The sequence below is a fragment of the Oreochromis aureus genome, linkage group 1 (genome assembly GCF_013358895.1).
Source record: "Oreochromis aureus strain Israel breed Guangdong linkage group 1, ZZ_aureus, whole genome shotgun sequence".
In the NCBI taxonomy this organism is placed as follows: domain Eukaryota; kingdom Metazoa; phylum Chordata; class Actinopteri; order Cichliformes; family Cichlidae; genus Oreochromis; species Oreochromis aureus.
In genome coordinates this window covers 33127307-33186146 of record NC_052942.1, presented here as the reverse complement: position 1 = coordinate 33186146, position 58840 = coordinate 33127307, and the positions used below count along the sequence as shown (strand labels likewise).

General features: G+C 39.0%; 2 protein-coding genes across 4 annotated transcripts; both read left to right on the top strand.

Annotated features, from left to right (window-relative positions):
* The first annotated feature begins 259 nt into the window (after nucleotides 1–259).
* nod2 (nucleotide-binding oligomerization domain containing 2) lies at nucleotides 260–6435 on the top strand. Its single transcript, XM_031746575.2, has 11 exons — nucleotides 260–462; nucleotides 760–1319; nucleotides 1806–1932; nucleotides 2193–3963; nucleotides 4115–4198; nucleotides 4282–4365; nucleotides 4450–4533; nucleotides 4608–4691; nucleotides 4829–4912; nucleotides 5037–5120; nucleotides 5363–6435. Exons 2-11 carry the CDS (start codon nucleotides 834–836, stop codon nucleotides 5433–5435), a joined length of 2961 nt encoding a protein of 986 aa, XP_031602435.1. The 5' UTR covers nucleotides 260–462; nucleotides 760–833; the 3' UTR covers nucleotides 5436–6435.
* A 1846-nt stretch (nucleotides 6436–8281) lies between these two features.
* cylda (cylindromatosis (turban tumor syndrome), a) lies at nucleotides 8282–29167 on the top strand. Of its 3 annotated transcripts, XM_031746460.2 has the most exons (17): nucleotides 8282–8637; nucleotides 9746–10288; nucleotides 12142–12453; nucleotides 14288–14393; nucleotides 15050–15151; nucleotides 16697–16813; nucleotides 20029–20417; nucleotides 20910–21075; nucleotides 21165–21306; nucleotides 22086–22208; nucleotides 22445–22536; nucleotides 22824–22890; nucleotides 24863–24995; nucleotides 25396–25504; nucleotides 25733–25851; nucleotides 26184–26400; nucleotides 26831–29167. In XM_031746460.2, exons 2-17 carry the CDS (start codon nucleotides 9797–9799, stop codon nucleotides 27013–27015), a joined length of 2871 nt encoding a protein of 956 aa, XP_031602320.1. In that variant the 5' UTR covers nucleotides 8282–8637; nucleotides 9746–9796; the 3' UTR covers nucleotides 27016–29167. The 3 variants fall into 3 exon arrangements, with proteins under 3 accessions (XP_031602320.1, XP_031602321.1, XP_031602322.1); XM_031746461.2 differs by lacking the exon at nucleotides 16697–16813; XM_031746462.2 differs by lacking the exons at nucleotides 15050–15151; nucleotides 16697–16813.
* Nucleotides 29168–58840: the final 29673 nt, after the last annotated feature.

Sequence of the window (58840 nt, the reverse complement as noted above, 5' to 3'; positions counted from 1 at the left end):
CGAGGATGGAAATACCTAGGACCCGTAAAAGTTTCCGTCACTTTCTTTAAAAAACAGAAAGAAAAAAACCCCACCCAAAATTACCCTTTCTATTCAACCTTCTGCATTTTTAAAAGCTGCAGTTCCTCTTTGTGGTCTGAAGTATGCAGTATCTTGCAAACAAGACAAGAGGATGTGGAAGTCTCAGTGAAATATAAGCGCTTGAGTGTGGCAAGCTATATTTAACCACCCTTAAATATCAAGTCACCATTGTTTGCTCTGTTTGGAAAACACCAGGGAAGTTGAGCATTGCGTCTATGCCACATCTCCGCCTGTATTTAGTTTCCATATTATGGGAGGGACTTGGAAGCAGAGCAAGTTTCACTTTCAGCTGCAGAACAGGGAAGCGGTAGGACCCTATAATTCTACAGCGGCTCTGTTCGTATGACAGAGGGAGGAAAGAAAGCCATGTTCCCATTAAATGTAAGTGTTCTTTTTTGTGGTTTTATTTTGTGTTACTTGCGTCTGCAATTGAGGTCGCGTAGTCGGCTATTCTGTACTTGTACATGTTTTAAAGGGACCTGCAACACATTTGATGTGTATGTAATGGTAGCCATATATTCTTTTCATTCTGTTTTAACTTTTTGTTATGGCTTAACAGAAAGACGCACAAAATGACATGTACTGCTGTATGGTATTCAAAACAGAGTTAGAAAAGAAAGAAGGAAGCTCTAGTTGGCCCATAGTAACATGATGACATTTGGCCATTTGCTGTGACAGGTTTTCACACCACAAGAAGCAGAAGTAACCACAAACTGAATGTCCCTGAGCATGGGCACTGATATGGACAAAGAATGCTTGCCGAGGAACTAGTGCTTAAACAAAGGACGAAGATACTGCATGCACTGTGCAGCAGTGGGTCAGCAGAACATCTGGAGAGAGTTCTGGATATACTGCTTGCCAAGGGGGCGCTCATATGGGAGGACTACCAGAACATACAGGTACCAGGAAGAACACTATATACCAATGCAAGACAGCTGCTTGATCTGGTCTATACAAAGGGTGTGGACACATGTGGGCTCTTTCTAGCTGCTCTCAAACTGGCCTTGCCTGAAGCACAGGCAGTGGGGCTCTCCTTCTCTGAATCCTGCTCAAATCTACAAGAAAACGATGAATGTCAGAGCACTTCTAATCAAACTCTTCTGGCTCAACGACCAAGCCTTGTCCACAAGCTTCAGGGCTGTGTTGATGGTGTTCTAGCAGCTCTGCTGGATTCGGGTCACTTTTCTTCAGCTGATTGTGATGAAGTGCGGTTGCCTATATATACTCCCACCCAACAGGTACTGTAAGCACCTGAATGTCACATTGTTAAAATGTGGTTTGACAACTTTATGCAGTTGTTCTTTACCTTTAAACTGTCTTGGAATGAAGCTTGTCATTATTTCTGCATTCCTGATACTTAGATGTCATACAGGCAGACGTGCTGGGGTATTTTTGTTACTTTTTGTGTTACTTTATCAGTCAATACTATTACTTTAAATAGATCTGATACTATTCTGATATTCCTGAGTAATTATACAAGTAATATAAAATAATACAAAGAAAACTGGTAAACATATCTTGCTGCCTTTGTATAGATCCAGGCAAGGTTTTTACCACTTGCTGCCTGTCTTTGTGCTAAGCTAAGCAAGGTAAAGCTCTTTCTGCTGTTGCATTATTAGATTATGAATATGTAAGTTGGTCTTTTATCTAAGTCCGCAACAATCCAAATAACTGTCAAAAATAAACTTTTTATTATTTTCATCCATGTCCATGTGATCAATCAGGCAAGGCGTCTGCTTGACCATGTCAGATCCAGAGGTGATTTAGCAGCATCGGTTCTCCTGCAGTACATTCATCAAAAACACGAACCTGGATTGCCACTTAACCAGAGGGAACTGACTCCTCCCAAAGGTCTGTTACTGTCAAAAGCAATGTTTAAAATCGCAGAAATATATATCGTTTTTATGAGTAAAGCTATCCTTGATCACCCTCATGGGAAAAATGCCCCAAATACAGAAGGTTTCTGGTTATGCTTTGAAAATACAAAATTGGCAGGGTATATGCCAAGATCAGTTATGCATGTTCCAGATTTGACCAAAGATATACAGGATGTATGAAATGATGACTGGTTCACTCATTCCATCTTTTCTTCACAAATTTTTCTTTCACAGAGTTTTTAAAGTACCAGAAGAAGCTGAGCAGTTCTGTGTCTGCTCAGGCCTGCTTTCTCAGTACTTATGCGGGAACTAGCCATATGTCTCTCGATGACATTTACACTGATGGCCAGCTGGAACTAGCCGAAGTTAATGCCCATGGACCTTTGGGATTGGAAGACATCGTTGGTTTGGTGGGTATAGTGAATGAGGAGGCAGACACAGTGCTAGTATCCGGGGAGGCAGGCAGTGGAAAAAGCACCCTTCTCCAGAGGCTGCACTTGCTTTGGGCTCGAGGGGTAGCCCTTCAAGACTTTCTCCTTCTATTTCCATTCAGCTGTCGCAGGTTGAATTCAGAGCACAATGAACTGTCAGTCCAGGAGTTGTTGTTTCAGCACTGCTGCTGGCCAGACCGGAACCAAGAAGAAATTTTCCAGTTCATCTTGGACCACCCACATCAAATCCTGTTCACTTTTGATGGCCTGGATGAGCTCAAGCAGAGCTTTACAGATGAGCACAGAGTTTGCTGCCCCACCCAGCGTGCACCTGTTCATGTATTATTGTTCAACTTAATCCAGGGTTCCCTCATGAAGGGGGTGCAGAAAGTGGTCACTAGCCGTTCAGAAGCAGTGAGCCCATTGTTAAAGAAGCACCTACGCAAAGAGGTTGTCCTGAAAGGGTTTTCCCCAACTGGGATTGACAGTTTTGTACGGAAACATCACAGGGACCCCACTGTAGCTGCTAAGGTTTTAGAGTCAATGCAGGCGAACACAGCTTTACTTGGACTATGTCACAGTCCAGTTCTCTGCTGGATAGTTTCACAGTGCCATAAGGAGCTGCTGGGCTGTGGAGAAGGCAGCCCCAAAACAATTACAGATGTTTACCTGATGATCTTACAGCACTTTCTCCAGCACCAAAGTCCTCTGAAGAGCACCATGGGTTTAGGCTGGCTACAGGAGCACCTAAAAACAGTCCTTCTTCTTGGACAGCTTGCTTTTGAGGGGATAACATCCACCTGTTATATTTTTTCAGGTACAGACCTAGAAGCATGCGGTGTAACTGAAAAGGATATCTGCATGGTTTTTCTGATAAAAAGCAAAGATATGTCCTCTACTCACTCCAAATGCTATGAATTCAGTCATGTGACATTGCAATGTTTCTTTGCTGCTCTCTTCATTGTTTTGTCAAGTAACACTAACCGTTCAGTTATCCCAAAGCTCTTTGAGCTAGAGAACAGGGAGACAGGTCTTACACGTGTCTGCTTTACAGCCTGCTTGCCTTCCAGTGATCAACAACAGCAAGCTTCAGAGAAGGAAAGTAAAGCAGCAGAGACACCAAATCTGCAAATCACAGCCATGTTTGTGTCTGGACTATTGTCCCAGCGCCATCAAAATCTGTGGCTCCACTGCTGCCCCAGTGCTGCAGTGGAGAAAAAGGCCAGACAGGTGGCAAGATGCCTTTCCAAAGGCATTCAGAAACACTTTAGGTCCATTCCCCAACCTGTACAAGGGGAAAAGAAGAGCATGCATGCAATGCCGGACTTTGTGTGGCTTATAAAATGCCTCTATGAGATGCAGGAGAGTCGGATAGCTAAAGATGCTATGAGCAAGCTGGAGGTGGACCATTTGAAATTGACATACTGTAATATCGGACCTGTAGAGTGCACGGCGCTTGCTTATGTGCTCCAGCACTTAAGAAATCCTGTAGGCCTCCAGCTGGACAACAACTCTGTGGGTGATGTTGGAGTGGAACAGCTTCTTCCCTGCATGCACATTTGCAATTCCCTTTAGTAAGTGGAAATTATACATTTTTCTTTTGTTAAATTTCCTTGGTTAATAGATTGAAAGCCAATTCATTAGAGTGAACAAACTCTCCCTAACTGCTTTCACTGTAAGAGAGGAACAATTTTTATTCTGAAATGCATATTGTTCCTTCCTTAGCCTCAGAAATAACAACATTACAGATGAGGGCATCCGCAAACTGATTGCTAAAGTCATCCAGTGTGACAGCTTTCAGAAAATTGCGTATGTATTATCAAGGTGATTAATACTGCAAGTTAAATAAAATTTTATCAGTTAATTTTCAAAATCTTTTTGTTTCTTTCCAGGCTCTTCAACAACAAATTAACTGATGCTTGCATGCAGGATTTTTCTTATTTATTGAAGACCAAGCAGGTCTTCATTTCTTTAAGGTCAGCGTTTGTCATCAAATGTGACTCTACTGTTGGATTTTACCAATGACCAAAAGATTAACAAATAACCTTCTTCTCTTCAAGGCTAGGCAACAATAACATAACAGCAGAAGGAGCAAAGCAGCTGGCAGAGGGACTGAAAGCCAATCAAACCTTGGCGTACTTAGGGTAAGTGTTTCCCATAAAATTTCATGTTTCATTGTTGATGAATTTTCATTTACAGTATTTCTTTGCATTTCCAGGTTATGGGGCAATAGGATAGGTGATGCAGGAACTGAGGCCCTTGCTAGTAGTCTTGAGAGAAGCAACTCTCTGGTGTGGCTAAGGTAAGATTTGCAATAATTCTGGAACATGTTTGCTTAACTTTCACATTATGAAAACCATGAAAGTGTTATTTACATGATATGTTAGGATGTTTTATCTGTTGTTTTTGAAAGCGCATCTCAGCACATTTTGCTTACAGCCTGGTAGGCAATGGTGTAGGGAGTGCAGGAGCATGTGCCCTCGCTAATCTCATCAGGAAGAGCACATCACTGCAGGAACTTTGGTAAGTGTTAGACACAAGTTGTATGCAAGTTGTATGCAAATTACCAATAGCTGGCTGGTTTGATGGTAACCACTGCTTGCACAGCAGTGCTTAAAATGCTCCACCCTCTTATTTCCTGTTAAAGGTTGACAGAAAACTGCATAACCAGAACGGGGGTGGAATGTCTGATTCAAGCCCTTAAACACAATACACATGTGACATCAGTATGGTATGTAATGCTCACCAAGCCTGACACTCATGAATACAAAGTTTCCTACATTCTTTAGAGCAGGCACTTTTGGACTGTTTGCATCCAGACAAGTTGTTTGTCAGTTTCAGTGCCAAGAAAAATGCTAAAAAAAAAAAAATGCATCAGTTTGGTGCAAGCTAGACTATTCTTTTTCTTTGTTTTTGTTCCCATGTCTCCTGTTCATTTATTTACTACTACTACTGTCTCTTCTTATATTATAGGTTAAGAAACAATGATCTCAGTTTGGAGGATGCAGAAGAAATGAAGCAACTGGAATCAAGACTGATCTTCTGATTTGTATTGCACTGGCAAAAGACTGTACTTTGCAAGAAAATGTATTTTATTTATTACAGGAATGGTTTCTACTTATATTTGAGATTTAAAATGTGTGTAATAGGGTTTTTTCTTTTATTCGGATCAGTGTTTTTTCAAGGTTGCAAAATACATACACCTCTTTATTGGGTTTTTATAGGTGGAAGTGGTGTGGCATTGCTTTATACCATAACAAATACTACCTTTTACATCACCAACACAACTTCTACTACTCATAGTAACAGCAGAAGTGTTATTTTTATTTTTTGTTTCTTTATTTTATTTTGTTGTAGTTAGTGGAAAGAGGTGTGACATTTTACTACAGAATGTAAGACTGTATAGTCTGTGGTTACCGTTATGGAAGAGTTGTAACACCTTCATATCCTTCAGTCAGAAACAGCTACACATGTACAGTTACATTGTCTTAAGGGTTACAAAAAAGGTTACATTTGAAGTTTGCAGAGAAGGGCAGAGGCAAATATGCTGTTTTGGAGTGGAAAAAAAAGAAAAACAATTTTCTGTATCAGATCAGATGTATGTTTTTACTATACTGAGCTTAAATGTCTGGGAGATTTACAAAGAGTATTCTTACAGTCCAAACGAGTATTCTCAAAGTCCTTGTTGTGCAAGTTAAAAGTAGAAATTACTGACATTACAAGTTTCAATTTTTGTTTATTAAAACTTATCACAGCAGAAAAGTTTATAGAGCACATTTTGTTGTATGTTTTTTTCTGGTTGTTTGTTTTAGGAATGAGTTTACAACTCTGTGGAGTTTGATGGAAATTGGGTGTATTCTGTTTTACACTATATACTATATTTTTGCTGTCTATGTTACCTGTTTTTGTCATGTGTGTAAACTGGTTTCTATTTTCTGTCTTTTAATATAATGCTCATTAAGCAGATGTGTAATTAAAAAAACATCCTATACAAAGAAAATTCCCATTCTGCAGTTAATCCTGATTGAATAAATGCAGCTCAAGTACTTGTGGACTAGTCAATACAAATGCACTTTTTTTTTTTAGTTCAAATCAGCAACAATATATATGCATGAAGAGTGATAGGGAGGGAAAAAGGTATAACAGTGAATCTCTACAGCCATCTGTAAACCTTTGCGAAAGCTGTGTTTCAGAGACAGCTGCATTTGAACCAGTGATTTTGGGCATCTTGTCAAAAATGATGAAATTTTGAAAACAGAAAAATACTGTCAGATTTAAAATAATGTATTGCAATGATCACACGCCAATGATCCCAAGCACATTGCCAGTGCAGTAAAAGCATACCTAGGTAGAATAACACAGAATGGAACACCAGTCATGGATTGGCCTTCCCAGAGCCCAGACATCAACACTACTGAAGCATTGAGGGATCATCTTGACACAGAATTGAACAAAAGGCAGCCAACGTCCAAAGAAGAGCTTTAAATGTCCTTCAAGAAGCCTGGAGAATTATTCCAGAAGACTGCTTAAAGAAACTACAAGAAATCTGCCTCAGAGAGTTGAGCTTTTACTAATTGTACAATCAAAAGTAGTCATGCTGTATAGGTTAGTCATTTTCTTTAAAAAGTCAATGGGCACAATACTGTGAATAATAATAGTTGACACTGTTTGAGTAATTCTATATTTTAGAAATATAGCAACAAGTAGAAAGTCCAAAAAGCAATGAATATAAAAAAAGCCATAACTGGAGCTCGAACTACTGATCTTGCAACTGAGACATGCTTTTCACCCTAAGATGACATGACAAGCAAAATATCTTTAATGGTATGATCTAAAAGTTGTATCTTATTTTGGTTACTGTTTCATGAACATAGTCCCCAGACAGTAGTGCAAACACTTGAAATTGCAGCAGCACATCATTCCCCCTTTGTCTTATAGAAGATGCTGAAAAAAGAAATGTAGATTTAGGTCACATACTGAACAAAATTGATAAGAGAAAGCATATGATAGGGTGCCAAGAGCTGTGGTACTGTATGAGAAAGTCAGCAGTGGCGAGACCTGCTATTATGTATGGTTTGGAGATGGTGGCAATAACAAAAAGGCGGAGGGCAGAGCTGAAGATGTTAAGATTTTCATTGGGGGAGAACAGAATGGACAAGATTAGAAATTAGTAGATCAGAGGGACAGCACAGGGTTGACCAGTTTAGATAAAAAGTTAAAGAGCAAAGGTTTGAACATGTGCAAAGGATGTCAAAGATGGAGCTGTCAAGCAGGAGTAAAAAAAGAAGACTAAGGAGAAGATTCATGGATGTATAGAAGGAGGACATGCAGAGAGTTGGTGTGACAGACCAAGATGCAAGGGATAAGGTAAGATGGAGCCAGATGATCCACTGTGAGAACCCCTAAAGGGTGCAGCCAAAGAAGAAGAAGAAATTTCACTGGACCACTTGGGGAGGCTGTATTGTCTCGGAAAACTTTGACACTTTAAATTTTAGAACATATAACGAACCCGTTTGGTTATACTGAGAAAATTACAAATGATCTCCAACATTTGAGACTGAGAACCTTCACAGACAGATCTCCAACAATTTTATACTTAAGTACATGTTACTATTAATAATATCAATCTTCTTACTCTTAGGCCATATTTTATTTTATACCCATTCTTTAATTTCATAATTATAGTGTAAAATTGCTTCTATTTGAATAAATATTTCTGAACTGCCTGCAGCTGATGAGCATCATCTGCCTTGGAAGCCGCACTCCAACCTAACTACGCTTTCTGCCGTCCGTGGGAAAACCCCAGAAAGTGGGACTTGGTTATTGACAAAACAAACAGCGAATCAGCGTTTTAGAAAGAAACGACTAACCAATGTCTGTCAGCGAGCACGAGGACGTCATACATTAAGTTTAGTGAGGTCGTCTCCTGTAAATAATATATCTCATAGATGTAGCGATACACTGTATTATTTCACATATTTCTCATGGAGAATAGATGTATTTAAATGTTTTTAGCAAACTTAGGAAGGTGGCAGTCTTCTGCCAGCCTTGTTGCTGTTGACCGGCTCGCTAGGCTAACTTTAGCGTGATACTTAGCTGGTTAGGATTGTAGCATTAGCTGTCCATTTAGCTAATCAGAGGTTATTACGAGAGCAGTCTAACCTGTTTTCAGAAGCATTTGTCTAACTGGAATGGACTTCGAAATGACAGCCATTTGTAGCCACTAACCGAATTCACGCATATCAAAGGTAAGGTGTCCGTGTTGTTGGCACTGGACGTAAATGACTGTGGTGCATTTTAGCTCACTGTACGTTAGCCACTTTCCTCTCTTAAAGGGCCTTTGACTGACAGCTTCTGCCCGGCGACACGCTGCTGATGTTGTCAATGGAAAATGTTGATTAAAGCAAGTCATAGTATCGCTTTGTAGGTGTCACCTGAAAGACCCCGCTAACTCAATGTCACAGCAGGTCAGCGCGTGTCAGTTTGAAATTACTTTCATTTTCAACCTGTGTTGGGCTTTAGCCATGTATGGCGTTAGCCTTAAAAAATCTTGTAAAAATGATCTAACGTTACTCAGGCTGTTAAAAACAACAGCGTATTGATGGAGTAAATGTCGCAGTTCAGCAGCTGCTGTCGTGCTTGAAACAATTGACGGATGTAGAAATATTGTGTGCTCTTGACTCTGTCGGGTGTTTGAAAAATCATATCTGAGGTGTGATCAGGGGAAATCCACACGACTGGTATCTGTCTTACCCAGAGTGTCAGAATAAGTCAACTGTCTGCTCACTCTCTATTTTTAGAAAATTTAAATAAGTAGCAATGAGTAATGTTACACAAAGTGCTGATTTTTCAAAAAGAAATCACTGGTCTACTGAATGTAGATGAGGGAGAATACACAAGAGCACAACAATCTCTCAGAAGAAACCAAAACAAGCGAACTGGAGCAGAGATTTTCTAAACTCTCAGTGCAGTTAAGACTGTTTTACCAGAGTTTTGCCGTGGTTAATTTCAGTATGGCTCATCACACATCTATTTGCATCTAATTAATGAAACTGTTCCAATGTGTGTTTTTTGTTTGTTTGTTTTTTGCTCAAGTGTACTTTTAGACAGAATGAGCAGTTGTACTTGTTAGTTCAGTTCTGATTTGTGCTTTGGAAGGGCTAGAGTAGAAATATTGTTAATGTTATGAATTATATTAATGCTTAACTTATTGTGGTATCAAAGCACATAACCGCAGCTGTCTAACCACATTAATTTACATTGCAGAAATGTAAGCTCATCACTTTCACTTATTAGGTCAAACCTTAAGTGTTCTGGGTGGGGTTTTTTTTCCTAATTTTTTTCGTTTCTTCTTAGACCACAGGTCAAGGTTGCCTTGACATTGGAGCTTCTGCCTAGCATGCAGACATGAGCTCTGCCCTGTGGAGCCAGGAGAAGCCCAGTGGGGGCTTCAGGGAGGACTGGCGGTTCTACATGGTTGTGAAGGAGTGTACAGTGGAGAAGCCTCCCCAGAAGACCCTGAGGATTCCCCGTGGCAGTCTCGGCCAGGCCTGTCAGGAGCGCAACAGCCTAGGAAGAACGCTGCCCCCATGCAAGGGAAAGAAAAGTCTCCGTATTCTGGACCAAACCAACGTGGTTTTGAGCCTGGATGAGCGGGACGTCTTGGAGCTGGATGAGAAGCTGGCTGAATTGCTCTTCCCCATTACTAACTGTGAGGAACGGTATGCGCTACTCTGCAACAAGTCACGGCTAGAGCGTGTCCGTGATATTGACTGTGGTTCCAAGGTGCGCGTCCAGCTGCGCTCAGGGGATGAACCTCTACCTGGTGTGGTCCGCTTCAAAGGCTCACTGCTTCCTGATAGAGCGCTGTCTGGAATCTGGTTTGGAGTGGAACTTCTGGTGAGATCTCTTTCAGTTTTATTCTCATTTTTGTAAAAACATGGTATCTATGTAGATTCTTAATTTGATTTTTGATCTGTTCATTAAAAATGAGATGACCACTATAGTTTAAATAAAATTTAAAGGACTGGCAAAATTGTTTAAATGTAAAAAAATTTAACAATTTAAATGAGAACATTTCAAGCTTAAAAAAAGGTTTTATTTCAGCTTCATTCTCGATCTAATTAATATAAGACAAATATTTAAGTAAAATAATCACTAAAACCAGTGTATTACTTTTTAGCATGACCTTAAAAAATCTTGAAAACCAGTTATTATGTCTATGTCTGTGTAAAGAACTGAAAACTAAATAGGAATAACAAAAAAACAGGAACTGTTTCTTGAGTCCTGTTTGAAACCAGGTGATTTTTGCTTGACTCACGCAACCTTTTTTGACATGATGGCTAACTGGAAACTGTTGCAAATGATTCCAGCAAATAAAACACTTATTCTTCACAATAACTTACTTAATAAGTTACAGAAGTACCACCATTTCCGCTTACATCTCATGGCCCTGATTAGTGAAAGTGCTCAAGCATTTTTTAGTTGTGTTACAAACTGACTATAGATAAGAATGTAGTTTTGTCAGTCTAATTGTGTAAGTGTCATTTATTTGCTATTTTAAGCTCAGTAGTCTTACCTACGTACTGGGAGGGAAAAAGATCCCCAGATCCTCTCCTTACACAAAAGCACTGGTGAATTCTTGAACTGTTGCTATTTTTGGAAATAATGTATAACAAAAATAGCATAGTTAACAATAAAAAAGCTTTTTTGAAGATTTTTTAAGATGTATTGATGACTGTTGAGGGTACACAGTAGTGCTGCAGAAGCTAAATGAAAAGCTAAATATTCACATTTATATTGCATTTACAGCGATGATGCCACATCTTGACAACTTCTGTTTCAATTCACTTGGTTTAAAAGCGGTGAGATGATGACAGTTTATGTAAATATAACGCTGAAAAATCAAACTGTAAAGCTTCAAAGCTTGCATCTAATGGCTTCGAGTAAAAATGTGGGATTAAATAATGTATATTGCTTGTTTTATTTTCAGATAATTTAGGTTTTATTTAACAAATTTGAAATTCTTAGGTAGTACTTAAACTTCTAAAGGAAGTGGCTATAACTGTTTACCGTTTACTCAAGGCTAAAACAGAGATGCAGTGTTTAAACTGGTATGATTGTAAGAAGATAAGGTCAACATTTTCTGTTCCTTTTAATCTCATTACTAAATCTGAGTTTTTGAACTAGGCTATTCATTCTGGACTGTACATGCAGTACAATAATTGAATACAGTACAAAGGCTTGTCTATTGCAGTACATTGTTGTTTGTATTCTTCAGATTCCAGCTGTTGTCTTCTTGAGTGGGCTGATGGAGCTAAAGCATTCAAACTGCGCCTCAGTATAGCTGCCTCAGTTCACATTTACGCTTGTGATATAATTCTGATTTATACTCCTAACTACATAGAGTTCAGTATGTTCGCTTTGCCAGCAGTAATGGTGATTCAGCAGTTTTTCTATCCAAAGAACCTGCCTGTGGATAAAGATGCACAATATCTTATATCATCCAGTGTCTGTACTAGAAATTTTTGCATTTATCATCACAGTAAGTCAAGTCATATTCCTGCTGCAGTAATCGATCAGATGCTCTCACAGCTCTAGGATGTTGACTCGCCTTTACTCAAGAACGCTGAGAAAGCAGTTTTGCAAACTGTCCTCCTAATTATAAGAATAAGTTGCTCATCTCTGTTGCTCCTGTTCTGACTTGCTCTCTAAATTTGACTCATTGACTTTCCTCTACTTTCGCATCCCAGGAGGAAGGTCGGGGTCAAGGCTTCACGGAAGGCACCTACCAGGGCCGCCAGCTTTTCCGCTGTGAGGATGAATGTGGTGTGTTTGTAGCCTTGGACAAGCTTGAACTGTGGGAGGATGACGATGACGAACCTTTGGGTGAGCTGGAGGTAGACAATATAGGTCTGGTGGAAGAGGATCAAGACTTTCCTCCACTGGAGATCAACTCAAGGGTCCTGGTGCAGACCAGGGAGGGACCAGAGAGAGGCACCATCATTTTTTGTGACCTGCTACCCGGCAATGAGAGCTTGGGGTACTATGTAGGAGTTGACATGGTAAGAATGGGTCCCTTTAAATTGGTTAATCTATTTGCAGATGTACACCTAGACAGATGCAGAAACAATCAATAAATACTTTTAATGCCTCTGAACTGCTGGTTAGAATAAAGGATCAGTTTGTTCATCTTCCAGTCTGTGGAAAACACTAAACATTCAACATAATATTCTAAGATCATACAGAAAAAACATTCTCTTTTTCTTTTAAGAAGTAAATAATAACGGTAAATTTGGAAACCCACTGTTATCAGTCAGGTAATTGTAAGTTGAGATGCCTTAGTGCCTAATAGTATGTGTTGTATAGTATGCATATGTGCTATTGTACAACCTTTTCTACTGACTGAGCATTTGAATAAAAAAAAAAAAATATAATTTTGTTTTTGTCTTTGAGCTTTAGAAGAAGCAAGAAAATGATGATGATTTTAAATATATCGCATTTCCTTTGAATACAGTTCATTCGTGGTTACTGACATTCAGACCATCTATTATCTGTGGTTGGACTACATCTGCCAACTAAAACACATTTCAATTCAGTCTCAAGTGGATGTTGCAGTAAATCACTGAATAATAACCAATTAAAATACCTCCAAATTTTTTTCTTTGTGCGAAGAAGTACAATGACAAACAGCCAGAGATGTCTTAAGAAAAGTCAGTGCAGTTTCAAGTGTCTCATTGTTTTTTGTTTTTTTTTCCACATTCAGTCAACTATTATAAAGAAATGTGTCAGTATCGCTATTTTGATGCAGACTATGGGTAAAGTCTTTGCCAGTAAGAAGTCTGTAAAACTCAGTGATTTAAACTTCTGGCTCAGATAAAATAACCAGTTTAGACATCCTCTCTCATGATGGGATTCTTACTTTAGGACTTGGTGCAAAAATAGAAAAAAATAAAAGGGAAAAAAATGTCTACTCTGCTACAGTTTTCATGCTTTATGTTTTTTAGACCTATGTTCTACCATTTGCCATCATTTTTATCCATAAACAATTTGATGTGGAATTTGCATGCAATTAGATAAGTGATTATATTAAAATAAGTGGATCTCATAGATTTTAGATTTTAATTATCACAGGTAATGCCTCATGTTTGCTGTACAACTTGCCTGTGTTTGTTATTTTCTTTTTTCTCTGACAGTTACTGTGTAGGAACGCGTCTTGTTGCCTTGGATTGTAGTAGCTGGTATCTATGACTACTGTTGTCAGGCGGGAGTGGTATTGTAGTGATAGAGAGATTGAAATACATAAGGCGTTTGACTGCTGATCGTTATCAGCACCACCAGCAGCTGCAGCAGCAGCCCACTCGGTGCATCTGAGCCTCCCACACAAAGGCAAGACAGTCACGCGGGGAGTGAGGTAAAGACTTAGTGCTGTATGACCCAACAGCATGGCAAAGGGCCAGCAGGCAGCTGAGGAGAGCCCACTGCTCTGCCTCACTCTGCGTCCAGCCTCGCCCTGCCTTCTCTAGCTAGTGGCACTGGCTTCAAGCTTATCTTAGGTTATCCCTCTGAAGCATATTACTGGATTCCAAACTAGAGGAGAAGAAGAAGAATACTGTGGTTGTACTTGCAGAGACAGTGGAGCTTTCAGGTGGAGGAGGACCTAAGGTGGAAGATATGGTTAATGTGGAAAAAGATGAGATGAGCATGGTTTATGGTTTATCATAACACAGAGGATCGAGTTTAAGCAAAATCTTTAGATAGAGTGGGATACAGCAGACCTTGTTGAACATCAAAAAAATACGAGGAGAAGTACCACGTGTGGCACCACTTTAATCAGTGTTCCAGTGCTGAGGAGCATCTAAGAGGGTTACAAGGTTGTCATGTCTCCAACTCTTTCAGGACAATCCTATCGGGGACTGGGATGGTGTGTTTGATGGAAAGCTGCTGTGTAATTTTGCCAGTTTGGAACACACTCGACTTGTCCCAATCTGTGACGTAATGCCAGGTGAGTTATAAAGTATTTGTTCCTGGTTTTTACTGTGTTTGTTCTGTCTAGCATTAGCATTTCTTTTCCTGATAACATTCAGCTGTGCCTCACTTGGACCAGCACTAAGCTGCTTCCTAGCATTCTGAGTTTGTGTTTTGCTTGCAGCGGGAACAGAGAGCCTTTTGTGTTGATGGCTCACTTGTTTTTGAAAGTCAAGTGAGATACTCTGGCTCTTTGTTCCCCACAGTGGAATATTGATTTGCTTATCTGTGCTTCTGTCTGACTGTTCAAAGTTGTATTCAAGTTTGAATAGTCAGGTGACTATTCAAGACTAATTGACATTAAAGAATTTGCAAATTTGCCCCCTTTCTTTAAAACCATCCATTTAACAGTATCTGACCATGGACATATGCGTTTTCTCAAACGTGAACCAAAACTAAACCAAACGTGTTATTTATTGGTTCCCAATTCCTTGTGTTTTGATACTTGACAGTGAAAATGTTTTTTTATAAGTTACAGCTTGTGGGACAAGTGAGGGGCAAGATAACTTGCAGTTAATTAGAATATCTTAAGCAGCAGTTAGATGTTCTAGTTAACTGTTAATGCAGTTAACAAATTGCACTGGTCATTAATGTGAATTTCCTCTAATATGGATGTATTTTTGGAATTCACAGAATATTCCATGCAGGACCAAAGGCTCCAAAAGCACAGTTTTGCCCCCAGAGGCCCGGCCAGTGACAAGTCGTCCTCTAGCCAAAGCAAACCAAAGAGCAAAGGTAGTGCACTAAGTTATGATGCACAGCTACCTACATACATAACCACAGCTTGATGTGCTGATAACTCTTAAAGAGGACTTATGGTTATTTCCAGCTTTGTATTTTTATTCTTGGACTCTCTTAGAGTAGCTGTGTGATCTAAAACTTGAAATAATCCTTTTTCAAAATCTTATCTGAATCATGATGCAACTCTTCTCTTCATCCACTGAAAAAATGCTTTTAGCTTCTCCTCCCTTTAATGTGTCGTTCTTTTGACTGGCTGTCTTTTCCAAAGAGTTTTGAACAGCAGGTGGGAGTGACTTGCTCATAGCCAGCACTTTTTGCCTGAGATGACCATATTAGTGCTAAATAGCGCTGATAAGAATGGAAAATGCTGCCTTAAAATTAATGTTTAAAGTAGTTGAAACCCTGAGCTTAACTGTAGTAACAAAATAAAGAAATTAGGGAAACAGTGGTGGAAATAATTATTTGATCCCCTGCTGAATTTGTAAGTTTCCTCATTTACTGAGAATTGAACAGTCTCAAATTGTTAGGGGGTTTCATTTTAGTATTTAATTGCCAAGCAAAGTATGACCATACTTGATAGAGAAACCATTTCTGGCAAGCACAGCAGTAAGTTGTTTAGTGTAGTTGGCCACTAGGTTTGTACACATCTTAGGAGGGATTTTGGCTCACTCCTCTTTACAGAAACTCTCTAAATACCTTAGGTTTCTTGGGTGCTGCTTGGCAACTTAAAGCTTCAGCTTCCTCCACAGTTTTTCTATTGGACTAAGGCCTGGAAACTGACTAGAAAACTCAATGACTTTAATGTGTTTCTTCTTTAGAAGAATAGAATACAGTATGATTTGGTCATTGTCATTTTAGAAGACCCATCAACGACCCGTCTTCAGTGTTCTTTTATAGGGAAGGAGATTCTCGTCCAAGATTTTACAAAACATGGCCCCTCAATACTGTGAAGTTGTCCTGTACTCACTGTACTGTCAAAACAGTCCCAAAATATAATGTTTCTAACCCTGCGTTTGACTGTGGGGATGGTGTTCTTTGGGTCTTACTTATACTATGGAAATATCACAGTGGGTTTACTTTAAAGGGGCATTCCATCAAATTTGCCAGGTTGTAAAGGCAAAAATATAAAAAGTTACAAATCTCCTCTTTGTCCTACGCATTTCCACTTTTTATACACTATATAAGTCAGTTATAGCTGTCTTTTATTTGTTGCAGATAATTCTTGTTGAAGCTTGTAATATTGTAGATGAGTAAAATCAGGGATGATACGGATGATGCGGAAAGTCCCACATAAAAGAAAATAATACAGATTGCTTAAGTTGACTTGTTGTGAATGCAGTGCTTCTTACCCTGCTCTTTAACTTTTTGTTGCCGTTCATGACGGATCTTTTTCTTAGAGTTGTAGATGTCTGTTTCCTTTGTTCAGTGTCGAAACATGGTGAGAGAAGTTAAACCACATACACTGGTACAGTGTGCACACTTGCACATTTTGCTTATCTCTCTGTACTTTCTCTTTTCGTGTACTTGCTGTATTTACAGGATTAGGTCACCAATGTGGCAGTAGAAGCAAGTCTGAGTTTTACTATACTTTAAATGGCAGCTCTCTTGATCCCCCAGCCCAGCCCAAATCCAAAAGCACATGGTACATTGATGAAGGTAAAAAGTAAAAAAAAAAAAAAAAGTACTCATGGGATGTCACCATCTTAAAGGCAAGCTACTGTTTACAAACTACATATTAATCTGCTTCATTAAACCAAGCTTTAGAGGTACTGCAGAGTTTTAATACATTTGCAGTGGCAAAATAAGGGTTTCCATTTCCACATTCCCTCTATAGTAAAAGACATCCACACTCTGGTACTGTGAGTTGCCATAAATAAACAGGTCCACCAAATGTATGCGGTGAGGTATGGGTAATATACAAGAGAGTGTTGTAGAATTTGGTGAACGACGTGATACTCATTTGATTGATTTATTCAGTTCAATTGAATTTTATTCATACAGTGCCTAATCAAAACAACAGTTGCCTCAATTTGCTCCAATTTATTGCTGGCCAGAGCCTGTGCTGCATGTAATTTCCCTGCTCTGTCCTGGTTATCTGCAGCTATCCAAGAAAGACTAAAAATGTAAACAAAAGAAAAACAGGCAAAAAGATTTACAAAACAGTTCCAGAGTGGATTTGTTCAAGTGTCTTTGAGTTCTGAGTCATAAACTTTGGGACAAAAAAAAGGTTATGTGATTGACTTTGCAAAAGAAGGATAACTTGGTGAGTTTTTTTTCCCCCCAAGGTTCTGGTAACGAAAAGTAGTTGCAACCACATTTAAGTAAACAGTATTTATACAGAGAAATGCCATCAAGTAGTTTGCTACAGTAGCTTGCTGTAAGGACTTTTCCAGTAGTCTTGTCCCTATTCACAATTTCAGTGTTTCTTTGTGGTATTCTACCTGCATGAGCTATTTGGTGTTTCTAAAGGCTTTTATTGATGCTTTGTGCTGCAAATGCCTCCTTAACTTTCTGATGTTTTTGTTTTTTGCTACTGATGGTGGTTCAGCAGATTTGACAGCAAAAGCATTAGTAAAAGATTAGGTTTGTGGAGTCAGGCTTGGCTAATTTTTGTCAGCTTGTTGTCTTGTTTATGTGTTTCTCATGGTGTAGGAAAACAAGTTGATTGTTTTTGTTCTTGTTCCACTGCTCGTTTCATCACCAATCATCACTAGCAGTTGTGAATAAATTCTTTAAGAATATTTATTGTCCTTGGATCCAGTGACAGAATCACAAAGTAAAAGAAAATATAAATGAGATTAAAAGACATGCAGGAAAAGGTGTTCATGTGCCTAAATATCATGGCAAATATGGACTAATCATAAGCAGAACTTGCTGTCTATAGCTGTTTGTGATGTTGCCGTGTCATGGCAAAATAATATTTGAAAACCTTCTGTATTATTTCAGTAATGCATTTAGTTCAGGTAATTTCACATGCTGTTTGAAATTAGGACAGTCACAAATAGCTGATGTGCCATTTTCACAACTGCTTACTCATCCTGTGAATGTGTAATCATTTTCATCTTCCTCAGGGTTGCCCTGCATATTTTGGGCCTTTTATGCACTGGTGCTCTCATTTGTATCAAAGTCAGCAGACAAGGTTACAAATTTCTGTGGTTCTTTCAGTACAGGAAGAGTTCATTTGGAGATGCACAAGCTTGAAGGTGAATTCTGTCATGACAATTCAGTCAGCACTGGTTATATCGCACTTTTGTATCACTGGTACATTTAAAATTCAGAGAGACACAATGAATAAACATGTATTTGTTGTTTATTCTCTCTCTGGATAAACTATGTTACCACAGTGTAATGGTGTCTGTTTATTTCTTCATTTTTACAATTTAGAGGATAACAATTTGTAGAAAAAAATCAGAGAGCGGCAATGAAACTGTGAGATTGATTTATGAAGTCACATCGTTACAGATTGTTTGAGGTTGTTGTGTAGCATGCACCCTAGGTGGCAAGAGCAATAAAATCCATAGATAATAAATACTGAACTAAATTTTTATAACTAAAATAGCTAAAAACTAAGTGGCTTTCTATTGTGTTATGCTCCTTATATTACTCAGTTTTCCATATTGAATTTCAAGAAGAAAAAAGTGTCAAAGTCCTCTAACAGGGCTGTGTATATTGAATGTTGTAAAGGGTAATGGGAAATAAATTCAGTAACTTCCCACTTCTGTAAAAAGGTGGTGTGTAAAGTTCCAGTTTTCAGCTTTTCAGTTACTCAAGTCATTCATTGTTCAAGGATTTGCACGAAACATTATATTTACAGCAGTGGAAATGCAAATGTAAATTGTGGTGACTTTACCAGAATCTCCAGCTTGCATCAGATATTACATAGTGACTGAACTGTCCTGAACATAGGGAATTCATCTGAAAAGTCCCATTTCACAAACACATGGTTTGAATTAATGGTACAGTATTTCATTGTGTACTTCATTTCATGAAATATTTGTTCACAACTTGATTTTTTCTTTCAAAATTATCAAATAAAGCTGACTCATTGTGGCATATGGAAAATCTGTAAGTTGATTCTGCCAGTAAATTGATTGAATTATATCCAATTACTTAACCTCACACCACAGCTGAGGGCATTTTCACACCAAATATAGAATATTGCTCAGCAATGGACAATTGTTTTTTACATAATATCTAAAAGACATAGATAATTATTTTTGCTTGCCAGTATCTACTCAACGGTATACCCTTTCACAGATGCCTCTTATTTTGGTATTTTCTTCTCATTTAAATAACAAATATCTGGTCCATCTCAGCTTTTGTTGTTCATTTTCATGTTTTCTTCAGCTTGATCAGTTGGTCCAATATTTGAGAATTACTTCTATTATTTTCTTTTTACAGATTGTCAGCAAAATGAATGAATAGATGGCACTACTTTGGCTCTCATGTGTCTCAAAGTTCCCTGCACCTACATTTTCAGAAAAAGATGCCATTTACTACATTTTTACAACAAATTTCTTAGTTTTTGATCAGTAAATAACAGTAAAATTCAGTCCTGGTCATGAAAAGACTCTTAATGGTTGAGCTCTACTGTTTCCACGTGTTACTGATGTATCACTGATGTGTGATAGCTTTGGCGTCACTTGTGTGAAAATGCCCAAAAATGCTGTAAAAATGGTGTTTACCATGTAGTAATTCATCACCATCTGAAACCATCTGCTGATCTGCTGCATGTGGTAAAAATTGAATAAAACAAGCATTTACAGTTTTACTCCCTAAAGACCTCTCTACAGTCTCTGCCCTACACACAGCCTACAGAATATAATTTTAAAAAACATATTAAGTTTTGGGTTTTGTTTTCTCTCATGCAGTTGGGGAGGACCCCGCCAAGTCACTTACTGACACACCCCCTGACTTCAACCAGTCCTCTCCACCGTCCAGGGCCCCACCCTCTGCCTCATTGTCCAGCGACAACAAATTTCACTCGCTGCCCTTCAGTCTCAATCGTAAGCCTGGGCCTATTGACAGCATGAGCCATGGACCCCTGTCACTCTCTGTTCAGTCAGTGATGGGAGAGCAATCAGAGTCCCCTTCATCTGCTGCTCCTCCCTCACCACGGCCTTCAACACCTCCTCGAGGACAACCAGGTTTGGAGGTGGGGTCTCTGGTAGAGGTGAAAGAGAACCCTCCTCTGTGTGGTGTCATCCGTTGGGTGGGTCTTCCTCCTGGCCTACTGGAGCCTCTGGCTGGTCTGGAGCTGGTGAGACGACACAAAGATGTAAAATTAGGGACAGGAATTAGAGATACTGCTTGTCTTGCGAGTATTATGCAGTATATTAATTTGTTGATGTTTTTGTCCTACCCTTCCCCCATTCTTATTGCATTTCCTGTCTGTTGTGAGCCTGAAAAATTGCAAAGCATGTAGTGCTCAACTCATCATATTATTGCCATTTTGCACATAGTGTAAATATATGGTGCTATCATTGCAAACATTTTGAACAAACACTGCCTTGGTAAATAATATATTGGTAGACAGACAGTATGCATATGGTTAACACATACTGACTTCTATATAGACTAGGTATATGAAATTCAGTATATCAGATACTGAACAGCCACATTATGGTCAAGAAGTACACGATCAGGCAGTCCTTGGTACCCAGACGTTTGGTGTTAAAGAAAATTTTACTTTTTTAGAGTACATGTTTGTAGTACCTTGCAACAATTTAATCACATGACCTTGCAATTCCAGGAAGAAGAGTGCCCTGGTTGCACTGATGGCACATTCAAAGGCACACGTTATTTCACCTGTCCCCCTAAAAAAGCCCTATTTGTGAAGCTGAAGTGCTGCCGGCCTGATTCCCGCTTCCCGTCCCTTCACCATTCCTCCAACCCCATAGAGCGCTGCAACTCCATTGGTGAGTCATATCAATAATTAAAATGATTAGTTTAACTAATGGTCTCACAAATTGTGTGCTTACATTTGTACTATGTGTATTTTCTGCAGCATTTGGGGGTTACCTGAGTGAGGTGGTACATGAGAACACACCTCCACGCACAGAAAATGATGGTCTGGATGTCATGGTGGGAAAGAAGAAAGGCATTCAGGGTCACTACAACTCCTGCTACCTGGATTCAACCCTCTTCTGGTCAGTACTCTTTAGGTGTAAGGGTAAATACTTTTTCATCTATAATATATGAAATTTGTTTTATTGCCCTATGTGCACTTTAATTATTGATTGACTGCACAGAGCCTCGTCAGCCCTTGCCTTAAGGCAGTAACTTAATAGTTTTTTTTATTTTAAAGCTTTGACCAGGATGAGCTCCAGCTGTGAGCTGACTGGGAGGTAGTTGTATAGCAGTTTCTGTCAACAATCATTTTAGGTGAAGCAGTCAATCTAGAATAGTAGAAATCCCTGTAATAGTGCTTGGACTATTGTTGTAGTTATTAAATTCAGTCTGAGGGCTGAATGTCTTTGTACAGTAAGGAAGTTTCAAGATTCACACAATCCCATGTGATGCTTAATTAACAAAATAGACACTAATGTAACTTAACAAATTGTGTTATATGCATCATATGACGTTTTACAACTAGGTATCCATGATCTAATACAAATGTTGAAAACGGATATTTGACCAGTAGCTTTCAGTGAATTATTTGTTCTGTTTTTTGTTTTATTTTTCTTTTTGTTCCAGGTTTAGATTAAAATTGAAATGAAACATCTGAACATCTTAACTCTACTATCAGAAAATGTCTTCTTGTTTGTGGATAAACAGCCATCAAGCTAGTTATATTTCCAACTGTGAAACTTTTGGGTCTGTTTTTTTAGTAAACAAAGACAACCATTGTATGGCAATTAGCTAACAGGCAGGTTATTATTATTATTTTTTTCATTTTAATTCCTTTGGTGCATGCTTTTCTTTGCAGCTTGTTTTCCTTCAGTTCTGTACTGGACACGGTTCTGCTGAGGCCACGATCAAAGACTGACGTAGAATATTACAGAGAGACCCAAGAGCTGCTGCGTACAGAGATAGTCAACCCTCTTCGCATGTAAGTCTTAAAAGATACTCAGATCCATGTATTTAACTCTTGCAGTATTGTAAGTCTGTGTTGGAACAGTGCTGAACAATTTTAAATTAGAGCTCATTCATTTAAATAAAAGAATACTTTTTTATTCCATCCATCAAAACCTGAATTTAGATGTGAAGCAAACTGCTTCTGAAAAGCTAAACTGTAGTTGTATTGACTAAACTGTATTGGAGTATTTAGACCACTTTGTTTTCTAGACATGGATATGTTTGTGCCACTAAAGTTATGAAGCTAAGAAGGATCTTGGAGAAAGTAGAAGCTGCTTCTGGATTTACATCTGAAGAAAAAGGTATGAGACTTTGGTTTTTTTTTTTTCTTGTGCTCATTGTCATGGGTTTGGAAATTGATATTGGAAGTTGTCTGAATTACTAGTATTCTACTAGTATTGCTTTTGTGTCTGGTTAAGGATGTAGATTTTATGTGACAAATTTCAAAATAAATGCTTTAAAAAAGAAGACGCCTACATACCAAATCATTAATATACTATATACATACATTCATAGTTTGAACAGTTTATGGTGGCATTTGTGCAGAAACATTGCCTCAGAACTCATTTCAGTTAATTTTGCATTGCAGATCCTGAGGAGTTCCTCAATATCCTTTTCCATCACATACTGAGGGTGGATCCGTTGCTCAAGCTAAGGTAAAGGCCATATAACTTACAACTAAATGTGAAAATCTGTAAATTCCAAGGAAATACAGGTTTATGTAATTTACTTTTTTTTTCAAGATTAAAAAAAAAAAACCAAATACCAAAAGAAAATACCCAAACTGATAGGTTTTGTAAAATGTAAATATTTTACTACTCCAAAAGTGACTGTCTCAGACACCAAGAAGAAAACTGATTAAGCCATGGAGAGAATGTATGCTCACTGGCCACTTCATTAAATACACCTTGATAGTACTTGGTTAATATACTATATACATTTTGAAAAATTCTTCCAAGATGTTGACATGATATCAACAAAATTCATGCATTTTTTTGTCAACTAGACATCCATGTGAATCTTGTAAACTGAAAGAAAATTACTTATGAGATGAGGCAATATTCTATTAGCCAGTTTTGATGAACCTTTGTGGTTTGCAGCATTGGTTTCCCATTCTTAGTGACAAAAGTGTTACCTCTAGTGTGGTCTAGAACTCTAGGCTCTGACCAAGGTACGCTCTTCTGCATACACTGGTTTAAACAAGTGGTTATTTGAGTTACTGGGTCCTTGCTATTAGCTTGAAGCAGTTTCATCTGACCTCTGACATCAGTTATTAGTCCTTTATTTATCCAGGTAAAAAAATCTCATTGAGATTAAAAATCTCATTTCCAAGAGAGACCTGGCAGTGAGGTATTTTTATCCAGAGAACTGCTTCTCACTGAATATTTTCTATTTTTCAAAGCATTCTCTGTAAATTCTAGACGTTGTTGTGTGGGCAAATCCCAATAGAGCCATAGTTTCTGAAATACTATGACCAGGCTGTCTGGTACCCACAACTATGCTATGCTGAAAGTCGTTTAAACGACCTTTCTTTCCCATTCTGATGCTTAGTTTAAACTTTATCAGGTTGAGCATTTCTTCATGCCAAAGGTGGTCTTTTGGATTCACACAGGGACACACAGTGGAATAAATTAAGGTGTAATGATTCAGATAAACCACAAATTTGTTCTACCTAATATTAATTAAGAATATGTAGTAAAACAGCTATGCCAGAAAAACTGTTGGCAAAATATATTAAACAAAATATCCAGAAAGCACCATCCCTCCATGTAAACAGTCTTTAATTGCTAAAACATGTTATTACTTTGCTTTTCGTAAAGAATTAGTTAGGGATGGGAATAAAAAAAAAAAAATGTCTGAAACAATTCAATACTTTTCACACAAAAATCACATTAAAGGTTAGGGTTATGATGTGCCATAAAGAACTTCCCCCTGATTATCAGTGCATTACCAGACAGTGGAACTATAGTCACAACAGCACTAAACCAGGTGTCTAAATCTGTAATATGTAAATTTATACCACAGTTCTTAACACTGGAACCTTTGTGGCTTACAACATGGGCAAAGTGGTTGGACTGTGGGAATTTTTTTGACAGACTGAAAACTAATGTTGCGGTTTTATTTACAAATCTTTGAAATTCCGATGAGCAGACTATATGACTTAAAGAGTTGGATGTCATCATTTATGACTGTTGTTTTGCTGTACATGAGTTGTTAAGCTGCGTCATTACAAGTTGCCCACCTCGGAATGAATGCTACTGACAATCTTTAATCTGATTTTACAGTCTATCAGAGACATGCAGATATAGTAAAACAAATGTTAGATTTTGAGCTGTTAAATGTCAAACTGCCTGATTTTAAAAACATGTTAAAAATGTCTATTTATGTTGATCTTTCACCTCCTGCTCATATTTCACAAATTCGGAGACTATTTTTTACTTCTTTTATAATTTGTTACAAATATTGGTACTGGTATTTTTCAGCTAATATAAGTAAAAATTGCTCTTTGCTGTATCATTTTTCAGTAAAAAGCACATAGTTCATTAAGAGCTTCCAAGAGCTGTACACAATTAGTTTTTCCTTGAGGAAGGAAGATAAATGAACAGAGACTTTGCTGTTGTTTTCTAGGTCAGCAGGTCAAAAGGTCCAAGACTGTTATTTTTACCAGATCTTCATGGATAAGAAGGACAAGGTCGGAGTTCCCACCATCCAGCAGCTCCTGGAATGGTCTTTCATCAACAGCGACCTAAAGTTTGCAGAGGTTTATTTGAATTATTTTCACTTTAAAAGTTTGATATTATTATGCATTGACTGGTCTGGTGGGTGTCAATTGGGTAGAGTCTTTGACCAAATGTAAGCATATATCAAAAATGTATCCAAAATCTGGACTCTAACCAGCTGTTTGTTTGAAAACTTTTTTTGCAAGTCTAAAAACATTTTATATACTAATTTATCTTTTTTTTTTTTAAGATTCAAAGAAAAGAGAGTTTGAATTAAGAGGTCGTAACTGAAATATTACATTGACATGTACTTATTTATAAATGTTTTTGGAGTGTTTAATTTACTTGACCAGAAACGTTTTTCAGCACGATAGTCTCAGTTCCTGTTTTATGACTTGGACATTTATAGATGACCACCTATGGGTTCTCTTTCTCTGTTAGGCTCCTTCCTGCCTAATTATCCAGATGCCCCGCTTTGGCAAAGACTTCAAAATGTTCAACAAAATTTTCCCCTCCTTGGAGCTGGACATCACAGATCTTCTTGAAGACAGTGAGTAGCTAATATTTATTTCCAGTCTAGATGTGTAATGTGCTGGTCAGTGGTGATTCAAAGCTGTATGTGGCATTTGGTAATGAATTTCCACTCAGTTGTCACTTCAGCTCAGCTGAGATAAAGGAACCATTTTTTCTTGCTTTCCAGCCTGCTCTCAACTTTTTGAAGAATTTAACTTTGGTACAGTGTGTCGGGAGTGATAAAGGTTTGTGTTTTCTTATCCAGCTCCAAGGGAATGTCGTATCTGCGGAGGCCTGGCTCTCTATGAGTGCCGAGACTGTTATGAGGACGGGGACATCACTGCTGGCAAGATTAAACAGTTCTGTGAAAAGTGCAATACACAGGTAAATAACTCGAGGCATTTGTGCAACATTACTTCAACCAGAAACAGGTTTTAAAGTCTATGCCAGAACCATCCATTTGGTGGCGCCAAATCCAAAGAAATCCTAGTGGTTCAGTGTTAAGTTTAACAAACTCTGTGCATTTTTTCCCCCCAAATAATTTGTATGGCAGTATGATTCCTGGAAGACTTGGGTTTCCTGTAATCTCCTTTATATATTTCTCATATAACTGTGGTATATCTCTAATAACACGTTTAACATCTTTTGTTTGTCACTAAAAGGCCACTGTAACAAATGGTGTCTGATGCGGGGCATATGTGCTTGTACTGATTTAGGTTCACCTCCATCCGAGGAGAAAAGCCCATCGACACGGCAAACTGTCCGTTCCCAAGGAGCTACAAGAAAGTACAGGCCGTCAGGGCAGTTTTCCCCGCCAGAGGATGGAGCTGTTCGCCGTGCTGTGCATCGAAACCAGTCACTACGTGGCCTTCGTCAAGTATGGCAGCGCAGATTCAGCCTGGCTCTTCTTCGACAGCATGGCCGACCGTGATGGTGCGTGTGATGGCCTGTTGATGTTGTTTTTGTAAATTTTGACTGAAGTTACTACCATTTAAAAAAAAAAAAAAAAAAAAAAAACCCTTCTTCTTTGTTTAATGTCAAAACTATGATCCACAATAATTTAAAAAGTATTTATACAAATAAGCAAACAATTGTTTGTTAAGATGCCAAGAAATATTTAATTAACCACTAGTGCATAAGCTGCTATGTAGCATTTTTGTTGCTTTCTTATGAGATTGTGCTACTGTCCACTGGTAACTTGATAACAGCTTTATAGTTTCACTTTTTTTAAGGATGTTGTTGTAAAATTTGTATCAACTGATAGTGATTGCATTTAATTGAAATTGAAGAGGCATTTTAGTCATGACCTAGCTTTGTTGTGTCCATTCTGCTGTCTCTAATGACCTTGCTTGCGACTTTTCAGGAGGGCAGAATGGTTTCAACATCCCGCAAGTTTCTCCCTGTCCGGAAGTGGAAGCCTACCTGAAAATGACCCCAGAGGAGCTGCACACCCTTGATCCCAAAAGCATCCAGGGCCAGGCCCGACGCCTCCTGTGTGATGCTTATATGTGCATGTACCAGAGCCCGACGATGAGCCTGTACAAGTAGAACCCTCTCCCAAGACCCCTACCCTCCTGCCCCTGCTCCTTAGTCACTCCACCTCCCCCATCCCCAAGGCAGAAAAGTTCCAGGAAGACCAAAAATTAAACTAAAAGAAGAACGGCTGCCTGCCAGCAGGGGCACTGTCCAGAAATTAACCCTTTCCCCTCTTACTCTCCTCAATGCCTGTTCGTTTCTGGAGGCTGGAGAGATGGAAGAAAGGGGGAGAAGCCTATTTGCACTGTGCATTAGTTGAAGTGTTGTGTTCTTCATGTAGTCCTATGTAGCTTCCCTGTGTCTCACAGCTGAGCATTGGTAGTGGATGATGAAGCAAATGTAGGCATTATGAGGAATCACTCCCTGTTGAGGGAGGAAAGATGATGGGCGGGAGGGCATGTTGTGTTGCAGTGACTGACAAAACATGTGCAACAAAAACACAATGAACTAGTGGGAAGACCTTGCTCACCTCATTTACCTTAAGAAAAGAGGAGTCTTGCTATTCTTAATCACTGAAAATGACGGGAGCTTTCCATAACGCACATTAAGGAAGTAATGCAGTGTGCAAATCCTCATCCAACCTGTACGTATGCTTCTGTGTAAAATACCTAAGTAGCATAGTCTTGGTAGTAACATCAACAGTATAGATGTCAACCTACTGTGCAGCTGCATCAAAACCAGACTCTTTGCTCTTTGTGAACAGGTTTGCATAATTTCCCATCAGACTGTGTAAGTGTCTTTACAGTATGTTTTACAGAAACAGATGTAGCCATTGTAAAAGTCTCATGTTTTACTGCATACTTGCATAACTAATGCTGCACCTTTTGCTTCATCCCCAAGTGAACCTATCAGGAAACATTTAGGTTTTGTTTTTTATTTTATTTTCCTCCCCATTTGAAGTCACAGTGAGTGCTAATTTGTCGGTCGGGAGACATCGGTTTTGTGTTACAGAATACAAATTTGCTCCTCTGCTGTAGTTGTAAAGAATGGTCTGCATTGCTAATGCAGGGTAGATGCCAGATACATTCATGAAGGGGGACTTGTACAATGGCTGCTGTTGTAAAGCTGATTGGTGGAGCACTCCATGCATTCATAGGGTCAATGAGGTGAAATACTGGAAAAGTTTGACTGTTTTCTTTAAGGTAAGCGTGTGTGATGTGAAGAATTTCATATGCAGTGTTTTTAAGTCTGTCACTCATTGTGTTGATGAGTAAAACTAAATTATGTTTTATGTTTACAAAACCTTTTCTCTGCCCATCATGGCACATTGGATATCCTATGATTTAGGTGAAGCAGGTATTGATTCTCGCTGCCTTTAATGAAAGTGTAACTTGCAATATTTCCATCCAGGCACAAGATAACAAAACAGTTGTGATCAAAATATTATTATTTATTGTACTTTAAACATATTACAAACTATTCTCCCTTTCTAAGAAAATGAAACAGAGTTCATGAAAGCGTATGTTTTGGGTACTCCTTGTCCTCTTACTCTATATGAAGTAAGTTTTTGTCAACAGCAGCTACTACTGAATGTTCATAGTGACACATGGAACAGTTAACAGATGATGGGAAATGAAGAGGCACAAGGCTGGTAACCTTGACGCATCAATGTATGTAAAGGAAAAAAATAAATAAAAAGATGATCCTTGATTCCATTATATTCCCAAAAACCAAAAGCTTACCAATCTAAATACAAAGTGATTGTTGCTGTTTTTTTTTTTTTTTATAATCCAAAAATGGGAAATAACAAACTACAAAATACAGATGTCGGCATCAGCATTATAAATATACATATATATATTATATATTTTACTTAACTTAATCACACCTTAATAATCATGGATTAGGTTGTGATTATTAGGTGACCGTATAAGGACAAATTTTAAAGTACCTCTCACCTGACAACTTCCATTTTTGGTCTGTGGTCGTTTCCACTGTTGCAGGTATTCTGACACCTGTGCAAACTTTTTCTGCACTGCTGGAGCTTATCACTGATTGGAGCCTTGTTCTCTATGAGAGAAGTCTCAGAGCAGAGATTAGGATTTAGATTTTTTTTCCTCTTTCATCTGTACAGTGTATACATATGTAACAGGTGGAAAATTAATGTCAGTGATGTTCCTGTAAATGTTAAAAATAAAGCCCATTTTGAAGGGTGAAATGTCAAGTCTTGTGTATTTTGTGCCAGTGTAGGAATTTTTCTGCAGATGCTGTCGTGTGTGCAGTGTTGGAGCGAATTTGCAAGTTTTCTGGTTGGTATTTCAGCCATGTAGTCACTAAGGGTTCTCGGCACATGTCCAAAAATAAACAAAGTTTTTAACTTGGCACATGAATAAGACTATAATAAAGTGGGGCATGGTGGATTTAAAAAGGAAAAAAAGTTTTAAAATGAAACTTAAGTAGATCTTTTTTTTTTTTTTTTTTTAAATGTGTGAAACTACATTAACAAGAATAAATGAGGCTAACGCGTTTTTTGGTCTTCATTTGCAGCAGTGATGCTGAAGCACATGCCAAGTTATAGCATGATATATACTTTTTTTTTTCTATATATACATTTTATATTTATATACTTTTTAAAAAAATAATATGTTTGCCTAATAATTTGGGAAGAAATAGGTATTTTTAAAATTAATTTTCATGCTAAACAGTACTTCCAGCTAGATTTTCAGTCCTTTTTTTTATGAAAGTATATAAAGCAACTCAGAGAAGCTGTTAGCTGGCTTCATTATAGACTTTATCATACCCAGTCATTTTTGGGCTGGGTAGGAAATCATGGTGCTAGGTTTAAACTGACTCCATCATTCCATGGCACAGATGTGATACTGAAAAATGTGAGACTGGGCTACTACAAAACACTACTTTCTGAATCAGATGAAAACATTCACTTATGTCAGGCTAGTGTAGCGCAAATGCACAAAGACTGATTGTAATACCGGTAGCTTGCATCTGATCTACCATTAACAAACATAAATGTCAGTATGTATTTTCTTGTTCAGTGATATTACTTTTAATTAATTTATTAATTCATTTCCTTTTGTAGGGACATAAGTGTGAATCCCTACAGATCCCTTGGTGTATTCATGACTGTTTAAAGTGTGTATTATCCCTGCATAGAAAGATCAGTTTCTTTACTGACAGGATTACTACCATCATCCACTGACATATAAACATTTAACAACAGTATGATTACAGCCTGTTATTGTTACGGGAGAATGTGAAAGATTAGTTATAGTCTGTTTTGAACAGTCGTTTGGTTGCAGTCTTCTAGCTGCCCTATATGCTCAGCTTAAGTCTACATCGGTGACCCAATTCCCCAGACGACCTCTGACAAAATGATATGCCTGGATAAATCAGCATGCATTATACATGCATCTCCACCCCGGACGGGAGGCCTATTCCACACCTCACCCTGTTTAGTTTTTAGTCAAACTTGAAACCAGCTTAGCAAGCTGACTTCAGAAGTGCCAGATAAGTATTTGTCAACAGAACAGCTGGCGCACAATGCCCTCTTGTAGCTTTATGCCACAGCATATGCCAGCCGCTCGTAGCGTGTGGTAATTTAGCCGGGGCTGGTTCTACGGGAACAGATGGGCTCAAGTATTGTTATTCTCTCTCCAGCTCAGGGCCCCTGGGGGGAATCACTAAATAAAATCAAAGCAGATGGACCTCTCTGGGCTAGGCTGTGTTTATGATAAACAGTCAGTAGAACCAGTGTCCATCTAACACCTTAACCCCACCCTCTACACAAACTAACGGCAAACAGGATTACAGTAGTTTAACCTCACCTGCTTTGGTCTTAAACTCTTGATTCACCAAAAAACAGCAGTCAAACCCAAACAAATAGAAGGGTTAGGAAGGAGCTAAATTAGGACTTACTCCATCCTGTGGAGAGTTTCAACAATTCCCATAAACCACAAGTCATTCTTTACTCACTTGACCTTAAACTTTAAAATTCTCTCAAAACAGAAAGTCTTATTTTGGTGCTGGATTAGAAATGTCTCACTAGCCTGTTCTTTCTCACTGACAGAGGACTGTTTTGTTCTTTTATAACCTTGCCAAGATTTCATTGCTGTGGTTCTCACATCCACGCCATGGACACAGGCCTTGGTGGCAGCATGGGCATGTTAAACGCCATCTCGTAAGGTAATCTGGTGTCCACTGTTGTTATATGGTGCACAGAAATGCAGAAGAGTTCTCACTTAGCATTGAAGTTCAAATCTACTTTCATTCCCATGGGAAAAAACAGCTATAAACAAAGGAATCCTATCAGTGCAGAAGGAAGGTAAATGTTTGCGGCCATTCAGACAACAGGAAAGCAGTGATTTCCGGCACTAAAGATGAAAAAGAGTGGAGCATGAATGGTTTTAAGCCAATCAGTCCTAACTCAATATACCACTTCAGTGTTGTTTTAACTCCATCACGGTAACCGGTTTTATTTAGTGTCTTCAAAGGTCAGTTTCTGATGAAGTCAAAGTAGTGTAATCAACCTAAATGTTTATTGCCAGAAGTATTAACTCAGCAGTTACTCAGTCACTTTAAGCTATCTTAAAATCTTTTCTTTAGTTTTTTTTTTCCTCCAACTTTTCTTCAGGCGTCCAAAGACAGTTATTTTTCACCATTACCCAGATCGTTTTTTCTTTTCCGTGGACACGTGCCTCTCTAAAATTACACTCGGACATTTAGCAGATCTATCAAGTCAATTCATCAGCAGAGAGACGCAAGTCCCTCTGGCTTGATTGTTGTCAGGACACAAAATTAGCATTTCTGTCTTTTTTTTTAAAGCATCGATTGCAGCCTTCCATGTTTCATCAGTCCCCAAACAACATTCTTTTAAAAAAAAACACCACCATTTCTTTAAAATACCACTTGTGGTTTAAAGAAATGTGGAATTAACATTTTCATTAATCACTTTTTGAATCAGCAACGGCATTCTTACATACAGCACATTAAATACGATAGTTGTCTTTTGTAAAAAGATAAAACTACACTTATAGCCAAATACTCCATTTCACCTTTTGATGTCTTTCCAGTAAAACGTGTATCATTGCTTCTTCTAAACTGCTGTTGTGTTCTGTATTGTAATCTTAACATTTATTCTCATCTAAGTAACGCGTAAGTTGTTCTCTCTCATTTTCAGAAAGGACCTGGTCGCTTGGATGAAGAATTAATTGCCTCTAAAGCAACAGCTACCAGATGTTGTTGGTCCTAAGAGCCAGGTGTGGATAAATTGCATATGCAGAATGTGTGTAAAATATTTAAAGTCGTATCTTTCACTTAAGGTGTGAAGTGTTTTTATTGCCCATCACTGCTTTGAGTATGGCGAGAGGAAAGGCCGGCGGCCCCCCTGGGCCCGCCACGATGGAGTGAAGCACGTGTGGTGTTAAGAATATGGCTGGTGAAGCTGAGAGTGAGACTTGGCATGGCTTTGTGTTGTGGTGGAGTTGGTGCATAGAAGGGTGTGTAGGTGGAGGTTGCGGGGGTGGGGATCCTTCCACCTGTTCACCCTCTAATTCGCTCCTGGCTGCCACCTTTAACACTGCATTATTTACAGGTGCTCTCTGGATGAAGACACAAGCTGCTGCCTGCTTTAAATATGGATATGTGTGTGTGTGTATGTGCAAACAATGAATGTGTGCACACTATATGTGTATGCCTGCTTGCAAAAGAGTCAAATGAATTCATTTCACTAGTAGATTTACTTGTAATGCTAATATAATATAATACATGACAACATGTCAAGTGCCAGTATGAAAAAATGAGACACTAAGTATTGGACAACAGTCACAGTAATAACACCTGGCGATGGCAGTGGAGCATTTTGCAGTAACCTTTACTTTTGGAAAAAACAAACAATCCTTAATAATGCTCACATTTTTGTGGTATTCTTATCAATAAAAAAGACAAACTTTAAAATGGGATTAGTCTATTATAATGCTAAAAACACTGTTTTTGACTCATGCAAAGTTGAAGATGCACGGTTTTCAGAGAGCACACGCGCGCATGCTCTTTCCCCATCGTCTCTGCAGGTTGCACATTGTGGAAATTGAAACCTGTGACCTTTTTGCTATCAGCTCTCCCTACTGTTTGCTGTTCTTAATGTTAACCTTGACCCACGTGATAGCATTTAGTTACTGGCCATGATTTCATATGAATTACCCCTTAATTATATAAGGGCAGTGCATATGGAGACTGACACCAGACACACACAAGGCATACTGCTTCATTGTGAACTACGTATTGTCATCCACTTTATGTAAAAACGTGAATATTAAGGTCTTTTTTTTTATGTCAAGTAAACCACATCCTGCTTCCTTTTGTACTTTCATTAACCCTTTCCTCTCACAACCATAGTAACAATTAGGCAAATTTATTTAAAGAGACAAATCCATCCATCCATCCATAATGCTTATCCAAGGGTTGCAAAGGTGCTGGAGACCATTCAGAGACATTACTGTCTGTGCAGGAAAACTTCTTATGAGCTCTTGACAGGGTTTATGAAACATACAAAACCTCACTATGAATGGAGCAGCTTCATGGATTAGACGTGGATTATATTCCTGTATTATAATATCATCTTTATTTATATAAATGCTGATCTTTATTATAAATACACTGCACTGCAATTCATATTGAAATAAAACTTCAACTTTATTTTTTTGCTCTTTTCATCTTTATAAAGGATTCTGAATCATCGGTTTAATCATTTTTTAAAATCAGTTACATAAAATGATTTCCAGAAGTTTGTACAGAATCTCTCTCCTCCTTAAAAATGACTCTCTGGTGCCTGCAGGATGGACGAGGTGCACTCTGTACAGATAAACGCATAAACACTCCTTGTACCCAAACAAAGGCATCAAGCAAGCATTTCATTAGACCATTGTGTGATATGGCAGGCTGCTGCTGTGAATGTATTTATTAGTTTGCGATACATGCCTTTTCCTGTTGTTCCCGGGGCAGTGGATAATGCCGGTTTTGTTCACGGCCCAGTGTGAACGGCGCCTCGGCTGCCAGCTGTCAGGGCTGATACCGTCTCATTTGGATTCCCAGCCTGCTTGCTGAATGGCTAATTAGATTTGCCATTTTCAATCCACTGATTGCTATACATAGCAGGACAAAGGGGCTGACAGCATGTAGCATTCAAGTCCAACTGTAACAATTAATAACTACGGTAATTAACATGTGTGTTGGGCACCATTGATTATGACATTACCTGCAGAACGGATGGCCTGGCCCCTGCCATTTCATTAAGGAGCACAGATATAGATTGTTATTAATAAACTGCTCTCTGCAGCTGAGGGGAGGTTATTAATTACACAAATTAGCGAGTGCAAAGGTAATCAAGTTAAAGCGGTTTCGTTCACAATAATTGATCTAATTTTTACTGACCACTCCTGTTCTATCGTGTCACACGGCCCCGTGTGAAGAGAAATCACCTCATTAACAAAAGTTTAATCCTAATCATAGTTCTTGGACTGCCTGGCTTTAAGGTCATATCTGAAATGTCAGAACAATTTGAAATTGATTGGTGGTAAATTGAATCAATGTCATGTTTAGAAAAAACAATAACAACTAATGGATGAGGCAAGCTCGCCCAAAACAAACAGGTTTAGTGGAAGGTGTGGCATGATGTTTGCAGAGTGAGTTTGGTCTGGGTCTGTCACTTTCATAATTCATTATGTCCATAGTTAGAGAAATGTCAGTAGGTGGGTAATTAGCAGCAGCTGCAACGACCTGTTGATGATGGTGGAGGAGGGAGGATGTGGTATGTAGAGAAGCAGTTTACTGGAGAATAGACAGACAGCAATAGATTGAAGTATGGCTTTAAAGGAAGTCACACTTTTTTGTTGCAAATGAACTCTTAACTTGTCGCCTCTGTTGCCTCACAGCAAGGTCCTGGATTTGAATCCAGTGACCAGCTGAGGCCTTTTTGTGTAGAGCTTGTATGTTCTTCCTGCGCCTGTATGGCGTCACTCTCTGTACTCTGGCTTCCTGCTAGCGACTTGTATGTTAGGTTAATCAGTGATTCTAAATTGACCCAAGGTGTGAATATGAGCACGAAATCTGTCCCTCTGTAATAATACTGTGACAGACAGACTGTGGTGACTTCTCCAAGGTGTACTTCCCCCCAATCCATGACAGCTAGGCTCCAGCCCTCCTTCAAACTTGAACAGGATAGTCTAAGAAGACGGATAGATGGATCCTACATTATAGTCTGAGAATTTCAGAAGACATGCAGGCATACAGAAGCTCAATGATGTTCTTATGACTTCTAAGAATTTTTGTTTTCTTATTTATCTTGGAAGATCGTCATGCATCAGTTACCGTGGTTTAAACATTGTACATGGTTTCATCAGTTTTTAGGTCAGATTGCGCTGGTTACATGGTTAAACAATAGTTTCGGCCATATGCAATGGTTCATCATTGTTGCAACACATACTGAAAACAGAAAGGAAACACACAGCTGTCTTTTAGAATGGCATTTGCTTTCTTTTTAAACAGTTTGACATGCATATTTGATCTGTGCTTCACATCTTGTCTTAGGGAGGCTGAAAACCACATCATGGTTAAGACCTTTCTGTGTTTTCACAGTTAAATGAAAACACGAGGACAGCTATGTGATCCTTTCGCATTTTTAACAGCATACAACAAGCAACAGCTGAAGCATTCATTTGATGGTCATCACCACTGGCACTAACTGAAAGTAAAACTATTTTAGAATTCATGCTTGGTATCAAGCTGCGGAGCTATATAAAGCTCATATTTTTTTATTACTATGGTAGACATCCCAAGAACTACACATTACTGAATATTAAAGACAAAGTACCAAAATAAATAAATGAATTTGCCTGAAATAAAAGTAAATTTTATTTAACCATACAGCAAAGAGAAGTCTCTAATTCTAGCAGTGAGTTTACTGTCTGGCTTTGTTCCCCAATCAATCCCCTTGGCATAGAAGGTGCAATTTGGCATGCAAGGGGAAACGTTAGGGGCAGCAAGTCTGCAGGAGAGCTGGCACTGCGAGTTAAGTCCTGTACACAGGTGTGTAGAGAAGTATTGAAGGTGCAATTTGTAATGTTGGTAGTTCAAAATATTCCAAATTTTGAAAGTTGTCATCAGAATGAAAAAGAATTTTGAGGTCTTTATGTTGGTCTTTATAGATATCTACAGAAGCTGGAGCTGATAACCAGCTAACCCTGCCCTAGTGGCTGTTGTAACAACACTTTGTACCGTTAGTCTGATTATAATTTCCAAACAGTTCTACTGAACGAATGGATCTAGATAGGCTTTTTAATGCAATACAGATCAGCTTTCTCCATGATTCAGATATCTTGTGGTTTATTCCATTGAATACATGTGAGATATTTTCCCTGAAATGACATAGCCTGCCATTGTTTTTAACCATATTTGTGTTTTACTATTTTGTACTCTTTGCCAAAAAATATTTGTGGTTTGCCAAATTTGCAGGTTTTTTTCTTCCCCCACCCCCACCCCTAACCACGGATAGGGCAGCTTTTTTGCTATGGTTTGTTTTTAGCTTAGTGAACCTCTACCCTCATGATGTGAAACCTTATCTGTGAATATATATGTTTACATTTTTAATTTTGATTAAAAGCCAAGCTTTAAAATGCATTTCCTAAAGGCAGTGTGCAAGACTTTAAGATCAATGCAGGCAGAACTGTCAAAATATTCATCAATTTCTTATGTGCTTATGAAAAAAAGGGTAGCTAAACCATATGCTCTGTATGTTTATAAGCCAATCATAATTTTAAAATATGTGCAGTTTACAAAGATTTTGTTTGGGAACAGGGAGCCTTGCTGGTCCCTCTCATTGTTTTAGACTCTTTAAGTCGCAGCCATTTGACATATGTTTTAGCTTCCTAGTCCACAACACAACCCAGAAGTCCCTTTCCTTCTGTTTCAGGTGTTGGGAAAACTGCCAGCAAAAACAAATCCTCTTGATCCCTACAAAGCTACAAAGCATGAAGGGAAATGGACAGTTTTTCTGATAGGTTCACAGAGTAGTTTATGATAACTGCACCTCCCATCGCCACAACACATTGCCTCTACCTCTTTGCACAAGAACAAAATACACACAGATTTCTGTTTCCCCTCCACCTGACAAAAAAACAGCAGCCTTTTCCATCATCCGGAGTGTGTGAAAATTCACACTCATTTTTCACAACACATCTTTTAATATGCGCTGCTCCTTTTTTTTTTTCTTCCTCTCCACTCCCGCATATGAAATCCTTCCATTCCTGGCTGCCAACACCAAAAGATGCAGCCAATCATCTCCAAGCAATGGCAGTTACAATTTTCTGTGAACAATTTGCTCCCTTAAGAGGAAAATTGCTTTCAATATAAGCTCCCTTTGAAAGACAACAACAATAAAAAGATACAACTGTAATACCGCTGCCTCTGTCAGCACTTGGCTGGGACAGCTTCAGCGGGAACATATGACTGGGGGATGAGGTGCTTACAAGTCAGCCTTGTAATATCAGCATCTGTGTGAGACAGTCCTGGCAAATGAATCCCACTTTGAACATAACAGCTTGGCATCACATGAAAATGACTGCCATGAGCAGCAGTTGTCAGATATGCTCTTGCCATTGTGTTGGTGAATTGTCATTTATTATATGTTGCGCCTGCTTCTGTCAGCTCCTGTTGACTGCGTGTATTGATTCGCAGGTGCAGAGGTCACTTTGATCAACACTCTGCAGCACACGGGAATCACACTGAGCTGACATTCCATTACCTGAGACAAAAGGGACTCAAAACAAAGAATATGTTAAGGAACACTGGACTTCAATATAGCAATATGACTATAATTAACAGAGAAATGAATGTCTTATGCTGAAATGGCTACAGGGTGTCTTTTCCTGGAAGCTATTGTGCAGTGGAGACAGTTGTGCTATCTCCTTGATATTACATGCTTGACCTTTGGCTCAACCATTCTCCTTGTGGCCTTGTTGCTTCTTTAAAGCAATTATGGTCCTTCCGGGTGCTTTAAATTACCTGGAAGACCAAGTAAGCTATTGACTGAACTCGTATATGTAAAGAGTAAAAAAATACTGTTCATTCATTTACTTGTATTTCACTTTTAGACACGCTTTAATGTCATCAAGCCATTCTGCTGCTGCCATTGGTACCATAGAGGCTGATAGGTGCCCTCCTGCATCCAGTCTGGGAGTTGTGTAATCAGGTATTCTGATCAGAAGAGGAGTACAAGTTTGTGCTACGGATACAGACATTTGAGATGCATTTTCATTATATCAGAATTATGGTGGGTAGGTTCAAAGACATTGCTGTGCAGCTATGAGGGTCTTCTGTGGCAGCCAGTTAAACTACCTTTATCAGGTTTGAGACTTGTGCTTATAACCACGCACTTATGACCACAAATTTAGATTTAGAAACCAGAAAACGTTATTGGATTTTAAGGAAATGACACCGAAAAACAATGTTTTTGTTTTTACTTGCATTTTTTCTATCATTACAGGTAACTGCATAGAGGAATACTTTCAAAGCAATAGGAAAATAAAACAATTTACCATGCTTTACGCAGCCTAAACTTGGGCCAATAAACACATTCATTCTCATAACATTAATATATTTTTCCAAGATTTAGTGTGAATAGAATCAATAAACCAATATGTTTGTATACTGTATTAAAAATAACCCTCCTACTCCTGACAAAACAGAATTTTTGTCATCTAGAAATTCTAAAAACTAAATTAAAGACTGTGAGACTGTTCTGACAGCAGCAATATTCTTTATTTAGTAGTAAGTGGTTTGCAATAATTAGGGACCTGGCTGTGAGGGTAGGTGTTCGCTTTGACTGCTCAGCTGCAGATGAAACGCGTGTCTCATTGCTCTTCTTTGAGTCTGGCTGACTGGCGTTATTGCGTGAGCCAAACCTGCCGCTGTCTGTCGGGCCTGTCAAAGTCATGAGAGGATCACTTTATCATCGTTTGTCTGCCGTGTCTGACGCTATTGAGTAGGAGGGAGCCCTTAGGGAAATGGGGGCAGGCTGCTGTATTTGCTGTATGCTGAGTTTTTACTTAGTTGCTAGCTTGGCTTTATCAGGACTGTTGTTGCAGCCTGTCAGATTGCCTGGTAAGGTTGGTTACACGGCCTGCAAAACACCAGCGGCCTTGCCAAATGTGGTATTACTCAGTATGATGACAGCGATGCTAGAACAAAGCTCCTCAACAAAGCTAGAGCATAAACTAGAAAATCTGATTGTACTGCACTGGTCAAAGGTGCCATGCAACTGTGATGATTTTCACAGTTTTTGCACAGATACATTACTCTACAGTAGATTACTTTGCAAGCTTTATTTCTTCCCCATATCACTGTACAGTATTTTTACAACTTTCAAGGAAAACCATTGGATCATAACATGTTACTCTCAGGTTTTTAGTTATGAGCTAAAGTGTGACTGATATTTGAGGACTATGGAATGCATCTACTACACTTCATGGCTCTCTTATTGATAGCTGATACATTTCACTCAAGACCACATTCTCATGTTGCTGCTAGAGAAAAAACAAATCACCAAAAACATTTGAAATAATTTGCCTGGAAAACATGACTAACTGAATATAACCACATTTTACAAGTTTTTAGACAACAGAAAGACCCGAAACAGACTCATATTTTCCTGCTAAGGCAGCCGTGAAGAGAGGAGCTCTGGGCATGTGAGCAGATGGATAAACATGACATGAATCCATCATGGCTTATAAAGCTCTGTAACAAGGCCAAAGACTCTCACCATCACCAGCAGACAATATAAGGAGTGCCATATGAAAACATGACACAACACTGAGAGCTCATTAGTACAACATCATGATGCTGACAACCAAATTACATGGGCCATGAGTCTGAGTACAGGAAATCACAGTATTATTCCAATACATTACACTAAAGTGAAACTGCTGTAGCTTCCTGTGAAACTGAATAGTCATGCTGCTGAACAGTGAAATGAGCTTAACAAGTTCTGAAAGGTATCAACATCAATAGACCGCGTCAGCTGAAACAGAGCAGTTTGCATGACTCCGACAAACTTCAGCCTGAAAGATTACCGTAGGTGGCTCACTAGGTATTATCAGCTGAACAATATGGAAGATTCAGTGTCAGTTAACACATGTGCCACCACCAATAAGCCAACAAGACAACAAGCCATCTGGCTTTTAATTTTTTATAAATAATTATCCATTAGACAACTTATATCTACACCTTTGTACCAAGGTGGTATTTTGTCTTGCATGTCCAAAGCACGCAAGGAAATTTCTCTGTTAGCTCAGAAACGTCTGTCAAAGAAATACAGCCTGAATACAGTAGCTGCGTTTGGGTGTATCGAGATGGGATAAAGGAAATTAGCATTATATTCGAGGCTGTTTTATCTGTAAACAAAGCTATTTTAAAAAGGTCCAGAGTTGGGAATGGTGGAGCATGTGTGCACCTCATATGATAAAGCTTAGTGATAGCACTTAATGGTGCAGCCTCTTCACAGTTATCAGAAGTTTGAATGGGGAACCGTTTGCGTGCATCCATCCCAGCTGAGACACTGCATGTATTACACACCGCTCCGGGGCAATCCACAATGCAAAATTGATTAATATTTGCTTTCAAAATGACACGGCTTGATGCATGGGGGCTCTCCACATGTAAATGAACACTTTAAAGGAGATGAATAGCCTCAACTGAGGATTGTAAAGTTCAAGCAGCAGATTTGCATATTTATATTACAACTTACTGATAATAAGCAGAGCAGAAAGAAGTAAATGCAATCCGTTTGTCAATGTACAATTCCTACATTACAAAGCTAGCTCTTATTAGCTTCTGTGAACTGATATGTTCAATTACTTGCCACAATAGCTGCGCTGAAGATGTATTGTGCTGCATTTTGACTTTATAATACAATTTAGATGATGACAGAGACAGGAGACAATTGATGATTCATTTAGAAGGACACACCGTACAAGCAGAAAGAAAATATGCTTGATCTCAGCAACGTTATTATTTCGTTTTTATATTTACTATTTGCAAAATGTATTTAAAATAATTTATCTATGATCACTTATCAAAATATTTAAATTTGCACCTGTGTTGTGTGCAAAAATCACTGTGCCCATAGACGTGATCTATGCTTACAATGATTTTTCTGCAGTTACTGCTTGCTTTTGGAGTGTCATAATTTGGCTTCAGCATAGATTTTCTGTTCCTGAGGAATAATCCAAAACCAGACACTTTGAAATTGAAAAAACAAACAAAAAACACTTTATTGTGCTATAATTTTTGATTCAATCATTTTTCTAGAACCATCTGGAAGGTTTAATTTTTTCTGTTTAGTAAAACTGTCATTGCCGTGAGATTTCATTTTCAGGTGAAAACCTAGTTTGGTTTACTTTGGTTTATGAGCAAATACCTGCAGAATGACTATCCGCCTCAGATGTGCTTTGAAATTAGGGCTAATTAAAAAAGCGTGCAGAAATTGTGGTAGTTTCGAAAAATGTAAACAATAAGAAAAAAAAAATCTTTAAGAACAAAATGACAACTTCACATGGTTTGAGTATTCAGTTTAGACATAAAAATATGCCTAAATATATGCAGAACAAAATGTAGCATTTGTTCTTAAAAAAATGATGCAATTTGCTGTCTTGCATGATTAATACCCCGAATAATTGGAGGCTAGTGTTGCTCCAAAAAACAGGTTTTCACAACAGGTAAATGCATTTGGAGCCATGTTTGCAACAAGTTTACAGTTAATTTTTTGAGGGGAATAAAAAAAGTTACCTGGAGCTTAGCGGCCCTTTATGAACATATAACATACTGCTGGTATCAGATACCAGATAAACTTCAATAGCTTCTGTGATATGAGTAATGGCAGAGAACATATGCTGCATGAAGCCAGTGGATGAGAAAGAGGATACTGCAGAAACAAAACAATATATGAGTAATCTAATATGTGCCATATGTTCACCATACATATAGTACCTCCTCTCTTTGCTGAAGTAAAAAATGAAATCAAATATCACAAACCATTAAATTAGGCTGATAAAGATTAGCAGGAGTGTAATGCTACACCATCTTTTGAATGGGTTTCTTTTGTTTTTTTGTTTGGTTGACACTCAATACCCCCCACCCACATCAGTTGAATCACCTTTTTTGGGGGCTCTTAATAACTCCTAGTGTGGTGCTTGGAGAGGACCTTGCCAGGACTCCAGGTGTTAAAATGCACTTGGCCAGAGAGACAGGAGAGTCAGCCAACCAGTCTGTTCCTGGTCCCCTCCTTCACTTCATCACACTGTTACAGGGATCTTACAGCTCACTGTGCTGTGCACACTTCACAGACTGTAAGTCTCATGTACATACCGATTTTCAAAAATGCATTTTATTTACTGTACTACAGTTTCCCCTTAAATGGCCTGTATTTATATAGCGCTTTACTAGTCCCTAAGGACCCAAAGCGCTTTACATATCCAGACATCCACCCATTCACACACTGGTGATGGCAAGCTACGTTGTAGCCACAGCCACCCTGGGGCGCACTGACAGAGGCGAGGCTGCCGAACACTGGCGCCACCGGGCCCTCTGACCACCACCAGTAGGCAACGGGTGAAGTGTCTTGCCCAAGGACACAACGACCGAGACTGTCCAAGCTGGGGCTCGAACCGGCAACCTTCCGATTACAAGGCAAACTCCCAACTCTTGAGCCACGATCGCCCCTTAAGGAAAGGATGCTCACTTTTGAATACCTTAAATGCGAACACTCCAGTTCCAACCCTAAAATCTATCACAGCTACTTAAAGTAGTAATATATAAAATGGGAGACCAGCACCTACTGGAAGTCATTATGTATCTCATTCTAAAGCACTATGCAGACATGTAGTCTGTGCACTACTGTGCCATAAAACCACCATCAGTATCTAGTAAGAATCTTAGTTTTTCTAACTAATTGGGCATACAAATCTAACAGGAGAAAGATGTACATTTAATTTAATCTGGGGCAATTGCTGTGACCATTCAAGACATTTTTGTTGGTGTATTTATGAAGCTCATGTTGGCAAGGAGAGGCAAACGGCCGAGACCTTGTGCTACAGTCGAGCTATAAATCTCCATCATTTTAACAAGAAGAGACTGGAACCAATTTGGGAGATTTATGTTTTCTTCCCTCAAATATGAATGAAGAACGGACATATCTGTGAAGTCATGATGATCACACTAAATCTAATCAGAGTGGAAAATGAATTTTAACAGACTTGTCGTTAGAATTTAAGTCTCATAAGGATCTACTCCTTCTGTCATGTTAATTCAATTCCCCATCACGATGAGCTCCAAAGAATGCAGAAACTTCTTAGCTATAAAGAGGGGCTTTACAAGCAAGCGTTGCATGTTTGAGAGAGCGATATGTCCTGTAATTGAATAATAAACAATGTCTGAATCACATTATAGTCATTCAGAATAATTGGATTAGAGGGGAAAAAATGCAAGTAAACCTCATAATAATACTACATAAAGAAATGGATTGAGAGCAGTATGCTGGTCATTGATGGGACAGGAAGAGTCTGTGCTGCATGCTCCTGTAGCTCTGTGAATACACCACTTTCAGCCAGCCTCATCTACAATAGCGGTTTCATAACCAAGTGAGTGAGCATGGAGAAGCTTTTCTCACACTGTAGATAAAAACATACAAAATCAAATGTCAAGTTTTGGATGTACAAGCAAAAACTGCTTGAAAACTGATTTTTTAACACTCTGATTCCTTTTCAAGCTTATGTTTTCACAGCAGAGTTTATTCACAGGAAATCAGGAAACCGTTTGAAAATTATTTTTAGGAAATTCTAGGCTAATTATTTAAATACATCTATCAAGACAAAGGAAATCCTTTGAAAGAAAAAAGAAAGGGAAACCCACAAAACCATAAAACAATGTTAATGAACTGAGGTGGAAGAAAATGTGAAGATCTCAATCCAATCATTCTGCTTGGGGAGTCTTATGAAAGTGGCGGAAATAAATCAATGGGGCAATGTGGCAACTTTAACTTTGGAAAATGTATTAATTAACTTGAGTCAACTGCAAGGATAGTTTCACACTACCTGTAGGAGAGCTGTAATTGTCATCTCAAACCAGGTGGAAGCTCTAATATGCACGAGTACACACAGGCTGCAACATGCGTGCTTTATATCTGATTCTTAGATAAGACGGTACTGGATATTCTAGGATCGCTAGCCTCACCGGGACCTCTGCATGCACTGACTCAGTTACATTCACACACGCACCTTCACCACAGGCTCACCATTTTTCCCACTGGAGGAATAAAGCCAGACATCCTCTAACAGTGCATGCCCCAGTTCTGCACACCCAGCATGCCTTGCCGTGCGTGGCGTAATCTGATAATATCAATCATAATTGTGTTAGATGTAATCCATCTGACTTTCAGTTTGTCGGGGTCAGAGTAGGAAGCAAGGCCCCACTTGCCATCAATTATCAGACATAAGAGAGTAGTGGATGGAGCTCTCCTCTATAAATAATATGGTGGGGCCCCGGCGCTGCCGATCGATGCCGTACAGTTCCACTGTCATGGCTTTAATGGCAGCTGGCTTTCTTGGCTGTGCAGATCAATAGCGTGTCTCCTCAGGGCTCAGTCTGGGTCCAGGTCACGCTTCGTGACGGGGACATAAATGACACCTCTGTTGTGATTGGAAAAATGCAAACCTTTTGGGTTATTTAGTCCCACTACTGTGGCCTTTGCCTTTTTTTCCCAGCACCTAGAGGGAACACCTGTTGAGGTGAGTCAAACCTTCCTCTGATAATCTGCACTTCTTTTCCCCCATCACTAAAGAGTACCTTCACAGCAGTAATCATATTCACTCTTAATTAAAGGTCAAAGTGTTGCCCATCACAGGCAACACACACAAAAAATTCCTCATGTAGATTTATATTTTTTCCAGAAATAAAAGTCCCTACAATTGGATTTGTTTTTTATGTCCAGTGTTTCCAGGGTGTTTAAACAAGGAAAGGGAGCCTTTTAAATTCCAAACAGGCTGGTTTGAAGTGATGTCTAATTGAAAAACATGAAGAGGCACAGCTGCTCAGTCTGAATGTCAATGGAAGCAAGAAAGACAGGCAGCACAGCAGGCAACCAGGCCAAGATTACTTGGCCAAGACTTACGAGACACATAAACAAACACACACAAACAGAGTTAACATGGAGACACACAGACACAAAACACAACTAGGTGGTATCAACTACAAAAAAAGGGAGCAACAGACAAATAAAAACAAGAAGATAGGAGAGATGGCTAAAGAGTTTTTCCTTTAAAGAAACAAAAGAACAGAGGTTAAAAAACCTGACCCTTGAAAACCGAGATGCTTATCATGAGGACATAATGAACAAACATGTGTAAAACACTGAAACAATTAATCTGTTTCCGTTGGTAGCTTGCAGACTTTTAACATGTTCCTCCTAAAACAACAGAAATAAATCAGCTTCAGACTAAAAGAGTTCAAGTCAAAATTTCGAATTTACCGTGAAAAAATGTGTTTCTCAGTTGTTTGTGTCTCATGCAGAAATTCTGCAACACTGTCTATCAGGGTGAATAGATTAGCAGGAGATAAGAGTTGTTAACTTCACAGAAATCACAGAGCTGACACAAATTCGTGACCTTGTCCTTTTTTAATGAGGAAAGTGGCTGGCCTGTAACAACCAGGGTGTAAGAAATAAACAGTTTGAAATTAACAGAGATATGGGTCATTAAGCAGCTGACGTTTAGGCTCCTGACTGGTCCTTTCTGGTGTTTTTTTGTCCTCACTTGTTCTAAGAGGGGAGAAAATGAGTAGTGAATGTGTCATCTTTCAGAATACAGACATTTCTGCTTCTTTTTGGCTAAAGAAACACTGATGTGAATGAATCACTCAGGGTGGGGAGGAGTGCCTTAGAGCATGTCTGACTTTGATGTTAACACAATCCTTTTCTATAAAAGTGTGCCAGACCACTTTTGTTCTCCAGGAAGTCAAATCTTCAGACAAAATAGTATGATAAAGTGGCTTCACAGTTAATACATTTCTATAGAGACTGGATCTGATCAGTAAACCGTTGTTTGGCTATAGAAAACTGAGCCTTTCACTCAGACTTGTCCTTGTCTTGTAGACATGATGCATGGTAGAGATTTCTTTGACTGATTGGTCCAAGTATTTTATCACTGAAAAAGCAAAGTACAAGCCGGACACTATTAAAAAAAAAGTGAAGTAAATGGCTGAGAAGGCCTTTGCCACATAATAAGCCAGACTAAGGTACAGCTCTTGCACACCTCTTCGCAATTTTCACACTGAACAAGAAAAAAAACTTCTGTGAATGAAGCATAAATCAGTGCTCCAGAGGATGTGTTCATTGTCTATAGGCTCCTTTCTTAAAGAAGTAATTGAGTGTGGAGGGTCACTGAGGCTGGAGAAGAGGGAGAGCACGTTTCTGCTCTGCTGCCACTCCTATCAGGCACTCGGGCCCTGGGCTGGCCCAGGAACTAATGGAGCTTCCTCTGGGCTGCTTTTCCCCTCAAATGGGCACAGCTGGGGGAGCTCTGCCACCCAGTACCGGGTTGCACCACTACCCTCCCCCTTCCCACACCCATCTGGCACCTCCTCCACCCTGGTCCTGCCTCCCAGTCCTGCTGTGCCACTTATGTGCTTGCCCGGCACAGAGCGGGCTCCTAACACAGAGGGGATGTGTGCATGGGACATCCACACATTGATCAGTACAGTCTTCTGCAGGTCCCCCTCCCACCGGGAGAAAAGCATGCTTAAATAACACGGCCAGCTAACAAGGGTAATCAAGTCGGCTCTGTGTGCTGGACTGGAGGGTGGTTGGTGTTTTGATATGCCTCTGAAGGGGCCCTGCGGACTTGCTTAGCTCTCCACATCAGTGACGTTTTACACGGCCTGGGAGACAAGGCCGAGAAAAAGAACCTCTGTCATAAAACATTACAACTGTGCTCAGAAGCAGGCACACACAACTCTCTGATGCCTTCCCTCTGCGCTTTTGTCCACCCAAAAGAAAAAAGGAAAATGCTCTTTTAACTGAAAATGTACTGGGTTGCTACTTTATCAAACTCAGGTATATCAAAGGATTCGGGATAAATTATGTGTAGCAATATCAAATTATAATTCCAAATACGAATTTTATCCTTGCACTTATATCTGTTTAAGTGTCTTTAATGTTACACAACTGATAGACAAAGTTTGTCTTCAGCAATAATCATTTGTTAACAATACAAGGGCCTCCTTCCCACTTTGTGTGACGGATGGCGCATGTGTGTGAGCATGTTATTAAAAAAAAAAAGTGTCCTTCCACACCGTGGAACTTGTAAAACATTGCAAGGGCTACACCCTCTGCAGCCACACAGCAGGATCCAATTAGGACTCTTATCTACTAATTATGTCCCTTACACATCTGCATTCCAGAATTTAAAAAAGCCTGCTGTCCTCTCTCAGTAACAAGCTCTCGAATTAATGAGATTGCTCTGTAATTGAACCTCTTCATGGGTCCCTTGGCAGGGAAAATACGCTAACTTAAATTTGTATTAACAGAGCATCAATCATAGCTGATCAAACGATAAACAGTGTTGATTATCACAGGCGCAAAGTGGTTGCACCTTTATGTAAATGCGCTGTCCACCTTGAAGCGGACACACATGCAGTTGGGAGCTGCGAGAGAGGACACCTGTCCCAGACTGAGCCACTGTGGGGCGCTGTGCTCCAGATCACAGTGATCAGAGAGTGCTCCAGAACATGTGTTTGTGTGTTTAAATTACACACATGTGCACACACATTAAGCAACAAAAGTTTAACCAGTTTTCTTTTCTCTTTCTTTGGAAATTGTGCTTCCAGACTGTGCTGGAAAATATCCTATTCTGGTCAAAAGCATGTTGGATACGCAGAAAGTTTGTAATTCAACCTCCTTTTATGTGTAAAACATCACAATAGACCACAAGAAACCCCCCCCCCCCCAAAATGTTTTCTTTTTTTCATGTACATACAATTGCTTTGAAAGGCAGAGCACATTTAGATTGTTCAATAATTTGATTAAAATATATATTTTTAGAATTTCCCTTAAACGCCATATGCTCTGGATTCAAGTAATTAGATTAAAATTTTCATCTTAATTCACCAAAACCAAACAAGGTTCACACACTAAGGCGCGTCTGTATGTTTGTGGCTTTTAACATGATTTCAATGTCAGGTTAAACAAAGTCACAAGTTTCAACGTGATAAAAAGAGAGTTCATTCAATTTCTATGAACATTAATTCCATGAATGAAGATTAAATCAAACAAGCCTTGGGTAACTTGACCTCTGTGTGCAGATCCTGTATTATACATGGGTGAAGCAGATACAGAAGATTACATAAGGCCTTTAATATTTCAGGGAACACTGAAAAGATAAGCATTTTTTCAAAGGAAAGGTGTACAGGTTAGTTCAACATTTCTTCACAACAGACTACCATATGAACAACATTTTTTAAAAGAAACTAGATTTCATAAATTTGCTGTTAATAGCACACTTACACATTATTAAACACAGCATTTACTTTAATAGCAGGAAGGGAATCAATTTTCACATTAATATTATAAGTCTGTGTTGAATTTACTGATAAAATTATTTTTCTGTACATAAAGACTTTGTGCTTTTGCTGACGGACTATGACTCTTTTTGAGAATGCAGTCATGCAGTCGAGTGTTCTCACAGTTTAAAAGGTGCTTGAGACTCAAGAGAGGGAGACTCTCATACAGTGAGGAGGTTAGCTAAGGTATGTAGAGTGGCGTCCTGGTGTTTCACACTTAAAACCCCATTACAAGCAGATGGAATATAATTCATCACTGGACATTGCATTTAGTTACAGACTTTTCTCCAAACACTGTGCTAGACTAGGTAAAGATCCTGACTGGTGAATGACTGGTGCACTGTTGACAAATTCTTGCTCAGAGTGAATCATTGGGTCTCTATAATGTTGCAAGGCCTTGACTTACCTGTGTCAAGTAACCTGAGATATCATATTTGATGATTTCTTGTTACATAGATGAAATTCAAATTAATTCAGGTTATGGAAAAATGTTCATTATACACCAAACTTATCAAGTTCATCCGACAAAACTTAGTATTTGCTGTATTATGTTAAGCATCATGTGTGGAAATGAATTTTTCTTTTTAGTTTTACTGCTTCTTTCCGATTTTGAAATACAACTTGGCTTGCTGATTTGCTAAACTGAAGGTTAATAATCATTACTTCCACCAGATTGTGGTAACAAATGTCTCTCTGTCTGATTATGCAAAATCTACCTTCCCAGTTTTCATAAAATGCGGCTGAAAGGTCAGAACATGGACCAACAAAGAACCTGTTCATTCTGATCAGGTCAGTTTTAAAAACATATTACATGGATTGCTGCCATAGTAAAGTTTGTTTGTAAAAACAGATTTACTACTACTAATAAAAAGTTTTAAATGCCAATCTGCTACCAGCTTCTTGCTCAATATTTTTTTTAACAAATGTGTTAAAAAACAATATTTGGATTTTTCAACACTATTATTCCGTGGGCAATCAAAAATGAAGCTGCCTAACAGCAAATATGTTCATATCTCAGCATCACTTTTACCATTAAAAGTCTAACTGCATGCACTTGGAATACCATTTTGAGGAGATACAAGAAACAAAAACATGTATGTATTACTGTAATATCATTTGATGTCCTGATATTCATGTTTTTACATAAGACTGGACTGATGGCCTTAGTGTAAATAGATGCAATCCCTGACCTGGACTCTGTGTCACATATAGTCAGCCATGTCTCACACAGAAGTAGACAAGGAAGACAACCAATCTGGAGGTGAATGGAAATGGCAGAGGCTTTCTTGTGAGGCTGAGCTCACTTTATTAGCATTGATTCCCTTTTTATGTATTTTGTCCCAGCTAATGCTATTGATCAGATCAGGGCTGCCACTTTCCGTGGACCCTTTAAAACTTTAACAAATTCTCTTTTTATGTGCTCTTTAGCTTCAAAAGTGTCTGATGGTCTTTTAGAAATAAAGCTACTGTTTATTTCAAAAATTTACTTCTTTGTAAGCAAAAGAATACCGCTGTTTAGTTTTTTTTTTTTTTATAAGAGCGGGACGTCTAAAAAACTGTCATTGAAGGTGCTGGTGTGCCAATCAGGCTACTAACGCTATTCACGATGCATAATAAAACTCAGTTGAATGTGGATTCCAATTTCTGTTCAAATATATTGCACGTTTAGGATTGTAAATTTGCTTTTATTTTGGTGCACTGCTAAGAACTAGCTCTTAGGCAAACATAACCTGATAACAAATCAAAGAAGCTGAATTTTAAAAAGTCCTGCAAGTGTTGATGCCAGCTCTACTGTGCTCCCCATGGCCCGCCATGTTGACAGGACAGCCGGGAACAACAGCTAGGAATCGAACGAAGTTCACATGTCCCTTCCATCTCAAACAGGTCCCCGCTGAGGAGGAGAATAGCAATTACCATGCTAAAAAGGTGAAAGAAATGTGAGACAAACTTTGAATTCACATCCAATTCACATTTGAATTTAGTAATAGGAGGTCTTGCTTAGTATTTGTCGAAGATTATCATAATTCACGTAGCAGATTCTGGAGGTTAATATGTGATGGTAATATATGTAATATATGATTTTTTGATTTTTTACTGTAGATTACTTACATGCACACTGTAAATATGATCAAATAAAATTAATTTCCTCTAAAAACAATATGGGTAGATCAGGGTGCTTTGCATTATGGAACAGAGATTGTCAGAAGCATTTGAAAACACAAAGAATCTGTATTAAAACATGATAACATAACAGTAAGAAATGCATGTTAAGTTATTAGAAATTTATTGTTATTAAGATAACTATCTGTTAGAGATAACTTACGACTAAGTAACGCTAATCAGATCATTTATGTGCAGTAGCCCTGACCAAATTAACACTCGAAATTCTCACCGTGGTCTGTAAAAATACAAACAAATAAAACAGATAATATAGCAGTAAAAAGCGTTTTTTGTTTCCTATACCTGTATTGTCACATATACAAGTTTGCAGCTAAAGAAACTCTACATAAAAGTGTTGCTAAGCTTGGAACCATCACAATCAGGCTTTTCAAGAAAACAACTTTTAGATTTTCATACAACAACAATTCAAGTTCATTTACTTTTCACGCAGTAGAAAATGCTGGTTTAGACTAATCAAAACCCAAAATGGAGTTTAAAAAATCATAACAAAAGAAGGCTGTTCAGATTTAGGTGCTTTAGCGCTGACATTGTCCGAGTCTCCTATATGACATCAGAGCTGCAGCTTAGAGCGTGAGACGGCCCAAGCCTTGCTCATCAGCTTATGGTAATGTTGTGAACAGTGTGACTGCTCCAATAGAAAGCCAGCTGACAGCCAGTGACATGGCCTGCCTGTCACCTGACACCTGCCAATAGAAGGGGGAGGGCCACACACACGCACATATATAAACACACGCACACATACACACACCTGATAATCATTGAATTATACACAGTGCGCCTCTTTGACTAACCTCTCCTCTCCCGGGACCCAGCTGTTCATGAAATACCTCCCAGTAAGACAGTGGGGATGGAGGAGAGGGGCAGCTGGGGGAGGCTGGAGGGAGGGGTGCAGGGGAGGTGGAGAAAAGGCATTAAAAAAAAAAAAATCACGCCTCACTGGCTCCCAATACCATGCACATTTTTAAGAGAGCCAAAGTGAAAAGATACAATTTCACTCAATGAGGCGGGCTGCAAAGGCAGGCACAAAGGAGACAAGATAGTGCAATCTAGAGGTCACTGACACTGCCTCTGCTGTAATTACTACACTTCCTTACTTCTGCAATGCTCCCACCCACATCTCCTTCTGTTCCCCCACCACCACCCCAACACACACACACATGCACACACCTCTTCCAGACAAACATGAACATGTCGGTCGGTAAGAGAACAAGCGCATTGTCTGAATTAAATGCTATCTTCATTTTCTCTGGGACAGGATTTTGAAGGTGTTGATCCTGTTGATATAATAAAAAGGCAGATTTGTAACTTGGCAAGAAACCACACGACCCATCCTTGCTTTTCGCTCCACTCACAAGCAGCTCTTTGGTTTCTGGTGACATGGCTGTAGCATTAAACTTCAGCTCACAGAGATGATCAAGAGTATCACAGCCCAAATAGGTCAATCAAACCTGAACACACTCTAACTCAAACATCTAACTGGACATAAAGGTATTGCAGACCTATGGGTCTGGTCGGGCCTCTACTGAAACTTAAAAGTCTATTATTTGGCCTTATTGTGTGTTTGGTCAAAGTATAGGTCTGCTGCAACTTTCCTTTAAAGTACAGGGTTACTGCAAGATTAATCCAAACCGTTTTCTATTTGTGATTCAGGTTCAAATTTGCAATTTTCAAACAGGAAAGTCATAGTAAAGATCCGAAGAGACTGAAAGAGCATCTTCTTTTTGTACACTACTCAACACTTTAACATTTTTCAAATCAAAGTTCTGTCCCACAAGAGAAATTCAAGGGGTGAGCGGGAATGAATCACATCAAAAGTGATGCCGTGTATTTGTCTTGGGTTAAGTTTTGATGTGTGTGCTTGTGTTGCCGTTTTAAAGGATTGCAAGCTGGGTAAAAAGAAAGGGCTGCAGTCAACAAAAGGCATTATATACCGTGCCCAGCCAACCACTTAAGATATCTTTGAAGATGAATCAATCACTATATTATAGCGAAAGTCCACAAGGTGCCTGGCTCATGATCGAACACTCTGCACTTCATAGCAGTCTACAGGGCATTGATGCTCTGATTGATTGCAGAATGGAAGTGACTGGAAAGAAGAAAAGGATTACGCTTGTCAAATGCAGTCAATACACCAGGCTGGTGGTCAAATGTTTGCAGTAAATCTCAAATAGTGTCTGCAAAGCTAAAAAGGAAAAACAGAAAAAAATATTCATTTCCTCAGAGGACCATCCTCTTGCATCCACACTCAAACTGACAAGCCTGCAAATATGCAGTGGGATGAGTAGCCTAAAGCTTTAGGAGATTAGCAATGCTTTAAACATCAAAACAAGTCTTTCTATTATCTCAAGACGGACCTGCCATCTGAAACCGAACAGATTTTAAGTCAGACCAAAGAACATACTGCTTCATACACAATGCGCATTATTGTTTCACCATCCCAGGATTGTATTCGGAAACTTTTTTTTCTCTCCATCATTCTTACCATTGGTTTATGCATCTCTTGACAGTAGCGGTATTAAGTGTTGCCCCTTTTGAAGAAATTATACACGCAAGTCAAAGCATCAAATCCCTGCGTTGGCACGAGGATATTGGAAACAGGTAACGATATCTGTGCATCAACCAGAGCTCAGCAGGGCTGCTATTGAGCTTAGTGTATTCAGTGCGCCAATAGCTCCAGTGTTATTTACAGAGGGTTTTTCTTTTATGGAAAAATCAAGACGTGATTGATTCAGGTTAATGTGACTGCAAGCCAGCACCAAGCAGCATTTCAGTGCTCAGGTTAACAGAAAACACTAACTTCCATAAAGTGCTATGGAGATAAATCACTGTTATCCTGACAGCGCTGACAGCAGTTTAAGCAGCGGCAATCATCAGAAGCACCTCGGGAGCCCGTGTGCTGCATTCTGCAAAATGTCATGGGGGGGTTGATGGAAGGGAAAGAGACGGGTGGTCTGGTAGACAGAATGGGGGTGGAGTGGGGGACTGGGGGTCACTAGGAGAGATGGTCATATCAACCACCTATCAGATTGCAGGTGCTTTACATAAACATCCCAGAGCAGTAAGCAAATTCTGTTGACGAATAAAGGTAATAAAACAGACAGAGGTTGGCAGGACGACCGGCCCCCGGTGCATTCCCCTAGCACCGCACGCTCACTCACTCGCCAGCTCACCCGGGTGAGATTATGGTGTTTGCTTTTATCTGTCAGAGATCAATATTTCAAACGTCCGATAAAAGAGGAAATTGAACTGGGAATAGACTGAAGTGCTGTAAAGGTACAAAGCACAATTATCAAAAAGCACTTAAACTGCCTAATAGGATACACATATTAAAAATGCTCAAATGGATGTTCCGCAGCCATAATGAGAGCCGATTCTCGTCCTCCATCCCCACTAGCCCCACTGTGTCTTTGATCACAACACAGTGCCCTTCTGCATGTAGTCACTGTGGTCAATGCACTCTGGGTAGTATATGGAGCCCTGGAGGCTATGTACACTGTGTTTTAACACACCGCCATTAGGTGTGATTGGGCACTTTCGTCCTTTTATGGGAAGTGCATTTCAGATTTAAACTTTGCATAAGAGTGCTAAGTCTGGGGATACAAGGACACGTGAGAGGCCCACAGAAACAAACAGAAAAGAAGGAGAGTCCATAACCCTCTTTTGTTAGAGGCACATCACTCAGTTTACTCTGTAATGGTCACCCTGTTGCCAAGAACTCTACTTCATGGCATAAGCACAGCACTGTTAATGGCTTTGAGTAGCTCAGTGGATAAATCTGGCTGCAAAGTTGAAAGTTCACCTCCCAGTGCGCAGCGGGCACAGTTTAGCACTGGCCCATGTTCCTTGACCACCTCACTATTGATATATTAAATATAAGGAGCGATATGGTTAATATCACTGCATGATATGCCTTTAAGTATTTTTCTATTTGTGCAAAAAATATATAAAAAACAAATAAAAAGAGGAAGGAGAGTAATAGAATGAGTTTGAGAACATATACACTGCTTTGGCTAATGAGAAGAATTGAATCAGGTAAGCAGAGGGGCTTGAAATATCAGGTGATGTAGGAGGAGTGGCTGCAAGAGACCTATGAGAATTACTTCTGGGAGCACAGATAGTCACTACTTAAAATCACTGACAGGAGAATAACATTGATAATCCCATTACATTGATGCTGGCACTCAAGCAGATGTTGATTTATCATGTAACAACTGTCTAAACTTTGTTTCAGAACAAGCACATCCCTTTAAGGAGTCCCCGGTGGGAGTTGTGAGGTTCTGCGGGGCAGTGCGCACATAACAGATATCAGTGCTTACTTGCCCTCCAAACTCAGATTATTCCAGTTAATTATTTTAGCTGAGCAGCTGTGAGACTTTAAAGTCAAATTGTATTGCACTGAGACCCCATTTAACATAAATTAGCATAAAAACATTTTCTGTGTGCAGGGTAGTCCAATAGAGTCAGTCTAGTCTTTGTTCAATATTTCTGAGAAAGACATAAATTCACACACAGGAACTAAAGAAGCCCTGTGCACATTGAAGGCTAGGTTTGATCACTGGACCCATATCCAATGGTATTTAGCCCAGTAGCCACTTACTTTTAAGCGGTATGAGTAGTCTGGGAATTTTTATACAGATATTGCCTTTCATTTGTTCAAAAGGCCAATTACAATACTGTGTGGTCTAAAAAGAGAAAATGAGCTGCAGCTCTCTGATTGAAAAAGCCTTGTTGGTGCCAGAGGTGAGAGGAGAATGACCAGACTGCTTTGAGCTTACAGGAAGGCGAAAGCAACTTGACAATCAATGTTACAACCCAGGTATGGAGAAGAGTTTCACATATTTCACAATACGTGAAATATGTCATAAGCAGATGGGCAGCAGAAGACCAGAAGAAATTAAGGAATTAATTTGCACAGGCTCACCAAAACTGGACAACAAAAGATTGGAAACATTGTTATCTTGTGTAGTACATCTTGATTTACGCTGTTGCTGCCAGATGGTAGAGTCAGAATCTGGCATAAACAAGGTGAAAGCATGGATCCATCCTGCGTTTTCCCAGCATTTCAGACTCCTGCTGGTGGTGTAAAGGGGATATTTTGGCACACTTTGAGCTCCTTAGTACCACTTAAACATGGTTTAAATGCCACAGCCTACCTGAGTGCTGTAGATGACCATGTTCATCGCTTCGTGACCACAGTGTATTTGTCTTCTGATGGCTGCTTCCAGCTGGATAACATGGCATACTACAAAGCTCCACATCACTTCAAACAGGTTTCTTGTACATGACAATGAGTTCACTATACTCAAATGGCCTCCACTGTCACCAGATCGTCATCCACCTTTGGGACGGATGATGACCACCTTTCACAGAATCATATCAACATGGTGTAATATCATAATTGAACATAATCCCTGAGAAATGTTTCAAGCAGCTTATTTAATCTTTGCCACAAATAATTAAGGTGGTTCTGAAGACAAAAGAAAGTCTAACCTGGTATTAGCAGAGTGTACTGAATAAAGTGGCCACTTTGTGCATGTCGTCACTTCATGATGAGAGACTTCTAGTTTTACTTAGTAATGCAACATTTAAAGTGAGAGTTACTTAAAGGTCACTTTGCTATTATCTCGCATCATTCTAGAGAAAATGGGAAATATCAGTAGTTACAGTATATTATATTTGGAATATCCCTTTAAGCAGAGAACATTAGAAGATGAGAAAGTGATGCAGGTTTCCATTATGATGATATGGAAGGCTTGCTTTTACTGATATCCGGGAATCTTCAGATAAAGACATCCTATTACTCCTTGACATAATATGATATGCCAGCCTATTCTTCTCCACCCTATCTAAATGATCCTTCATTAGAAACCTGATCAATATGCTTTTGTGATTAAGTGGGATGAGAGACACTCATTTTATTTTAAAGCATTTTTACAAATCAATGGCAAGATTATCTTCCAACAAATGAGAGAGATGCAAGGCCGGCATTTTGAACGTTGGCCAATAACATCATCTCTCACCATCTTGTTTTTCTTCAACACCCACCCACACACACACACACACACTTGCATATACATTCTTACATAATGACTCACCATTTTAGGTTGAGTAAACATCCAAAAAGTGACACATAAACACAGAGATGCAGACAGAAGGAAGTTGCAGAGTGCATCATGGAACCTGGTAATCACTGCAATATAATTGCAGACAAAGCTTTTAATCTGGAATTGTAATGCATTAGGTAAATTAGTTTTTAAAGATTTAAGATGTTTAAAGATTTCATTTAGAGATACCTCCGATTCAAAGTAGAGGAATCACTCGACTGATAGATGTGGAGTAGCTGTAAAATGTGTCGACAATGCAAAGCAGGCATCATTATAGACCAGCATTTGCCTTCCATTTTCTCTGGGCATGTTCTTAACTGATCACACTGATGGGGCTGATGCTGTATTCACGTAACATATCACATTATTTCTGTGCCCCTCTGTAGCTTGTAGTTGCACAGTAGTTGTACTCTTTAAAGAGAGTTCCACTGCTGCAGTATCAGTGCCCTGCTCACGGGCACCTTGATTGTACTTTTTTATAATATCTTTTAAGAGTTACATCTGAAGATCCATCCTAGCTTCATATTTGTGCCAATGAATAAAGGAGTAAAATGGTAATTAACTTTGGTTAGAACTACTCGAAGAGCTATGTTGCATTCTTTGTGTTCCACCTACATTAAAGCATCACCGACCAGTTTTACAATGTAATCTGCAGCCATTAATGATTGTTAGAGGTGTGAGAAACTGAGACTTCCTTCCACAACAGTCAAATATTGACAGCTATTTATGTAGATCGTTGAACACATCTGCAGTGTCTCATGCAATGTTTCACAAAAGAAATATAAAATCAAGTTAACTTAAGTAACTTAACTAGATCATTTTAGCTTGTTAACACTATGGATAATTTTGTATGTCAATTATTATTGGGGGGTTTTTGTAACCAGATATCAGCGGTGGGGAAATAATGAATAAGTTGAACTATATGACAACTCTGAAAACATAAATGGTAGCTCAGAACCAAAACAGAAGAAGCCTCGACCAACTCTATTCCATTCACATCAGTTCAATTCATAAATCATTTTTACTTATATAGTACCAGGTAACAGTGACATTCACTTTATATTGCAAGAAAAAGACCTCGAAATATTAGAGAGAGCAAGGACCAACGATCCCTTATAAATATGCACTTGCCCGCTGTTGGAATGAAGAACTCCCTTTTAACAGGATGAGACCTTTGGCAGGCACGGTGAAGGGCAGCTGTTTGCTGCGACCGGCTGGGGAGTGAAGGGACAGAATATAGTTAAGAAAAGCATAGAGGAAAGACACATGAAACAAACAACAAGATGACCAAACTAGAAATCCTCAAATTGGAAAGAGAACAAAAGAAAGAAAGAAATGCAACTCCCCATTAGGTCAATAATTACATAGTCTCTCACTGTGATGACAGTGCACCTGTTATTCATTAATGAAAAACAGGAACAGTGAAAACCACCTCAAACCACTTATATTTAGGTGCATACTCAAATAGCCAAACACTTGGCTATTTGTATAAAAAGAGTCTTGATCAAGACGGGCTATCATTTACACGTGCTACCAGGTCTTACAAGCAGTTGGTGCTTAGCAGAATCTACTTAAATATATAACCTACAATAAATATAATAAATAACAAAGTTGCAGGAAATCAGAGAGAGACATGTTATTATTAGACTAACCCTGTCCAAGATGTTCCAGAAATTAAGTGCTTTTAGGCACAGTCACATCCGAATTCCCTTGTCAAGAAGGGGAACGATAAGAAAAAAAAGCCTATGAGAGGAAATATTTTTTTTCCCATTGTTCTGAGATCCAGTATTTTATGGGCTGAGCCATTAAAGTGAGACCACTTGCGTCACTTGAGAGACTTCAATTAACCCCTGGGGCAGTTTGGTCAGTCGCTCAGTGACTCTGGGCACAGTATCTAAGATGCTGTAGTAGCCAGCTGACAGTGAGCTAAACAGACTCAA

Coding starts and splice junctions, on each gene's coding strand:
- nod2 (XM_031746575.2), top strand. CDS start 834: ATGCTTGCCGAGGAACTAGTGCTTAAACAAAGGACGAAGATACTGCAT. Junction 4,366..4,449: donor CAGGTCTTCATTTCTTTAAG/GTCAGCGTTTGT, acceptor CTTCTCTTCAAG/GCTAGGCAACAATAACATAA. Junction 4,534..4,607: donor CAAACCTTGGCGTACTTAGG/GTAAGTGTTTCC, acceptor TTGCATTTCCAG/GTTATGGGGCAATAGGATAG.
- cylda (XM_031746460.2), top strand. CDS start 9,797: ATGAGCTCTGCCCTGTGGAGCCAGGAGAAGCCCAGTGGGGGCTTCAGG. Junction 16,814..20,028: donor CACATGGTACATTGATGAAG/GTAAAAAGTAAA, acceptor TCTCTCATGCAG/TTGGGGAGGACCCCGCCAAG. Junction 24,996..25,395: donor GCGACCTAAAGTTTGCAGAG/GTTTATTTGAAT, acceptor TTTCTCTGTTAG/GCTCCTTCCTGCCTAATTAT.